We start from the raw sequence: 72,089 nt of genomic DNA on the forward strand, positions 1-72,089 counted from the left end.
TCCGTCTAGTCTGTCCTTAATGCGCACAAGTGGCAAGACGATTCCTTAAAAGCAGTTGGGGAGATGGCGAGGTCGTCGGTGGGAACTAGGAACTAGGAGGGCCGTCTCTGTTCTACTCCTTCCCCTGCTCCTTCCCTCAGACAGGGACATCCCCAGCCATGCAGCCACCCGAGACAGAAACCCCAGAGTGTGTCTTCGCGTCTCCCTCATCCCAGGGCCAAGTCCTGTGAGTGTCCCTGTGAAAACCATCACGTCTGCTCCTTCTGCGTCACCGTACCCCTGCCTTGATTGGGACCTTACCCCATCGGCTGGACTTCAAGAGCAGCTTCCCCTCTTGTTTCGTGCTGGCCACCTCCATCCCTTCTGGACCCCCTTCCCTGTATTCTCAGGGTGAGAATCTGGTCACCCTGCTCACCTTTAAAGACCATTCACTGCTTCATCTTAGACATCAGTAAGGGTAGGTCAAGTCCATCTTAAGCTCCAAATCTCTCCTGTATCTTCTTCCATCATCACATCTGTTTGACTGGTCCTTCTGCCCTCCTCTTTTACTTTTAAGGGTCCATGTGATTACACTGTTCCCAGATAACCCAGGGTAATCTCTCTTCTTTAAGGTCTGCATCTTTGACTACCTCTGTAAAGTCCCTTTGGCCACGTACAGTAGTCGTATGCCCACAGACGCTAGGGGTCAGGGAGTGGACACCACTCTCTGCTTCCCAGGTCCTCAGCACCACCTCTTCCCTCTGTCTGGATACCCATTCCTCCCTCATCTGCAGAAGGCTCTTGCCCCTTTGTTGTGATTTTCCAGAAATGGTACTTCCTGTCTGCAATCATACCTGCCAACCCCAAAGTCCACAACCCTGATGCCTTCCTTGCATTGTTCACAGGCACAGGTGGCTCCCAGGAGCTTTCGCCAGAACTCATCCCATTTCTCGGGAACGATCGGTTTGCAAGCCAGTCCTCTCAGGAAGGGCAGAAAGTGTCTGGGCACAGCACCCGGCACAGCACCCAGCACAGCACCTGGCAAGCTAGGTGTTCATTAAATGTGCTTTGGATCTCGTCTTCCTTGCTTCCTAAGATGACCATTTAGCCATGGTTTCTGACTTACAGGGCAGCACTGTCCTGAGCTGGCATTCGTCACCTTCTGAGACCACACAGGGCCCATGTTGTTTGCTTGAGTGGCAGGACAGCCTTGTGGCCAAGGGAGAGTCTGAGCAGCCAGACAACCTGGGCCACCTGCTGGCTGCCTGATTTAGGAGGTGGACGGCTCTGGCAAGTATGTTACTCCATCGCAGCCTCAGTGTCCTCGCAGGAGAAAGGTTTAATAACAAAGCCACTGACAGATGCGGTGAGGATAAGGCTCATCCCATAACACCTTGACAGGCCAGTAGCAGCAACATTGTCCACGGTCCCTCAGGGCTATGACCTCAGTGGCCAGAGGGTGTTATTCAGTGGCCAGGATAACAGGTTCTGATTTCTCAAGCCATCCTGATCGCCTAGGGTTTAAAGTTCATTCTGCAAATGTTCCTAAATGTCCTGCAAGGAAATATCCCTTTGAAGTGCACCCAAGGGCCTTTCAGGCAGAACTGAGCCATGGAGAGAAGGATGGGTCTGTTTGTGAGAACTGCAGGCAGAACCTCTAAGGGTGATGGTGGTGTGGGGGACTCACAGCCGGGAGGACCCTCACTGTGGTAGGCAGCGTTCCCTAGAGCCCAGGCTCCTCAAGACCGTAGGTGGAAGGACAGGAGGGCCCAACCTCCAACCATCAGCTTCTGACATGTGCAAATCCCAAACACTTGGGTGGAAACTGGAGGTAGAGACTTCTGGAAGCCCAAGATGCTGGAATTCATTGATATTTAAAAACACTTCCCTGCCCTTTTTCATTATACAATCTAGCATTTAGAGACTCCAAAATCACTATTTATTAGTACAATATAACTCAGAGAGCTTGGAAGTGGTGCTGGAAAGAAAAACAGTGCATTAGGAAGTAACAGTCTGAAGCAATGCATATGGTAAATAGAGAATTCTTCATAAACCCCTCAAACCTCTTGGCCTGGCTTGTTTGCTAAAGAATTGAAGGTTGCTGGTGAGAAATGCCGCCCTGTGTTGCCTGAACCGCATGCTTGGCGCTCACAAGGTTTATGTGAACATTTGATTGTGTGTATTGCTTTGAATCTTGATTGCTTTCTGCAGGTGTTATCTCTCCAGCTCCTTATAATGGGACAGGTTCTATCTGGGATCTGTAGCCCCTCCCACTGCCTGGTCTTGGTCTTGGAACATAGCAGGTACTCTAAACATACTCTACGAATTAATTTGGAAAACTGGGGGGTGGAGGAGTTTAACTTTACCTTCTTACTTGATTTTAAAGAAAACTTCTGGGGGGATCATGTAACAATAAGAAGAATAAACTTGTCAAATAAATTTATTTTTATATTCATATAACAACGGTATTTAATATTTCGTAAAACAGAGGTTCTAAAGGAAAGACTGCGTATGATGGCCCAGCTGTGAAAAGGCTGCCGTTGGCTGTCTGGTGTGTTTCTTATCTGTCTTTCATCCACATACCTGCTGGTACATGCTATCATGGGTCTACATGCCTTGGTGTCTGCATGTTATGCTTAACATTATGGTTGGGGTGTTGCGGTTTGGACTTGTGGAGTGATGTTCTTGACCTAGACAGTGTGACTTAGCAGGGGCGTGAGGAGTTGGAATGCCAGCTTTTGGTGTGGGAACCAAGTGGTCCGGAGCCAGTCATTTCCTTTGAGCCTTGGTCTAGGCATCTGTCAGTCAAAGCAGTGAACCATCCTTGCTTTCCTTGAGGTTCTATCTGTGCCGCTGGTGGCCCCCGTGGGAAAGACATAGATGATGATGGGCTCCTGAAGGGCCACTGCGGTCCTTTAAGAGACCTTTAAAGGGACAAATGAGGGGAAAAAGAACAAACTAAACATGAACTTCAGTGAGTAAGAACAGAAAGATTCCAAAGCAAGGGGCACATCCATGGGTGAATAATGGCCCCTGAGCTTTTTCTTTTTTGTTTGCTTTTTTTCTTTATCTCTCCTTGTATTAAACACTTCTTGCATCAAATCTTTTTTCCTCTTAACATTCTCATTTTTGAAGAATGTAGAAATCTGTTTAGCCAGAAGAAAAACATGTGAAGCTTTCATTTTTAAAACAATGCTTGGCAATTTTAAAAACTGCTCCTGTTGCTAAATCATGGGAAGGCCATTGGTGCTTACATAGTGAGATTGGGCAAAAAGGTAATTTTAAAGGTATTTTCACGTGGGGTCTGTTGAGAAAGGACAATGACTTCAGGTCCTTTTAGGCATCCGTTCATCAATTATAGGTTAAATGGGGATGTATGGGGATATCTGGTAGAGAAGATTCCCCAAATCAGATTTCCAATGCAGTGGTCAATTCTGGTTATTAGTACTTTTATTACTAAAAAACACATTGTATATATGATTTTACAAACAGAACTTCTTTGCATTATAGTTGGATGGAGCAGGTATGGACTAGGCCAAATACATGACCCAAAGCCAAGGCCAAGAACATGAGGCTGAGAAAATCCTCTCAGCGTCAGTCACCCCATAACTCTGTTTTAAGCTCTTTATAATAAATCCATCCATCCATCCATCCATCCATACATACATACATACTTACATACATTGTTTCATTTCATCCTCATAACAACCCTGATGTAGCCTACTTAACTTTTTATTTCTTAGATAAGGAAACAGAGAGACTAAGTGATTTTCCAAGGCCTCTCGGACACAGAGGGTAGAGCCCCAGACCCCACCTCCATTGTCCCCGGTGAATAGCCACCCCCAGCGTGCCCGGAATCACAGACACCTACATCTCGTTCTAGCCCCTAATAATTGTGATGCTCCCCTTTCACATATGGGAGGTGGGCTTTTGTTCGGAGAGCTTGGATAATTCCCCTGAGATCCATGGCTGGTGGGAGACAGAGCCAGTCCTTGAACTCACCCCTGCTAGACCTCAATGCCCATGTTCTCATCATAGACACCCCCACGCTAATGACCCTCTAAAACTCTGCCCACTTCTTACTGAGAAAAATCTGCCCGCTTCGACGAAAACGTTAAAGACGCTGGTAGCTGCCCCCTCCTGTAGTGTTATGGATATACAGCTATCCACCATCTACAAATTAATCATGTTCCTGTTTATGCTTTGAAATACCTTTTCTTCTCAGGGAAGGAATTTGATAAAGATGGTTATCCCATAAGATTCTTAAAGAGGCGACTGTGTCATGTCTTCTCCGTGAAACAGACACCAAATTCCAAAGGTGACTGTGTTGTTGCCTGTTTCGGAGTCAGGAGTGGAACATTTGTTCTGCTCATCTGGCTCTCTTCCCCCCGACGCACCCCAAGCCCAGTCCGGTACTGGAAAGTTCAGCATGGCCCACGACCTGCTGGTATAGTCAGGGGCAGCCACAGGCTTTACAATCAACAGACATGGGTTTCCATTCTGACTCTGCCAGCTGTCCACGAGCGGGGCTGACCTTGGGCAATGCCTTGATCTCCCTGCGCCTTATTATAGTTATTTGTTCCTCCACGGTGGGGGTTTATAGTGCTAAGCCCTTGCAGATTGGTCCCAGAGGTTACAGAAAGGGTGGGTACAGTGCCTGGCACAGCATAGGCAGCAGAACAGAGCAGCCAGATCAGAATCTAACATCGGGTGGAGGAGGGCGCCGCTGTGAGTCCAGGAAGTGTGCCTGGCTGGAAGTCTCTTAAATCCACGTTTATTCGAACTGGTTTTCCACCTTATGTTTAAAGTGTTTAGAACAGTATGTGACACGGGACTAGAATTCAGTGTTACCTGCTGCTATTATTATTAGTAGTAGTATCATCATCTTGTCTTTATTCAGAAAGCACTTCGAGCCTGCCATAAAGCAAAGGAACCACATGGCAATGTAAGAGGGAGGTGCAGAATTCTTGTTCTTTAGGAAGTGTCATTAAGAGATGCCATTGACAGTATTGGCAGCTTCATTAAGAAGTCTGTGGATGATGGTAATAAGGCTGGCACATTTGGGATTCAGATTGACACTTCTCAAGACAGAGGCAGAAGCCGGGCTGGTGCGGCAGTGCCAGGATGCGGCTCGAGATCTGCGAGGGGCTGGGAGCCTCAGAGAGCACGGTCTGTGGGGGAGACCCCCAGCCCGGGGTGGGAGCTTCGGGGCCCCGGGCCTACTCAGCTAATTCTCTCCTTCCTGGTGACTTTGTGCTCATCACTTCACTGCTCCGGGACTGAGTTTCCCAGACTGTAGCTGAGAAAGCCTGGTCACTTGTGAATGAGCCCCCAGAAAACTGAGTCTGGAGGCTGGGTCTCCCCATGGGCCCTGGAGCTAACACAAAAGAAGCAGAAAATGAGGCGTTTCAAAGGAGGTGTCGGCATCACATTTCTGTTCTAGGTGGATGACATCAGAATAGGTGTGAACAGTGAATTAAAGACTACGGACTGGTAGGGAAGCTGTTCTATAATCCTGGCAGAAGAGGTAGGTTGTGAGCTGAGGCTGTGGCTGGGATGGAGGGGAGTGGACATGGCCATCGCCTTCACCCCAAATGTGAGGACCCCTCCCCATTAGTGACGTCCTGCATCACATGCAGACTTGGAGAAGCAGCAAAGCTTAATGGGAAAGAAGCAGACAAGGACCATTTGAGCCTGGATGTTTGATGAGATTGAAGTGTGCTAATCTGGGCTCCTGGAACCTGTCCGTCTATAACCTGTGAGTGGCCCTGACCCGTGTGGCTCACTTGGTTGGGCATCGTCCTGCAAAGTAAGAGATCGCAGTTTCAACTCACAGTGAGGGCACATGCCTGGGTTGTGGGTTCAGTCCTCTCTCACACTGATGTTTTTCTCCCTCTCGTTCTCCCTTCCGTCCCCCCTCTAAAAAAATCAATTAATTAAAAAATAAAATATAACCTGTGAATGGCTCAGGACCCCTGGAGGCATGTAAACCAAACCATCTTGTGGGTTGTCTTTGAAACAGTGAACATGATTCTGAACTGTATCTTTCCTCCTCCTTCCTTTCCTCCTTATCTGATTGTCTTTTTGCCGTCTTTCCATTTTACATCCAAGCAACACTTATTCATGTTGGCTTTGTGCTAGACAACATATGGACACACAGCTAGTTAGGTGCTCTGTGGATCCCTGGTTGGGGACCCCTGGCCTACATTTAGCGCACCCAATCCAACGCCTTGTCTGCAAGTATAAAGTGGGAAAGGTCTCACCAGTCAGTAGGTATAACTCAGTCATAACAACATTTGATTTGTAAATGGGGACAATCACTCACAGTGGTTTTAGAACTTGATCCCAGTTCATCCTTCTGCCACTGCGGCACCTGTCAGTCAGGCCAAGGCTGCTTCTTGGCCTTTTATCTGATTCAAATGTGAAGGTGTTTAGGGAATAGGCTTGCACTCAAAATGGAAATAGGTGTTTTCCTCTCCCTCTTAAAGCTATTACTGTGTCCATGGATGTCTTGCTATATAGTTAAAGGGCTGTCAGCATTTACATTAAGAAGCCTTATTTTCAAAGGCTTAAAATGCCATTAAAATCTGTTCGACTTGGTTGTTCAAATGGTCAAATTATCCAAATTTCTTTCAAAAAATCTATCTGGCTCTTTGTTCATTGGTGAAAATATGCACATTGCTGTTGATTCTTGGTTTCAGAAACCTTGAAATGTTTCTGAGACTAATAAGTTGACACGTTTTTCCTCCCTGAGTGGGCGTCTTTGATCATTTTGAGTTTTCTCTGTCAAAGTCCTTTTTGTTTATAAGGAGGCTGCTATTCATTCAGGCAAGAATTAAGGCTGCATTAGGGCATTTTCAGGATATTCAGTGCTTTTCTATTTTTGAAGAGAGAGACAAGGAGCGAAGGTGGGCTGAGTGTTACTGTGGGCTGGGAGCTGGGTGTGGGTCAATCTATTATCTCATGGAAACGGCACAGCAGCCCTAGGAAGGAGGGACTCTCATCACTTCTTTACAATGGAGGAAATTGAGGATCTGAACCTAAATTGTGGTTCAAGACCAGCATCCAATCCCATGACCTTTGCACTCTACCATACCCATCATCACAAATCTGAGATAATTCGTGCTTATCTCAAAGGTCAACCAAGACCCAGAATCCAGATCCAAAATTTTAAGAGACTTCACTAATTCCAGTAGTTTTGATGGAAGTTGATTTTCCAAAAGTTGGCTTTACTCCTGGCCAACCAACCTCCCTCTCTTTCTCTCTTCAAAAGATATTCATTGAGCCTGTACCATAATGAGTGTTATTATCATCATGCTTAAATAATGTAATTGATTAATTTATGCAATAACTAGCCATTAATAATTTCTGGTTAGAGTTGTCACACACATCCTTTGTTCTGCTGTGAAGCCCTGTGTCACCCCTATCAGGTCTTCAAAGACAAGATACTATCGTCCTGGTTTACCTGGGGTGATTCCAGCTCAAACAGCTCATCCTATAGTTCAAGTGTAATTACCGATAGTGCCATCTTTCATGCTCAGCAATGTCCCTGTTTGGATGATAGCAGACATGCTCACTGGGGGCAGGGGCCGAATCTAGCCTTGGCTACTAATGGAGTGAGAATCCATTCCACTGATCTTCAGGGAGATTTCTCTAATCTGCTCTTCCTTCTCTGGTCAATTCCTCATAATTGGTTAATTAAGTATTCTCTTTACACTGATAGTGTCTTGTTCTGCAGCCTTTGTGTCCTCCCTAATAAGGATGGAGGGTGCTCAACAAATATGTATGAATTAATAAGCAACTGAACTAATTGAAATGAAAATTATCCTTCTCCTCCTGCCCCGGTCTGGCCTATCCTGATGATTTTCCTCTTTGAGGACCCACCTGCCAGGCTATTTCTGCAGGAGAAATTCTGTAGTTCCCCCAGGTTACCCGATTCCACTCTGTTTTAATCTGTTTAGGTACGTATCCCAAAGTGGGATTTTAAAACATCACAAGTGGTCTCTCCCGGTGCCTGGCACCTGGTGGTGTTCATGCAGGACATCGACAGGAAGAACGGATGTCTTCCTGAAGCATACTTCTTCACTATGGTTTTTAGAATAAGCTGGGCCGACTTTCAGACTCAGACAGCATTCAATTTCCTGTAACAATCATTTTAAATGACCATCATTTTATTAAAACACTGAATGTAAATCCTGGAAGGTCATAAACTACACTGATTATTTTACTCGCAGGAGCTGGCTCAAGATGTACCGGCTAATATGTTTTCTTCACTTAAAACTCAGACCCACATTTGGTGAGGAACCTCATCTTTTCAGGTTGGGGTGGGTGATTCAGGGCTGCCTTAACCTGAAAGTCTCTGTGAGGCAGTGGGCTGTGGGGTTGGGAGCATGGGCTTTGGATTTAGAGATGCGTATTAGTTATCTTTTGCTGCATAACAAATTATCTCCCGGATTTGCAGCTTGAAACAACACCCATTTATTATCTCACAGTGCTATGGGTCGGGAATTCAGTGTGGCTTAACTGGGAGCCTCTGGTTCAGGGTCCCTCACAAAGCTGAAATCAAAGTGTTGGCTGGGGTTGCCTTCACTTCAAGGTTGGATTGGGGAGAATCCTGTTCCAAGCCGACTCACGTGGCTGTTGGCAAGATTCAGTTCCTCAAAGGCTGGTGGACCGAAAGCATCAACATCTCACAGGCTGTTGATCGGGAACACAGGTTTCTTGTCAAGTGGGTCTCTCCTACTCAGAAAGGCAACTTGTTTCTTTTAGTATGTGGGCTTGGTTGAGGGAGGTGGAGGGGGAGAGGGAGGGAGAGAGAGAGAGAGAGAGAGAGAGAGAGAGAGAGAGAGAGAGAGAGAGAGAGAATGCAAGGCAGAAGCCACAGTCTTGTAACCAAATCCCAGCAGTGGTATCCATTGCTTCTGCTGTGTTTTTATTCACGAGATGTGAGTCAGAGCCCACACGCAGGGGTTGGGCCTTACACTGAGTGAATACCGGGAGGTGGGGATCATTGGAACCATCTTAAAGGCTGCCTACCATGATATGCCTGGGTCCAAACTCCCGCTCTTTCCATCTGAGTGTCTTGAAGATGCCACCTAACTCGTCTTGGGATCAGATTCTTCAACAAAGCAAATGACGTCCATTTCAGAAGGTAGCTGACAGGATGGAAATAATTTTTGTGAAACGCATAGTGGGTGCTTGATAATGGGTAGTTAGGGCTATTATTATTCTGATTAATCTTGGCAAATGCTGGGGGCTTTGATTCTCAATCTGCATCCTAAGGGACAACGGTTCCTCATGGACCTTTCTGTTCAAACTCACTTGATTTTGAGCTACTTTCTGGGCATGAAGAAATCTTCTGTGTCCTCTTTGTCTTCTCTGGAAGGAGATTTATGGCAGTTAAGGTCCTGCAATGGTGTGGGGGTAACACTTTTACAGTTGGGGTTGCTGACAGTAACTATTCACCCCATGCTCCTCCCACAGAAAGCATTTTACTTTCCCACCCAATGACTTAGACTTGGCCATGTGACTCGTTTTGCCCAGTGAGATGTTAATGGACATGACTGAGCAAAAGCTTGAAGTGTGCTTTCTTAGAAGGACTGACCTTCTTACGCCTCTGCTGTGAACCTCAGAGGGACATGTCCTGCGTAGCCACTGGCCCAGGAAGGATGAGAAACCCATGGAGCAGAGCCACTCCACCAACCCCAGACCTGTCACTTGAGTGGACTTACCCTGCTGACCTGCACACTCATGAGTGCGTTGATGAACGTTTTTGGCGTACACCACTGAGTTGTGGGATGGACTGGGATGGTTTCAGGAGCTGGAGGTGGCTCAGGGAGGCTGGGGTTGAAACTGAAGTTTGGAAAGTGGTCAAGATGCAGCTAAAGGAAAGCAGGGCCCAGATCACCCTGGGTTTTGAGGGTCAGTCACAATTTGGGTTTTTCTTCCAAATGTGCTGGGAAGCTGGGGAAGGTGGCACCAGGGGACCCACTGGTGGAGAACACACCGAAGAAGGGAAAGAGTTTCTCTTTCAGAAATCCACACCTTTGCATGGCTGTTACCTCTGACTGGCGAGCAGCTCTATGCCTTTGCCTGACTCTCAATTCCTGTAGCTCTGTGTTGTAGATGGACCTCAAATGTTCCTTGTCTATAAGGCCTTGTGCAAGTGTTTGCCACTCCCTTCTCTTAGTTCCCATGCCATTATTTTTCTTTTGGCCGGGACCTGTTACCCAGTACAACATTGTTTCAGGTCTGTCTCTGTCCTCAACTGGGCTGTCTTTGAGGGCAGGGAGCGTGACTTAGTCATCCGATAGATGCTTCTCTGTGTCATAGTCTTCTGCATCCCTGTGGCGAGGCTTCACTAAATATTGCTTTAATGAATGAATGAGCAATTTCACTGTCCTTTGTGGTTAATTATCATATAGCAGATTATTAAACTTGTCTGTCTTCAGCCTTCCCACCTGCAAAATAGGAATAGTAACAGTGTCCCTCACGGGGTTGTTATGAGGATTAAACAGGCTAGTACTGAGTGAGCAGTGCCTGGTAATTAGCAGGCATTCAAAAAATGTTATCTAGCATTTTAGAAGCCTGCTAGTAAAAGTCCTATAAGGTTCTGCAGTGAGTGAATGAGTGAATAAATGCCAGAAGTGCATGTATCCACGGAAGCCTTAACGAGGGGTCACCCAGACATCCATACAGTGAACAAAAGGTGTATGGTGCTCAGCTACTGGGCAGTGTTGGCCAATAGACTGCATATCTGGTCTTCTGGTTAGAATTTGGCACATATCATTGAAGGCCCCAAATGATGCACAAGGTCTAGTCTGAAACTGAAGGTCTTCTCACACCTGACTTCTACATCTCCAAAAGTTCCGCTAGTTCCAGACACATTTGGGATTCAAGGACAGACAAACATCGTGGTTACATTTTGGTCTGCCAAAAGGCAGACTCCAAGAAAGGAGCCTCCCCAACTCCTTGAGGGCAAATACGTTTCATCTTTTGTTACCATCGCCCTCAAAATGTCCAGCATCTGTTAGATATGTAACATTTGTTGAATAAATGATGAAAAGAATGCATTATGAAGACCCCATGGTAGTTCCAGTCTAAAGAAACTTAGGATGTTAGCCAGGACACTGAATTACAAAATGGTAAAAAGCGTTTAGTGTTGGTCTGGCATCAGGGAGGGGTAGAGAATGAGAGTGGGTGGCGCTAGCAGCAGGGAGCGCAGCAAGGACCCTGACCCTTGGCATCTCCGACCGTGTGGTCCCAGCACCCTCCTTTCCCATCATGAACATGTGATGTGCCTCCGTTTGGGATTTGAAAAACTTGAAACTATCTCATTCACACCTATGCATGTCACTTCTGAACTTGAAGTCTAACACGTTCCCTAATTTACATATAATTCGTTTGACTCATGTAAACTGCATTAACAAAAGGAGGAGCAATGCGATAAATTACTATTGACAGAGGCCAGGCTGGATCGCAATTATTTTTAGAAGCCCCCCGGGAAGAGTGATGTTCTGTTTTTACTGCGCATAAAGTCACTGCGTTATTGAAATGCCCGCAGCATCCAGCAAGCGTGTGTGTCCAGACCAGTCCCATGGGTAGCAGCCCCGTGAGAAAGTACGGTGGCTGGAGAGGCCCAGTCTGCTCCAAGTTTCTGAATCATCAGATGACACTGTCTGCTCCTGGTGTCTGCCAATGGGAGCGAGTTGGACTGAACCAGGCACACGCAGCTTGTGCTTACAGGAAGACTTGGGTTCCTTGCCTTTCCTATCGCCTTGCTAGATCCAAAACCTGAGCTGCTCTCCTATCTCTCTGACATCCCAGTTGTTTGCTTGTAAACTGAGCTCTTAACACGGTCAACCAGAAGGACGAGAAGAGGTCGTGGGATAGACAGCTAAGCGAATCAGGATGCAAACTACTATTGATTGAGCACTCACATGGGCCAGGCACAAACCGTGTGCTAGATCTGCGTTGTCTCAGTTAACTCTGAAGACACCTTGCTGAGTCAGGTGTTATTATTTTCACTGTTTTATTTATATGTATTATCAGCCAAGGAGACTGAGAGCTACATAAGTGTAATTGTGTGCCCGAGACACTACAGCTAACCCAGGACTTGACCCCATGTCTGTTTGAACCCAAAGATGAAATTTTTGACCACTGTGTTGTCCTGTCTCTTCACAGGTAACCAATCTCCAGAAAACCCTCACCTGTTAGGGGGAGATGTGCTTTTCAAGATGGACTTGGTACAGGCCCAGCCAGGGTCTGGGGCACTGGGACCTCCCAGGAGAGGTGGTCTGGCTTTGAGCATATTGGGTTCTAGACCCTCTTCACAATCTTTGCACCTGCTGTTCAGGTCCTCTGGCCCCAGACTGTGCGCAGGGTGTGGCTGTGTTTTCTGTGAATCTGAAGTTGTGCTCTAGAATGTATTAATGGTCTTAGTTTATGCACAGCTTTTGAAATAGTGCAAACCCTACTTTACATTCCCTCCTCCAGAGAATTAATTGTGAATTGTGCTAGTTTTGAATTACGTGAGGCCTTTGGGAATAGGCCTACCTCACTTGCAAGAAAATTAATCACCCTATAAATGACTTAACCTGCCTCTCAGGGCTTCGTGGTGGAGACTGAAAGCAAGAATGCACATTAACTGACTCAAAACAGCATCCACAGCACCTGAGCTCCCCACTCCCACCCTCTGTCCTGTGACTAACATCCCCCACATCGGCCTTCTCACTCCGTTTCTTCTCTCCTCTTGCTCCTTGTGGGTTTCCAAACTCTCTCTGGGTCTTTTTGTTAAATGCTACTTTAAGGATCTTCCAAGGTTTAATTCACCCCACAAGGCACAGCATCATGCCCCTGGCTCTTCCTCCACATTCTCATCAAGCGGGCATGGTAGGAAGTGCTCTTCCCATGATTGGGAACCCAGACTGGTGCCCTATACAATGTGAGTCCATGTGGCGGGTCTTTGACTTTTGATTTTTTTTGCAGGTAGGATTGTGTAGGTTTATAAAAATTCCAGATGGATAAAATCCTGTCTTGGTCAGCCCCTTGGCCACTTCAGGATGCCAGTCTGTGATTGCTAGTTTAATCTTCCCCCCACCCACCCCACCCCAGAATCTAGACTGTGGATACTTGGCCCACAGAAACCACACTTTTCTTACTAATCTATTGTCTTTCTTACCCCACCTCGGGGCTGGAGAAGAGGTTAAAATGCAGGACTTTATTTGATGGATTTCACAGGAGAGCCCTGGTTGCAGTGGGTGATCCTGTCCAAGACCTTTATTTCTAAGTGGGAAAGCTGAGACCAGAAGGTCAAGGTGAGCAATACAAGGTCACTCCGTGAACTATCTGACGTTAGCAGGTAGCAGGCGGGATCCCATCTCGCTGCTCTTCTCTGCCTTCTGGAGATGGCTGTATTCTAGGATGGGAAACAGGACTCTTCCCCTGGGGGGCCCAGCAGAAGACCTGTGGCATCTGTTCCCCATGTTAGCCTGCCAAGGCCGCCGCAGCCAAGTGCAGCAGGCGGGGCAGCTTCAACAACAGAAATGCATTTCCTCACAGTTCTGGAGACTGGAAGCCCAAGAGCAAGCTTGGCTTCATTCTGAGAGCCTCACTCTTTGGTTTGTAAATGATTATCTTCTCCGCGTGTCTTCCCGTAGTCTTCCTCCATACCTGTCAATTTCCTAATCTCAGTCTCCATGAGGACAGCAGTTCCATTGGATTAGGGCCCCCCTTAATGATCCTATTTTAACTTAATTACCTCTTCAAAGACCCTTTCTCTTAATACATCACATTCTTAGGTACTAGGGATTAGGACTTGAACATATGAGTTTGGGGGGATATAATTCAGCCCATAACACTTCGGCGCCTGCACTCCTCCCAAAGTCACATCCTTCCTGTGAGCAAAATTCATTCTTCCCATCCCCAAAGCCCTAAAACCTTAACTCATTCCAGCATCGACTGTCAAATCCAAACTCTCAACTAATTGTCACCTGAATCGGGATTGTTGAGAATTGAGTGATAGTTCAGCCGGAGGCAAAATTTCTATCAGTAAACCTTTGTAATCAGATAAGTTTCAAAAATACAATAGTGGGACAGGCATAGGACAGACACTCCCATTCTGAATGGGAGAAATCAGGAAGAAGAAAAGGGTCACCAGTCCCAAGTGTGCCCCAAATCCAGCATGTGACATTCCATTAGATTTTAAGACTCAAGAATCCTCCCCTTTGGCTCCATGCTCTGTCTGCTAGGCCCATCAGGACCACCTGGGTCCCACCTAGGAGCTCCTGGGGTGGTGTCTAGCCATTCCCCACCATTGTCGGGGCAAAGGCCTACTGTTTTCCTGAGAACTCACTTGGTGCCAGAAAGAGCTCACATGTATATCCACTCATTCCGTTCTTACGACGGCCCTAGGACAGAAGCACAGTGCCCAGGCGATTGCCTCCGTTCCACAGAGAAAGACGGTGAGCCACAGAGAGGTTCTGTGCCTTGTCCAAGGCCAAGTAACTTCAGTGGAGTTGCTGGGACTGGACCCAGGCACTGTGACCCCAGAGCCTTTGCTCACCCAGACCTCAGCATGCCAGGTGAGGCTCCCCAGCCTCTCCTCTGGTCATCAACAGGCTGGGTCAGGGCCAAGTGTTTGTCTATGTGCTTACCGCCCCCCTCCCACCCCCAGAGGGAGTTAGATGAGGGAGAAATCCTTGTCTTAATCTTCTCTGTGCTTCTATAGACAGGACAACCTCTAGCGCATCATGTATCAATAAATATTTGTCAATGATGAGTGAAGAGGGGAGTCTGCCATCCCTCCCGGAAAAGAAAAACCAACTAAAACTCAAAATCACCTTAGGGAGGCACCACGAGGCAGGATCCCAAAGGTCTGGGCTCTTCCGTGGAGCCCCTGGAAACTGCTTTCCATGCTGAGTAGACCTTCTACGCTTCGTTTCGCAGGAAGTGCTTCCATTCAGCCAGTAATTAGTGTCTGTAAGTGGAATCTATTTAAGAAGGAACAGAAAGCCTCAGAAAGTTGTATTATGCCATTTATAAGTGTCCGGTGATCCGCTGCCGTCCTGTGATTCATGGAGCCAAAATAAATGATTTGCTGAAAAAAATTAATGTTCATTCCACTGGTAGAGCCTTTTAATTCCTGTTACACATATCAGCATATTATGACTGGAAGCTGTCAGGTCCTAATGACTAAAATTTCATTTTTCAGGCTTTTCATACTGTGGGTGAAAACTATAGGTTGGAAATAATCCTGCAGCTAAGTTTTCTCCTCATTTGGTGAATTTAGCTATTTCTTTCCTTGTCATATATATTTTTTAATGCCCATGTTTAAAAATGTCCATGACTTGAATAAACTAACCTTATGCTTCACTCAATAAACAGGAGAAAAATCCACTCTGTGTGTTTTTCTTCCAGAAGCTGCTGTCCATTTTATGGGACATAATGTGATTTGACAGCTGACAGTTGCAATGCGAAATTATTTTTACTTGGCAGAGTGAATCAAACATGGATTATTTTAAATAACGAAAGTTAGCGCCATTTTTTAAAAAGTGAAATGCATTGTGGACCCTTCGTATGGATAAGCAACCTTGACATTGAGTGTAACTTGTTTTATTATCCTTGAAATGGGAATTCGTTGACATGATATTCAATAAATAGAAATATTGTAGTCATGTTTGCTTACCTCAGACACTGTAGCAAATAGGAGTTATTGATCCCACAGTTCCACATTTGTTTCTGAGATGCTGGGTGGAGAGCAGGAAAACCAAGTTTCAATTTAAGTTGTTAATAGATTGGTTGCAAAATTTATGTATTCCATGTCCAACAAATCACGAATAAAAGCTTATGAAAGGCTAGATCGTCTGAATTGAATTACTCATTCTTTCCCCCGTAAAAAGCCTTTAGTTAGAGACTGACCAAAGAATTTTAAATCTCTCATTATCTATAAGTCATTGCTCAAAGTGTCCCTAAATGGGATTAAACAATCGTCACTCAGATTTCCTGAAAGGACTGCCCCTTCCACGCCCCCCACCCGTGGACTTAAATTAAGGCTAATGCTGTTTTCAGGACAAAAGGGGTGGTTTTGCCTCCAGTAACTGTCCAAGATTCCAGTGTCTGATCTGTTAGGGAAAAGCTTGTGTACAATGATGACTAATTTTGTCTCTTTGACAGAAAATTTGGCTTGGGGACCAGCAGGTCTGAGGGGACTCAGTGACCATGCTGGGGCCTCCATGCAGCACGGTGACTCTGCTTCAGGACAAGTTTGGGCACAAAGCACCCTGGACTGCTCCAGGGGCTATTCTCCCCCCATATGACGACAAGGGTGGGGCTGATGCTGTGAGTGCTGGCTTCAGACCCTCAGGGTGGTTAACACAAGCATTCCATCCAGTCCCTGTCCCTCTCTTCTTCCCTTTCTTTGTTCTTTCTTTCAATGCATTAGTGTGGAGTGTCCATCATGCCTCAAGGTCACTGCCAGGTACAGGGGCACCCAGATGGATCAGGCATCATGGTGCTCAAGCAGGTGTTGGTCTCACTCATTTACTGAAGCAATTGCAGGGCATGACAATGTGGTTGGTGGGCAGGGTGTCCAGTGGGAGACCTCCAGGGCCAGGAAGAAGGCCGGCCTGACTGTGACTCTTATCTCTACCCTTGACCATTTGGAGCCTGATGAAGACTTAACTGTGAAGGAGTGACAATCACACAATAGGCCCTCAATAATTGTCACAGAAACTTATACCAGGAGCTGTGGGGATGCAGGAATATGGCATCGCTTTACACAAAGGAGCCAGGGAGATTTTCACACAAGAGTAAGAAGGTTGACCAGATGCCAGAGACAATGGGCTATGAAGGCCCCTGGGTAGAGGGTATCTCACGGGGAGAGAGTGAAATGAAGAGGAAATGAAAATAAAACCACTTGAGTAGGCACGAAACAGTTGTCATCACGACTACCCAGAGGTCCCAAACAGGTGCTGCGCAGGAAGATCACACAGGCCATCAGGGGACGTAACACAATTTCAAGAGTTGGAGGGTTTTCACCAGTTGTTACCAGACCCGATTTCTTTCCAAAGAAGCCATAAATCTGGCTTATGATGCAAAATCTCCAAATGTTAAAGAGGAAAAAAATCTAACTTAAAAAAAGTAAAGACCTTGCACAATGTAAACTAAATGTATCTATAGGCCATCTAAGAGCTGTGTCCCTGCAAAGTCCGTGTCTTGTCTGGATGCGTGGACTTCCTTCGGACACTGCTCGCCGGGGACCTATCACGGCAGTTAAATCGGCAGTCAGTGCCGCAGCTGGTGCCGGTCAGGGAGGGATTTGAAGCCCATCTCTGGAACCTATCAGCTGGCTGACTTGGGGTCACTTGTTGAGCCCAACTCTGCAGTGATAATTTTAATACTTGCTCTATGTGTCGCTGCGACAACTGTTCCAGGTGGTGCAGGTGAAGCTCACAGCCCAGGGTCTGGCACTCTCCATGGGCCTCAGGAAACTTTCCCGTTATGGGACAGGGGAGAGGAGCATTCCGTGGAGCCCAGGCATTGCTAGGTGTGCGGGAAGCAGCAGCAGGTTGGACTAGGGAACAGGCGTGGATGGGTAACCTGGGTCTGTTGGGGGAAGCTTTTGGGGCTCCACCTCAGCTATGATCTGAAATGGGGTGTGGCCAGTGTGCAAAGAACAGCCCTGGGGGCTTGGCAGGGCTGGGAGTGAGTGATTTTTCAGTGACCATTCCTGAGGTGGACTCATGTCTTCACGTCCAAAAGACTCAGACACACGGGGTTCAGACGCTGATCTGACTGAAAGGCAAGTCTCTGAGGAGGCTTGTCTGGGGCCGGGATTCCAGATGCCCGGGGTGGCTCCTCACTCTCACCTGGGAGCATCCTGCCGACAGTTGGCACGTGCACGGCTGGCCTTTACAAACAAGATCCATATTTGTCTTATTTACACAATAAATCGTGCCCACAGCAGAAATCTGCTAAGCTCAGACAAATGAGGAAAAGGACACAGAAGACACCTCTCGACTTCCCCTTTGAATGTCCACATGGACCCGGCCAATCTCTTTGCATTGCATCTCTGGTTCGTTTATACCTGGTAGGGCCCTCTCGCGGCCTGGTTCAGCGCGGCTTGCTTCAGAAGAAGCGCCTGTGTGACCTCCAGAGTGAATGGGAAAGACTTGTAAATGCACAGTTTCTGTCTGTCCCTGCAGGGCCCCACGCCCCTTTCCCTGCCTCACACCTCTGCTGCCCCTCCCCTTGTGCGGCCCCTCCTACCCTCCTTCCACCCTCCCCAAACTGGTTGGGAAACCAAGGTCCTTCAGATTCTCCTAATTTTCCCTCCAGTCCCTTCTTCTTGTAGTTTTTTCCTCCTGTTTAAACAGGCACTTTCGGGTAGGGGGACCACACAAAATACAGGATGACCAATTAAAGTCAAGTTTCAAATACACAAAGGCATTTTTAGTGTAAGTATGTTTCACTGAACATTTGAGATATACTTGCACTAAAAGTTAATTATGGTGTATCTGAAATACAAATTTAACCGGGAATCTCACATTTTTATGTGCTAAGTCTAGCTACCCTGTATGTAAATTGAACAAGCTGAACTTCACTTCTTTTTGTTCATATTTCTACAATGAGGTCCAGGAATAAAGAAACTGAGTTATAAAGGTCAGAGCGCCCTTGGAGGGCGTGGCTGGACTTCAGGGAGAAGGGGAGCAAACCCACATGTCAATTTCTTCATGTATATGTGCATGTCGATGTATATTCACATATATTGAAGGTATAGTCACATATATACCATATATAATATACTCACAATATGTATTTTATGGAAATTGCTCCTCACTATGCATATATATGTGTATAGACACACACACACATATATACACTTGTAAACACATATCACTCTTGTTTTCAGTAACAGCACGTTATTAATATTTTCTTATACCATCAAATATTTTGGGAGCAATATCAATTTTTAAAAATCACCTAAAATGTCTTTGTATGAATGTCAGCTTCCTCCAATTATTAGACATTTCCACTATCTCCATCTGTTTAACTGATAACTAATGCTGCAGAAAGACGCCTGTAAATATATTTCTGTCTGAATATTTGGTTATTCCTGGAGGTATCTTTATAGGAGTAAAAGTATTCAGAAAACAGAGATAAATATTTTAAGCTTCCTGAATGTCTTACCTCTGGAAGGTTGATGATCCTTCTTTCATTCCGCAAACATCGCTCTTGGGTGCTACGCCCCGCCAGATCGCTGCTTTCTGTCCTGGAGTCCTGGGGGCTTCCCCGGATTGGATGGGAAAGGTCCCCCTCTCCTTGCATGTCCCCAAAGGAACGCAGGACAAAATGCCCACTCCTTCGTGCTTTCACTGGCTGTTCTAAATTGCTAATCCAATGGAGCGATTGTATCGATCTGGCCATTTACTTACGCTTTTTCACTTAGTTGTTTATTTATGCACTTTGTCCGTTTGTGGGCGGGTGGGGGGAGATGTTTGTGTTTAATTGGTTGGGTATCTTTATGTCTGAAGTCCATTAATACTGCTGCTAATGTATTCTTAGTGGACATTGTTATTTTTGCATTTTAATTTTGTTTATGATGGTATTTGAAGGAGAACATTTTAAAGTTTTATATGGTTCGGTGTACTGAGAATTTTTGTTAAAGATTTTGCCACGCATTTTATGCTTAAGAAGACTTTTGCTCACACAGAATTTTAGTATCTGTTATGTTTTCTAGAAGTTCTTCTGTTTTGTTATTTTTTAACCTCTAATATAACCTCTACCTTAGATGAGATAAAAGTGGGCTTTTCTTTTTAAAATCTGTCACTTTCTAACTTCATCTACTGGATCATCAATCTCTTTACAACTAGATATTTACCAGAGTTTTCGGACTGTAAGACACCCGCCCCCAAATTTGGGAGGAAAATGGGGGTGCGTCTTATAGTCTGAATGTAGCTTACACTTACATTGGTGAGATATTATGTTATTTATGTTATTAAATGTCTTAACACATTTTTTGCTTCAAAATTTTTCCCCCTATTTTCCTCCTCTAAAACCTAGGTGTGTCTTATGATCCAAAAAATACAGTAATACTCTTTTATATATTAAATTTATAAACATGTGCACTCACCTACACAAGCCTGCTTCAGAATTAGCCATTCCGATCACATGAGTTCAATTATGAAATAATTGAACATTATGGTTTTATAATAGAGTCAATTTAAAACAGGGCATCTTCCCTACACGTTACTTTAAAAAAAATTTTCTTAGGCGTTTTGGCCTAAATTTTCCTAATGAAATTTAAAATAATCCATTTCTCCTGTCCTTGATCCAAACTATCAGTAGTTTGATTGGAATTGTGTTCAACATTTACGTTAGTTTGGAAAGAATGGACAGATTGATCTTTTCTATCCCAAAGCAGTGTGGCCCGGAACTTTGAGGCAAACTTTGGGGTAGTATTGAAGAAATTCAGCAGGGCATTGGAGGCAGCAGCCATGTAAGATAAATAAAGAGAAAATTGGGGCAAGGGATGTTAAAGAGAATTTTTAATACATTTTTGTTTGTATAATATAATACAATATTAAACTGCTTTGGCATTGTTTAAGGCACAGTAGGAAAGATAAGTTTTTTCCCCAGTTCTCCGTGGATGTTGTGTTTCTGCCGAGCGCGGCTGCATTAAGGTGGCGCAGGCTGTCGCCCACTTCGTCCCGATTGTTTGTCTTGTATCTGGTTAATGCACTGAACTGGCTTGAAGCTAGGAACACTTTCTTTCCGTTAATTATGCAAGATATTCCAGATACATTATCTAATGATTTATAAAATTAATGATTACATGAGTAAATGATTAATGAGCACATTTCTTCTTCTTTATGGCTTGCATAACTTCTATTTATTCTTCCCATCTCAAACCATTGTTGGGATGAGGATAACGACGCTGAGGGGGACAGGTTGGAGCTGGTGTTCTTGCAGGACTTCTGACTTGGGGGAGGAGAGCTGAGATGCAGGCCTCGAGTTATCCTGCCGGCTGTTTAAGGAACACAGTCTTTATGAACAACAATAAAATAATTTAAAAAAAAAAGAAACACAGTCCTTAGAATATTAAGGAAAGACCTTCTAGGTTTTGAAAGCTTCAAAGATTTTTTTTTTTAAAGGAATGGGTGTTGAATTTACAAAATTTATTTTGGCTTCTGTAAGGATTGTGTATATAATTTCTTCCAATTTTGGCATCTTAACTCAATGGGATAAATCAAATCAATATGTTGTAAATATTAAGTTTTATTTATATCCCTAGTAAAATGTCTGGAATTGTCTTACTGTGTTTTTAAGTTAAGTGTGCTAGTATTTGATTTGGGATACTCCTTGTGTTCTCACAGTAACTTAGATGCCTAGATGACATTTTTGTGCCATTTATTATCAGCTCTTGATATGATGGTGAAGAAAATTTATAATATGAATGAAAAAATTTTCCATTATCTTGTATGTTCTAGATAAAATTTATAAAATAATAATTATCTATTTCTTGATATTATTAAGAACCAGCAAAATTACTTGGCCTAGGGGTCATTTAGGAAGATAATTATGTTGAAAATTCTTTTTTCATGTTTTCCCCATAGCTATAGGTTTATTAAGTTTTCAAATTCTTCCTGGATTAATTTTTGTTATTTTTAATTTTTCAGAAAATCATGTATCTTATAATACTATCAGGTATTTTTACATTGGGCTATTCATCCTATTTTTTATAATTTAAGTCTCATCTGAGACAGTACTTAACTTCTCATATCTAATTTTTCATATTTGTTTATTAATTTTGATTTAATGATGACCTATCTATTTTATTTTCTTTTTAAATGCCAGTTCTTATACTTAATTATCAATGCTATTATATCAGTATATAATTAATATTTGATTTTATTGCATTTATTCCTTAGCTTTTTTACCCTCATATTTATTTTTCTTTTCTTACAATAGTTTATTATTTTTAGGTTACCTACTTTGTTCAATAACTTTTTAATTTTTGAATTCTCATGTTTTTGCTATACTCACTGAAAGGACTTGGGCCAACCTGTGTGTGTTTAGCGTTTAGGAGTTATGACCTACATTCGAAGCACTATGTGTACTAAACCACAGTCTCTCTCTCTTTGAATTGTTTATTTTGATTAACTGCTCAGTCATGTCCAGTATTTCTTGAGATCGCACTTTCCAGGAGGAGTATAGTGGTGGTGTACTGCTTTGCATGGCCGAGTGTCTTTATTTTGTCCTTCACACATGAACCCTTGGCTGGGTATAAAATTATTTAACCATGTGGCTTTCTTCTCAAAACTCACTAGACAGTCTTTCATTTGCTTCTTGGTATGACATGTTTTGAAGTCTGAGATTAGCCATATTTTATTATATTTTTGTAAATACTTTATTACCTCTACCATCAAACCCCAAGTTTGTAGGAAAAATTTCCCCAGAGATTCCAAATTCCTTTAATATATATATATTTTTAGAGAATGGTGGTTTGGAATAATGTGAGCCTTTTTGAGGAGAAAAACTCAGATATTTTCAACTCTGAAGCCTTCTGTAGATATTTTATTAACTTTTCAGCTCTGCTGGCCCTGGTCATGTCCTCTGAAATGCCAGCCTTTCGAAGAGGGGTGGGGTCTTTGCTCTCTATCTTCCACATTTTCGTCTTCCCTCACATCATCCTGCCTCTTTGTCTTCTCTTTTTATATTAGGCATCACCAAACATTTTTGCAAAATGCTAAATTAAAAGTACTTCAGCTATGCAGGCCATTTGCTCCCTGTAGCAGCCACTCAGTTCTGCTTTTGAAGCACAAACACCACCATAGACGGTAGATAAGCAAAAGAGTGTAACTGTGCTCCAATCAAACAAGCTGCAAGCCAGATTGCACCTGTGGCTGAGGTTTCCTGACGTCTTCTCTCAGTCCCTGGAAGTATTCTCTAATTTATTTTCTACTTACTGATTTAATTTTCTGCTGTGTAGAATCTAGTCTTTGGCTCCTTCAGTGACATGTGGTCTCACGGACAAATGTGCAGGCGTAGGATGGCTGGCTTTAAATCTCAGGTCTCCTTCCACTTACTAGTTTTTTGAGTTGGGCAAGATATTTCACTGCTGTGTGTGCCTTAGTCTTGTAGTCCATCAAGTGGACATGACAGAGGGTCTTCTTGGAGAGTCATTAGAAGAACCGACTGAGCTAATAGATGTCGCGCACACAGAGCAATGTCTGGGGCTTACTGATTTTTTTCATAATTTTTCAGATCTCTTTAGATCTCAGGCTACAGCTGAACTTGCTATGTTAAACATATTTTTCATGTGTAGGTACTTTCTATATTGTACTTTAATGAGAACACAAAGCAGATGCATTCTAAAATTTCTGGAGTTCCCTGTTAATACGTTCTTTCCTCACGTTTGCCTTTCTTTTCATTTTAATGCCTGGTTCCACTGTGCATTCTTTACTTGGGCATGGCTAGTTTTGTTTTATGTTTGGTATTCCTTGAGAAAGGACTGAGCTTCCTCTCACTGTTATCCCTGCTCTTTCTAACATGTCTTTTTGGATCTTAATCCATAGTCCCCACTGACATGCAAAGCCTATTGCAAAATTTCAGGTGAAAAGCAGGCGAATGATCTACCCAGCTTCTGCTGGCCTCATTAAGATTTCCCCTGCTCCCTGCACCCATTTGTGGATAAAATTTTATTCTGGGACTTTCTGAGAAATCTATGCCTCTTCTTATTTTGATGGATACAGAATTACACTATTTCAAATCCATTGTCCTTAGCATGTGCCCTGGTTTCCTGAGCTTCCGCTTTCTTCCTGTCTCATCATGCACTATCTTCTTACCTTTGTCTCCTCTTCCTGCACATTAATTGGTGGTGGGGGGTTTTAGCCTTCCTAATGGCTACAGATGTGAGAGATACAACTGAGCAGAAATGAGAGTGAGTGGGGTGGTTCTGAGCGTCTCAGAAAGTGCTCAAGAAAGCAGGGGTCAACGTCAGGTCTTCTATTCAATGGTGCAGCCTCCCAGATGCCGAAGGGCAGATCTGCAGATTGTCCAACTGGGAATATTTTCCTGTCTCCTGCTGCTCATGCTGCATTTTTCAGAGTTAAGACATGAGTCACTGACCAACCTTTTCTCAGTCACCTCTAATGTAGAGAGTGGACAATGCGCCTTTGCGATGTGTTTGTTTCCGGTGATACTGTGAACTTTTAGCGGCATCAGCTATCATTTTGGTTTGCTTTCATGCATATTTCGATAGCAGGCAGGGCCAGGCTTAATCAGGCATGGCTCTGCGAATACCTGGAAATCCCTTGAATGTGATTCTTGATAAGACGCCAAGTCAAATGGAAAGAGCATGAGCTATAGAATTAAACAGATATAGGTTAGGACGCTGATGTGATCATTTTGCTATGTGGCTTTGGGCCACTCAACAGAATGATTCTTTTCACGTATAAAAGTTGGAAGAACAGTATCTACACTGGAGTTATCATTAAGATGTAATAAGATATTATGTGTGAAAGGGCCCATGCAGAGATGCTCAGTAGATGCCGTCAGGATGATGTCTTGTGCCATATGCTAGTGTCTGCGGACAGAGAGGTAGTGTGACCCTTCATTTTTTAAGCTATAGAAGTTGTGACGTAGATAAGGATCACGCATAATGTGAAATCGTCATTCGTTCACACGCAAAGATCACTTGTTTAGATCAGGACACTCACAAACATATACTAGGTGAAACTATGTAGAGTTGCTTTTATTTGCCCTATTGACCATTAACCACGTTAATGTCATGTGGTACCAACTAACGTAACTAGGCCATCGTATTCGTGCATTTCTAGAATTGTCTCAGCAAATGAACAAGGAAACCCGGTTCACTTACTGACTTGGAATACAAGGTTACACTGGACCATAGACCGTTCTACGTGTCGCATCTGTAATAACTTGTTTTGGGATCGACAGCAGGGATGAGTTTGAGTACTTGAGTTTGCATAACTCCTCCACAGTGATGTTGCAGACATTTCTGGAAGTTCATCACTGAGTGGACAAAACACAACTTACACTCAAATTGAGACTCCACCACTTAAGTGCTGAGCCGTGCTGGATGATTCCTTAGCGTCACTGAACTCCTGGGTCCTCAGTAAGTTTCACACTGCAGCTCACTCTGAGGACTGAGTGACTTCCAATGTTCGAAGCCCTCGTTTAATGCCTTGCCAGGAGCAGGGACTCAGTAAACAGCGATGACTCTCCAGTGCGCTAGATTTTGTTGTTGTCAGGAGAGGGGCTTTGCAGAGAAAGAGGAGCAGGCCTTTAAGTGTCCTTAGAAGCCACCTGCCAGGTGAGAAAAAATTGGTGCCCATCACTGGACAACCCGAGAGGTCCAGGCCCCTCTGTGACAGGTGAAATCATGACATTTTTCAACTGTCCCTCCTGCAGGGGTGGCATTGAGGTGTGTGGTAAGTGGCTTTTAAAGTGATTCCCGTGATCTACCCCTCCCACTATTCCTGTCCTTGTGCAAGCTCCTCCCACTGGGTGTGGGCTGGACTGATGACTCACTTCTAGGAAACAGAAGATGACAAAAATGATGGGATGCCACTGCTGGGATGGGGTTATTGGAGGCTGGCTTCTGTGACACCGATAGTCTCTCCTTCTCTGGTCTTCTCACCTGCTTACTCATCAGAACCAAACTTCTATGTTGGGAGCTGCCTGATGGAGATGCCACAGACCTGAGCAAGGACCTGGGGCCACCTCCACCCAACAGCCAGTGAAGCAGTGGAGTCTTCAGTCCTACAACCTCCAAGGATCTGGGTCCCACCGGTGACCACGGGCGTCAGCTTGCAAGTGATGCTTTGCCTCATTGAACCTTAGACGACGGCAGATGCTGTTGCCACCTGGAGAGACCCTGAAGCAGTGGGCCTGAATGAGATACGTCTATTCTTGAGCCACAGAAACTATAAGATAGTGAATATTGCTGTCTCACGCCACTATGATTTGGGGTAATCTGTTAGCAGCTATAGATAACTAACACAAAGTCTCTGTGAACACAAGTCAAATGGTCCTTTTGTGCTGATGTTGAGATTTGGAGTGTCTTGTGTGGAGGCAGCCAGGATGAACAGTGGCATTGAGACCTCCCTGTTGGCAGAGACGGGTCTGGCAAACAGCTGGTGGTGGCTGAAAAAGGGGATCTCGCCAAGTGGCTGTACCTGAGGCCTGGAGTTTAAGATTTTAAAGTAAAGTAAACAAGAGTGTGTAAAGTAAATAAGAACGATCAGCATTGACCAAAGTGAGGACCCCAGAGCTTTGTAACCCATTTTCACCTGAAACTCCTCCCCTCTGGGACACACGCTTGGAAAGTCACAGATATGGAGGAGGGAACGGAACCACAGAAACTCCTCGTGGGAATTCTGCCTCTGACAGCTCGAGTATCTCAACTGAGGCTGACTTCCTGTCTCCTTCCAAGTCCTCTGGTTGGTCAGTTGCCTGTGTCCTTTGAAAGACAGACTGTCCGGCCGTCATTGCCCTGCATGGAAACAGGCCTGATTCTGCAGGTCCTTTGCCCTTTGCATTCCATTTCACATGACAAACGTGCTTCTCAACTAGGACGTAGCCTCAGGGGCTGTGCCTCGTGGTGGAGAGAGAGGGGCTTGGCGTCTGACCAGCCTGGGGTCTGGTCCTGGTCTCGGGGCCACGTGCTGGGCAGTCTCCGGGAACTGGTTCACTCTTTAGAGCCCCAGAGTCCTCTGCTGGAAAAGGGGGGTGGCAGTACATACTTCACTGGGTTGCTCTGGCAATTAAACAAGACAAAGTGTCAGCCCGAGAGCCTGGGAGGTGCTAACTGTTCACTATCATTAGCAGTGTGCTTGCCACGTGTGCCCGTATTAATTTCATCCGTCCCCACACAGGGCCCGAAGCAGGTGCGTGTGGGGTCAGTCGGGTCCCCTGTGGCCGATGGACACTGCTCTCGTAGGCTGCCACCTCAGGGCTGGGGCTCAGCCCACGCGTCCAGCCCCGGGACAGACTCACAGGGGAAGTCAGGCAGGTGGCCCCACTGGGAGGCCTTGCTGTGTGACAGCCAGAGGCAGAGCCGGGCTGTCGGTGTATCGAGGGAGAGGCTCAGGCTGGGAGCCAGGAGAGGCGGCCCTGCTCCCACTGGGCCCTCTGTGCCCGAGGCGCAGCCTGCCTGCAGGGGAGGGGGCTCCGTGCGCGCTCTCACTGCCTGTCCCAGGAGCCTGGTCAGCCCTCTCTGTACGTTCACCCAGGAACGAATCAGGGAACCTACAATCACAGCCTTTTCTGAAGACAAGCTTGCACCTTCATGAAGGGTGTGAGGCAGGGGAAGAGGAGGAAAAACACCCCAAAGGGAAAGGTGTGAGTATATTTTATTTGAAAGCTCCACTGGCTTTTTGTTAAGACATGAAAGGCAGTGGTGGGTTCTTCTCCTGGCTTCTCCAGGACACCCTGCGTGTCCCCTGGCCGGTGCCCCCAGCCCTGTGCGGGGTGAGGAGCAGACGCTCAGCAAGGCAGGGAAGACAGCCAGCAGGTCTGGATGGAGTGTGGAGGAGGCCAGGGTTGCGTGCTAAGGGCGGCTGATGCCTTTGACCATCCGGTTCCAGGGCAAACAGATCAGAGGCCTAGAGCAGTCTTTAAAGGTGAGGAGCTTGTGTCGCCTTGCGGGCGGATTCCCGAACATCTGCAATAAGGCTGATGTTACCACCATGCTGACGTGGCCAGAAATCCCTGTTCCTCCCGGTCACAGTGATTATCACCGTGGCAAACGCCCAGTCAGGGAGTCAGGCTCTCGCCCTGGAGAATAGTTGACGATCGCCCGCAGCACATTGTCCCACTCCACCAGCATCCTAACTAGACGGCTTTAGTTTTAGCGTGAAATCCGTGTTCCAGACCTTTATGGAGGAGAGAGGCAAACTCCAGTGCTGGCTCAAGAGCATCAAACAGTGTTAGGATGAAGTAAAGGGATTAAAGACCCCAGAGTGGCTGGAATCTTGCTCCACCCCTGTTTTCTCCAAGGAGTTGCTTTAAAGGCAGGGGGAAAATTGCAAAAAGGCAGTGGTAAAAATGCAAACCAATTCCTGCATCCTCACTCCTGAGCCCGTCTGATTCCCTACCACGTGCAAATGTGACTGGGGGAGAGGTCTTTGAGAGACACCCAGGGTGAGTGTACAGACGCAAATGGAGCCTCACAGTGTGGTTTCTCCAAAGGTGGGGACGTGCGTCGTGGAGAGCCAGTCCAGCCCCTGATGGATGGAAAGTCCCCCTTCGGTCTGGCGGTGTGACAAAACCCAAGGAGAGTGTCAGATGTGTGTGCTCTGGTTTTTGGAATTTAAGTAAAATCTGTAATTTTCCCCTTGCATTTCCTCAGAGAAATTAGCTATTCTATTCACTGCATAAATTTTCAGGTTTTGCTAGCACGACACTCAGGGTGTTGAATTTTTTATGACAAAAATGCTGTAATAATTGTTGAACAGATGTAAGTGTTGGAGACTGGGCTTTGGCAGACCTCACGGAACCTCGATTAGCAATTTAACCCTGTCGTGCCCTGTCCGCCTCGGGGGAAGAGGAACCGTGCTTTTGGACCGGAGGTGCTTTAATGAGCTCTGTGCCCAGCAGGCAGGGAGGGGCTCGGTGCATTTTCACCCCCAAATTACCATGTTTCCAAGTTGTCCAGCTGGGTGACTAATAAACTAATTGCCATGAAGGGACACTTGTCATCGGCGACGTGGCCTGCGAGCGGAAGAGAGGACCAACAAAACAGCATCTCCTGGGAGCAGGGAAGTGACAGTCACTCCCAGCTCTGGGCTCCGCCTGGCATAGGCCAGCCCAGCCCCATTTACACCTCAAAGCGAAGTCACATCGGGATCTCCCTCTTTGCTGGCTGTCTACACAGAAGGCAGCCCTGGGGGACTTGCCGGGGACTTTGTCCAGCCAGTGATGAAAGCATGCAAAATGCCTCTGAATCAAAAGGTAAATCAAAAGAAAATGGCAGCCCACAAGACGCGGTGGCGGAGACAGCCCGTCATCTGTGGAGCCACCGACAGGCCCGGTGGCTGCGTGGAGGCTGCCAAGAGAGCCGCCTGAGGAAGCTGCCACCAAGACAGATGTCACAGCGAGCGCCGAGCTCTTCCCTGACTCCCGGCAGGGCCTGGCGGAGCAGGGAGTGGAGCCCCATGTACCACTTAAGAGAATGATAATACTAGTCAACCAGGGAGCTCAAGGGAGAGGCAGGGCGGAGAGGCTGGCAAGAGAGAGGAGGAAAACTGGAAAGATCATTCCCAGTGTTTGGTAAAGAAGATGTTGGTTGCGTGAATGGCCACCCTGAGTTGAGTGTGTGTGTGTGTGTGTGTGTGTGTGTGTGTGTGTGTGTGTACATGTGTGAGCACCCATGCCTCTTTGGTATAAAGGTTTAGTTTCCCGTGAGGGGCTTTAGACATGTGGGGACAGATTGTGGTGGAGCTGATGACAGTTCCAAAAGAAGTCATGGGCTTCTTGGTTTTCAGGAAGCTTCTTTGCTGATTTTCTAACAATTGACTTGGCCTTTCTTGTCAATATTGGGTCGTCCAGCATATGGACTGGACCCCGGCTGGGGTGCAGGTAGAAAGGATAAATGGGAGCAGCTGGAGGCGGGGCAAGCGGAGGGTCCACAGTCGCTCCTCTGTGTCTGCCTGCTAGGGCAGCAGACAGGTGGAGACCTTGGGCACAGGGGTCCAGGGGTTCCCAAGATATTCAGACCCTGAGCACTGAAAGTAATCTGGGGCCCTGTTCCATGTACATTTCAAACTCAAGTTCACAACCAGAACCAGAGCAGGAAGGGACTATTTACTAACTCTGGTGTGTTTTCCTAAATTGCAGAAATTGCTTCTTTTTGGGGGGAGGGCGTCTCCTGTTTGTGCCTTAAGCCGGTGTTTGGTCTGCATGTTGGGAGCCCAATCCTAGAACCTGTGTGAAAAATAAACTTTGGGGTCTCAGATGAGATTAACTTTCATCTAGGAAGTGATTACACAGAGACTCTTAACCATAAATATGTAATTTGGCTATAAAATACAACATATTGGTTTGAGCATAGAAATTCCATTTTCTAAAATCTGAAAAAAGAAAAACACCCAGCATTTGAGAGCAAGGCGGTCCGTGGGACAGAGAACAGCAGCGCGTAGTGATGAAATGTTGGAGGTGAGGGTCGGCCCCTTACCTTTGTTCCCCCGCCTCTGCCCTGAGGCCCACTGGTAGGCAGAGAGTCCGCAGCACAGGAACAGTGCCAGCATCTCCGCCATCCTCCCCCGTTTACAGAGACCTCTGGAGGAACTGTTTCCCTGCCCCAGGTCTGCTGAAAACTCCCAGGTCTGTGATGAGTCCTCCAGGGAAGAGAGAACGGGGCGTGGCCCAGCCTGGTGGGGTGTGAGCAGGATAGACGTGGGTGAGAATCTGTCCTGGGTCCAAATGAGGCCTTCACCAGGCGCTGTGTGACCTTCAGCCTCTGTCAGTCGCCGTGATGGCTGCCCCCCACCCCGCAGTGGTGTGGCCAGGAGGAAAAGCTCGCAATGCACTGGGCCGTGTGGGAAGTGCTTCATTGATACACGTTGTACTGAGTGGCACGGAACAATCAGGTGCTAGTAATTGAACCCGCAGTATGGGTTCTATTTGGAATTTATTGCACACTTAATTTAAGAGTAATTATATACCTCACATCATAAATTATATGCGGTGGGATTCTGACATTCACTTCTGATATTATCTCACTAAGATTTTCTATCTAAGGGAATTATCTCCCGTCTGGGCCAGCCCGCAGCTCTTTCCACTCCATTCAGCCTGCTGGCCCTCTTTACCGGGGCACCTTCATTTTCTTTCTCATACGCTGTGCACCAGTCTGTGGGTGGATAACCATTTTTTTCTTGCATCAAGGTCCTTATTATTAACAGCAGATATCTCCCATCTACAGTTATTCAATTCAGAGTTTAAATACTTCCCTCCCCAATATGTACAAAGGAGATGGCTTTCTTGCAACACTCTCTGCCCTGATCCATGACCCTCCTGCCTAGGCTGCCATTATGTTATTCAGTGCGTTGCTACACTAAACGGCCTCATGTTCTCGGCTGGCCAAGAGGGGGCCCAGATTAGTTTTAATAAATCTGTCCCTTGAGCTCATGCGCCAGGCCGGGCATGGCTGGGCTTTCCGTCTGTGTCTGGTTCACGGCGTGTCTCGGAGGCAGACACCACTCATTGTCTCCCTGTTATCCTGTCCCCCTCCTTTGTTTCTGCCAGTAGGACGCGATTTCACAATGGCGTCGAACTGTGCAGTGGAAGACTCGTTTTTCTAGGCTCCCAGACGGCAAGACTCTACTTGACTGTTCATCTCCTCCGGTCAGACCACAATAGATGTCTCCATTCAGGCTCTGTGTTGGCTTTTCTAGATCGAGTGGCCCCTGTGACCTGAGCCTTTGACATCTGTAGTGTGGCCGGGATAGCAGGACCATGTGATTGGAACCAATTCGCATTCTTAATCTTGTTGAGATTTTATCCTGTACCGTGGCTTTATCTCGATGAACTGATAGATAGGGTCATCTCTGTTTCACAGCTGGAGAGGCCCAGAGCTCCAGGGGTTGGATATGTAACCCAGGACTGGCCCCTTCGCTAAGGAGTGCTGAGGCCAGGCGGCTGGATGGCTGTCCTTGGATGTCCCTAAATCCTGATTCTGCGTCCTTTCCCCTTGTCACCACTGTCTTGGTAGGATCCTTTGGGCTGGGCCTGACTGGATGACAAGAAAGTGCCCACACAAACCAGATAGAAGATGGGAGAACAAACCAGGCAAGAAAGTCCATCAGAGTTGAAGACACAGGGGTGGAGGGAGAAAGAAAGGGTGCATAGTGAGTTTGGCCCAACTGTCCAGTGCTGGGGAGCATGGAGGACCAGGCTGGCCTGCACTCCTGTGAATGGATTTAGAACTGCAAGGACTGAGCAGGGGGCAACCTTTCCTGGATACCCCAGTCCACACCCATGATCTATGCGCCACCTGTGTACCCAGGCATAAGGGGGCAAAATCAGAATCTGCTGGCTCGGTGGGTACGAGAGGGTGCGCCTGTGGTCACAGGTGAGCCCGGAGCTCAGCGCTCTGGATGGGGGCTGTGCAGCCTTTAGAGTCCTTTTTCCATCCAGGGGAGAGAGTTCATGAAAGCAGGCTTTCTGCACAGCCATCGACACTCAGAGATTTGCTGATGTAACAATTATTTGCACTATTTATATTCAAATGTTCTTTTTAAAAATGCATCATCCAAATTTACCGATAGTAACTGTGTGTAAATCAGGAAACTTATCTCCTTTTTATAGGCTAAAATCAAATCACACTTTACATTTTTCTCACTTGCCGAATATTAGATGGCGGTGTCTAAACGGCTTGTGTTTATGAAAAAGGTGAATTTTAAGAACAGAATTTAAAACTGCATACGCAGTTGAATGGGTGTTTTTAGAAACTGAATCGATCGGCCGTTAGGTATTTGCATCAAACTGGTACCCACCTCATGACATCTGTGAGAACTGAGCCCTGACCTTCACCATGGCTTGGGTTTTTGTTTACGACCCCGTGGACAACAGGACTGTTGAATAGTGTTCTAAAAAACCCCAAGTTGGTTGGTGCCTCTGCTTTTTCATCTGAAGAATCTATAACTTGTTTTCTGACCTATAATCTGAGATCTGATTGAGTTCTCAATATCGTGCAATTCACAGATTCTGTCCCCATTTACACACACGTTTGTAGTTGTCACATGGTTTTCAGTGTTCTTAATGAGCTGTTAACAAGCTGTCAATTATGTATGCAAATTAGGAAGCCCGCCATTGGGAGGTGGCTGTATCTGGAGTTCGAGAGTGCTACCTTAGCATGTGATGAAATCAATCATTCTTGCTTTAATAGCTGTCTTTACCCATGTGTCTCTTGTCATGTCTGGCTCTTTTTTCATTATAATACCTACCACATAAGAAAAGCCCTCTGGGAATTTTGAAGGTACTTAGAAAGGAGCTTACTTAAATCTTTTATAACTTTCAGCTTGGCTTACATGTTGCCTTGGATGCAGCTTACCTTCCCATCTCTGCATTTCTAAGCACACCCCACCCTTCTGGAACAAGGAAGCTCAGGGCTATTCCTGTGCTGCTGTGGAGGGTCTCTTGCCCACCCCTTGGCTCCAGCTCCAGGGCACTAGTCGTAATCCTTCACCCTTGTTTTCTCTGCAGGAAAGGACTTGATCCTCTCCACTGCTCAGTGAATCCTAGGCAATGATACACCAACCATAAGTCAGTCAAGCTAAATGCAGGGGATGACAGAGGAAACCTTAGTGACTCAACAAACTTTCCTGAGCCCTGTGTTCTGGGCACAGGAGGGAACAAAACCAAGATTAGTGCCTCATGGAACTGACATTCTGTGGGAAGACTGACCATCAGCAATAACCAAGGACACTAACTAAGGAAATAGCAGCAGAGGATGGGAAGGGAATGCATGACTTGAAATTAAACAGGAAGCAGAGTCCGGAAGAAAAGGAGTCGGTCAGGGAGGTAGTTGTTATCTAAACACAGTGCTCAGGTGAGACCGCACTGAGTAGGTTACATCTGGGCAAAGCCTGGAAAGAAGCGTTGCTGTTGGTCATGAGCATGCCTGGGGCAAACATCCCAGGCAGGACCAACTTCAAGGGCAAAGAGCCCAAGACAGAAGTGGGTTCTGTATCCATGAGGTGAGGGGTGGAGGGTTGGGATCAGGAGGACAGGTGAGCAGGAGGGAGATGGGCAGATCGTGTGGGCTTCTTTGGATGAGCTCTTTGACTTTTCCTCCAAATGAAACGGGAAGTCATTGCCGGGTGTTACTAATGATTTTTTAAAACTTTCTAGTTGAACTAACATTCGATTGACAGAGGAGTTGCAGAGAGCACAGGTGTCCCTTACACCTGTCCTCCAGCTTCCACTAGTGTTCACACCTTACACAACCACAGCACATTGGTCAAAACTAAGAAACCAACATTGGTGCAACACTACTAACTACATTGCACGTTTAATTTCAATTTTTCCCGTTTTTCAACTTTGGTTTTTTGTTTGGGGATCCAGATTAGTTTGTTTAGCATCTCCTTGATGTCTTCTAACTGGTGACCATTTCTCGACCGTGACACTTTTGAAAAGAAGTCAGATAGTTTGTTGAATGTGCCTCAATTTGGGTTTGTCCTTTGTTTGCTCATGGGTGTCCTGAGGACGTGATTTTGGGGAAGAGTACCACAGAGGTGCTGTGACCTTTGTGCCCCATCAGTTCTGGGACACAGGTGGTACCACTAATGATATTAACCTTGACCACTCGGTGAAGGTGGTGTTTGCCAGGTTTCTCTGCTCTAAAGTTACTGTCTTCAGTTTTCCGCACTCTACTCTTTGGACTAGGTCCAGTCCACGTTCAAGAGAGCTATGTTAAGCTCCGAGTCTTGGAAGGAGGGCAACCAAAGAATTTGTGATCATATGTGAAAACCACCACCATACTTAGAAAATTGGGGGAGGGGGTACTTTATGAATAGGATAATATTCTATTTCCCGTTAAAGCTTTGCCCACTCATTTTAGTGTTCATCAGTAGGTCTGGCCCCCAGCATTCAGTCATACCATTTTCTAGTGGTGATTTTCTCATTCCTCCCTTCCCTCTTGCTAGGTTGTTAGCAGGACTGATACCCTTGATTTAAAAGCGATTCCAGGGTTCACTGGTGGAACCCAGAAGCCAGGGAAGAGGCCCCTGTAATGACTCAGGGCAGGGATGATGAGGGCCCAGACCACGGTGGTCCTAGGGTAATAGGGCTGGACATCTGGACTCTGATGTGTCTTTGCCCCCTCTCTGGGAAAGGGAGGCAAAGACACATCAGAGCAGATTGGCTGAGGAGCTGTGGGAAGCGTGAAGATGCCATTGGTAGAGAGGGGCCAGCTGCGAGCACAGCAGGCTTTCTGGGATGATGGAGATGAGATAAGCCCGGCATCCAGTTGTATTGGACGTCCCAGTGACAGGACGAATATGCAACCAGATAACTGCTTGGAAAATGTGGGAGGGCCCTGGCCGGTGGGCTCAGCTGGTTGGAGCATCCTCCCATAACCGAAAGACTGCCTGGTCAGGGCACATACCTAGGTTATGGGATAACATGCACCCGGACCAGGGACAGAACCCACAACCTAGGTATGTGCTGGAGAGGATGTGTCACATGTTCTGGTAAGAGTGTAAATCGGTGCACTCCTCTGGTGAACACTGCAGAGAAGTCTGGAAAGGAACACTTGAGTGTGTGTGGTTAGGCGCTGGGCTCAGCAGTCTCACTGTGAGGGACCTCTCTGAATTCTTCCTCCCTCCCAGTGCAGGCTGCAGTGATCTCTGCATCTTACTCTTCTCATCTGTGAAATGGGGATGATGCAGTGACCTAATTGCCTTGTGCTAAGAATCACATGAATTAATGTGTGTAAAGCTGTTAGAAAAGTCCTTGACAAATCATTAGGGCTTAACAAGAATTAGCTCTCACTAGCATTTGTGAAGGTAAAGTGTCTTTTAGTCCTAGAAACTAGTAATTCTACTTCTACAAATAAAACCAAAGAAAATGTGCCTAAAGAGACAGATGTAAAAAATGTTCACAGCAGCATTGCTTGTTACACTAAAAAATCAGAAACAACCTAAATGCTCATGTTCTAGATGAGAAAATATATGTTACGTTTGTTACAATGAAATATTAGAATGCAGTGAAAATGTATATTACATGTTTTAAAGAAATAGATTTCAAAGTCAATATTGAGTCAAACAAGTAAATTTCGGAATATATTCATTCTTCATTTGTTCGTAGTACATAGGACCCTAGCTTCTCACATACATATTTTGGAAAATGGAGAAGTAGTTCAATAGCCTCTTCGCATAATTTCGGATATTATTCTTTGATATTATACAAAAGCTAGTAAGCGGTAGTTTCTCAAAGCATCATTGTAATGTGAACTCAGAAACTGTATCAATGAGCTTTTCATTCTTTGTTATAGCAAAATTCATCGTCTGTCTTGAACTTTGAGTGGAATTATTGGTAGACCCGTGTGTGATTTAACAACATTATACACTTAAAAAAAATAGTGGCTCGCTGAGTTATGCAAATTTAGTAAATGTCGATACTTTAAACTTCTAAAGTATTTTAAAAAACCACATTAATGATTTCACCAGTAATCTCCTCAGCAAAGGTTGTAAGTGCTGAGGAGTTGTCTAAAATTCAAATAGCTTACGTTGCATCCTGATACTGTCAATTTCTTTCCTTGGAAATGACAGGCTCATTTTTATGCATCATTGAGAGAAATATCTGCTGAATACTCAGGTCTGAAGAGCCATAATTTTTCTATCAGTTTTTCTTCTAAGAAAAAATATCGTTGCATGCAAAAGTGGCTAGTTCAGCTGGCAACTCCAGCAATCACACGCAGGTGCAACAGAAATGTTACCTGCATTTCTACACTTTCATTGTTCTATCCTGCACAGAATGTAAAAAGGAAGTGCCAATGAGAGTCAAGAAATAATCCAATTAATCACTTTTACTGCTTCATCGTGGACATTCTTTCGGGATATTAAGGGCACTGATCTGGTGACCAAGAATTGGTGTCACTGCCTACGCCGGCGTGAAGCGCCAGCAGTTCTGCCTCTGCACCGTGTCACTATGCATGCCAACCACGTAAAACAGAGACAGATGACGTCTTCGAAATACCACAGAAATAGTTTTGACCTTGACAGCATCTTGGCTGCAGACCCCTCTTTGTGAACCGAGGCTCTAGCTCAAGGCCAGTCATGCTGGTTGGCTGGGTGGTTGGCTTGCCTGCTGTGCTCACATGCCCCTCTCATAAAATTGTTCCAGCTCTCAATTTCTGAAGTGTAGAAGTGAAGTGAAGGGTAGCACGCTGTATAATTTCTCTTCTCGTTTCAGCTCTGGCCAAAACTTCTTTGAGGAAGGTAAGAATTTGACTAGAAAACATCTAATCCATTGGCAAGGTGGTGGCCCATCAAGTTCTCTTTCAGGAGAGTCTGAGTAAGTCACAGAGATGGACCTAGTCAGGCAGCAGTGGCCTGGGCAATGGGGGGGGTCATAGTGTTTGGAAGTCATTGTTGTCCACCTAAATGTTGACAGGGAAGTAAAGGAAGCTGGAAAATTTAAAATTAAGTACGGCAGAGAAGAGTAGGGATGAGAGCCCATGAAATGTCATAGAGAGGGAGAGAAAGAGAGAGAGAGGGAGAGAAAGCAATGGAGAGAGAAGTCGAGATAGGAATCGAGAGAGAGAGAGAGAGAGAGAGGAATCAAGAAAGAGAAGAATCAAGGTAGAAATCAAGAGATAAACAGAGATAAGAGAAAGACGGACAGAAAGATATAAAGGGATACAAAGAGACAAACGGAAGGACAGAGAAATAGATGATAGGAATGGGGAGAGAGGGAGAGAGAATCAAACTTCCAATAAAGCCCCTTTTACTCGTGTTATTTGATTATGTTTCCTAACAACACAGAACAAGACAAGGCCCTGGGGGAGATTCAAACTGGAGAGGGAGTTAAAACCTACAAGTCTTTAATTATGAGAATACACCAAGAATCTCATAAACTTTTCAGTAAACTTAATAACTTTTGCAAGACACGGGAAGTGTAGGTCCACCTTTGTTTTCACCCATTTGTAAGAGGACATTTATATTTAAAGGTAGGCTTCCTTGTCAGAGTCACAACCCCGGCTCCTGACCTACGGCTAGCAGTGACCCTGGTGGCTCTGAAATGCGCGCTGGATCTGGAGACGAGGACGTGACACGGTCTCTCTGCCATATGCCCTCTTTAGGATTCTTTCTGGAGCCATCCTCACCATATTGCCTGCTAATTGCCCTGTGGCATCTCCATGGTCAGAATGCCGTTTTGGGCTTTGTTTCCTGTTCGTACATAGGATAATCTTTTTTTTCCATCTGCAAACTCCAGGGGGTAAATTTTGAGCATGAAGCGAGGAGTGTGAGCCGTGGGACTCTCATTACTGCTAATGGGAACGACAGCGCTCTGTTTCGGAGCCCGGGAACATTTACCCCTTGGATGATGGGGTTCTGTGGTCGGATTTTTAATTGTATTTACAAATAAAGCTGACAGGCACGTAGTGGCAGCTTCTGGGAAGATGGCATTTTAGAAAATGGGCAGGAGTCAGAGTGTCCTTGGGTCCCCGGCCTGATGCAACACAGGGTTGTAAAGAGGGGAGTTGGGATTTTCTGCATCTTTAAAAAAAAAAATGGCCCTAGCTGGTGTGACTCAGTGGATTAAGCGCCAGCCTGCAAACCAAAGGGTCCCTGGTTGGATTCTCAGTCAGGGAACATGCCTGGGTTGCAGGCCAGGTCCCCAGTAGGGGGCGTGGGAGAGGCAACTACACATTGATTTTTCTCTCCCTCTCATTCTCCCTCCCTTCCCCTCTCTACAAATAAGTAAATAAAATCTTCAAAAAAATTGTGGTTACATATACATAACATCAAATTTACTGTTCTTAAGTGTAGAATTCAGTGGCAGTAAGAACATTTTTACCGTTGTGTAAACATCGCTGCCATCCAGCACCAGAACATTTTCATCCTCCCAAACTGGGAAATCCATACTCGTTAAACACTAACCACCCGTTGTCCCTCCCCCAGGCCCTGGCAACCTCCATTGCACTTTCTGCCTCTGTGAACTTGACTACTCTAGGCACCTAATATAAGTGGAGCCTATAATATTTGTTATCCCTTTGTGACTGACGTACTTTGCTCAGCATAATGTCCTCAAGGTTTCTCTATGTTGTAGAATATGGCAGAGCTTCCTTTTTAAGGATGAATAATATTTCATTGTATGTACAGACATAATTTATCTAAGGTTTTATCGTTGGACATGAGTTGCTTCTACATTTTGGCTGTTATGAAAAATGCTGTTACGGGTGTACGAATCTCTCTATGAGTCACTGGCTTTCAACTTTATTTGGTTACACAGCCAGAAGTGGAATTGCTGGATTGTATGCTAATTCTACATCTAATTTTTTTTGAGGAAACATTATACTGTGTTCAATGGCTGCATTGTTTTACATTCCCATCAACAAGGCGTAAGCATTTTAATTTCTCCACATCCTCCCCCAAATTTGTTACTTTTTTGTTAGATTTTATTTTTTAGAGAGAGGGCAAGGGAGGGGGAAAGAGAAGGAGAGAAACATTGATCAGTTGCCTCTTGCATACCCCCAACCGGGGACCTGGCCCGCAAGCCAGTCATGTGCCCTGACCGGGAATTGAACCGGTGACCTTTCTTTTGATTTGTAGGCCGGTGGTCAACCAATGGCCTCACAGCCAGGAGGCTGTTTTTTTCTTTTATATTAGTCATCTTAATGGGTGTGTAAAGTTTCTCTGCATCTTGATGAACACCAGACTTATCACATATTCTTTTATTCCTTTATTTTTTCCCTCCTAGTTCTTCTTTCCCAGATTTGTAAAATTAAAAAAATACTCCCTGGGGCAGAGATTGCTCAGGTGTCCCCACTGGAAGCACTGGTAATGCCCTCTGTATGTCCCTTCTAAATGATGGCTTCCAAGTGCATCTCCCTCCCTGGCCTCCCTGCTCTTTCCCCCAGGCCTGACACAGGATTGGGCGTTAGTAGGCCCTGTGAATATTTATCCAATGAATGAAGTCTGTTCCAGGTGACAGATGTGTCTTTCAACAGGAAGAACAAGGAAAGGTTGATCACTGGGATGCCTCAGAACTCGGAGCGTGCAGGAGCAAAATAACACGACTGTCAACACGGAGATGAAAAACAGGTACATTGACTGAATTATTAGTGCCGCTTTGATTTCAGAAAGTGCTGCTTCTTTACACGTAAGCAGTTACAAATGTGGCCTATAAAAAGTTAACATTCATACCGTGGACACCTTTCAGTGAGAGTATTAGGGAAACACAAAGTGATAATGACAGTGGTGTAAGGGGGCGGGCGTCCACGGTAACCTGGGCACACCCACGGAAGTGCTAACCACGGAGCTGTGGCTCTTTCAGACTGAGCCTGGACACCCAGTTTCAGAGTGACCCTCGATAAGCGCAGTGAAGATCACGATTACTTGGCATTTCTTGATTACTGATTATTTAGAAGGCACTTGGGAAATTGCAAATAGCTCGCTCACCCAGGGGAATTACCATCCCCCTTCGATAAAGGAGGTGGAAGCTAAAGGAGTGAGGAAGGGTAGGTACAAATATTAGAAGGCCCCAAGTTTTAATTTGACTCTTTCCAGCTCAAGCCACAGACATTTTTCTTCTTTCTTTTCTTGCTTTTTGGTTTATTCTCTGATCATTTGCACATTTTCAAGGAAGGAATCGCTGCACACGTGTGCATGGGTGGTGAGTATATCCTGGGCTAAGGGAACTGTCTGAGTTGAAAACGGACATGGGAGCGGATGGGGGATTTATGGCTTTGGCACTAGAAAGAGATGTTGAAGATCCTTTAGCTCAGTCCCTTTACTTTACCAATGACGAGTGTCTAAAAGGAAGGGGCCCCAGCAGGGCCGAGGATCGTCTTGCTTGGCCACAGCAGGGAGTGTAAAACCCGGGCCTTCAGCAGGTTGCGAGATCAAGGTTGGAAGATGATCTTGGGTGTAAAACTAAGATTCTTGTGCTCAGGAGGGAGACATGACCCTGCGAATAGATCATAGCAGTACAAGATGATACAAGTTGCTGGCTTCCATGAACTCAGTCCTCGAGACGGGTCCCCTGTCAACTCCCTCCAGGGCTGACGTCCCGTTGGGCATAGCAGGTGCAGGGCAGGGGCCAACGAGACATGTAGGGGCCCACCAAAGTGTTTTAATTTCCTTGCTAATCAGAAGAAAAACATAAATATAATAAGAACAAATATTAAAAATTCAGCCTGGATTACATTCATTTTTATACCAACCCAGTTACGAAATATGATTTTAATGCTTTTGTGGAGGAAGGGACACTCCAAGGCAAAGGTGCCTTAGGCCCACAAAAGTCAGGACATAGCCCTACCTATAAAATTTCTAACCTGAGCTCAGCTTTCTCATTGATCACTTCACATCATTCACAAGAATAAACTCATTTGGGAGTAAGCTGGACTCAAGATCCAATGAGAGAAAAATGACTATATTTCTGTATTATTTAAGACTCTTAGTAGCAAGCAGCAGAAAATTATTTTATTCCTTTTCTATTTAATTTTTATTTATTGACTTCAGAGCAAGAGTGTGGAAGGGAGAGAGGGAGAGAGGGAGAGAAGGAGCAAGATTTGCTGTTCCACCTATTGATGTCTCCATTGGTTTCTTGTTGTACGTGCCCTGACCACAGATCGAACCTGCAGCCTTGGTGTATCCGGGCAATGTTCTAACCAACTGAGCTGGCTGACAAGGGCCAGAAGGTAATTTAAGCAAAAGAAAATGTAATGACTCTTAAAACTGAAAAGTCTATGGTTCTCAGGTGTCAGGTATAGCTGGAACTAGGTGCTCAAGCAATGACTTTTAGAATGTGCCTGTTCCTCACTAATCACTGCTTTTCTCTGCATTGACGTTCTCTACCAGGCATGTGGCGGAGACAGGCTCGCTGGCTTCTCAGAGCTTACCTCCTAGAAGCTGAACCACGTGTTTCTCCTGCATGTATCCCAGTAATTGGCACCTGCAGTGTTCCAGGTGCCGAGCTAGGCTTGTATTGGCATCACCTCAGGAAGTACTGAATTTCAGCCTATGAGATAAGTTCTGGTCTTACTCCTTCTCAGAGGCAAAGATGCTGAGGCTCCAGGCCATTAAATCAAAGGTGGTCCTGAATTTCTAGGACTGGCATGAGCCAGCTGTCTAAGGAGGGGCAGTCTAAGTTCTTTAACTGGCCTTGGGGGTCTCAAGGACAGGACCACACAGGCTCTTCCAGCCTCTGGGTCCACTTGTCCTTCCTGCTTTGCTGGACCTCTCTGAAGGTTCACGTTCCCCTGGCTCTCGAAGTTTGCACGAACTGTCCCTGTCCCCAGACAGTTTTTATTCTTGTCTCTCCTACAGAGACCCAGGTCCCACGGCTCAAAGCTTCCAGGACAGTGCAGTAGAGAGTCAGCCCCGGTGGTCTTTCCCCACAGTGTGTCACCTTCCCCTCGTGACTGCTGGTGCATTCTCCTGCACAATAATCCCTGTATCCTTAAGTAGCTGTGATTTCATCTACTCAAGAGGAAACTTCTGGAGAGCTGAGGTCAGAGCGTATTCCTCTCTATGTCAATTCACCCCACCCCATTCACCAAACCTGCCATCCACAAGGTGCTCATTAAACACTAGTTCATGGATTAATAACGTGACTCACTGGGCCCCCAAATTATATTAACTGAATGGGCTGCCACATGGATGGTCTTAGAAAGGCAGTGTGCAGACAAAGGTAAGGACATTTAAGAGCAGAGGATAATAAGATGTGAAAGAAGCCAAGGGAATAGAGCTCTTATACTCTTGCAAATTTTAGGTTTAAAAATATTATCTGTTTCAACTGCTCTGTCTCCTGCCGTTTCTCATGAGAAGCGATGAAGATACAGACGGGTGAAAAGACTTGGCCCATTTGCTATCAAAAACATTAGCTGCCGTTTATGCCAGGCGCTTTATGCATTATTTCCAATCTCCCCAATAACCTGATTTGTCAGACGAGAAAATTAAAGGTCTGAGCGATGAAGGCCAATGTCACAATGTTACTAGTGAGGGACAGTGCCAGGATTTGAAGCCAGACTTGTCCAAAGCAGAAATGCACGTTCTTTATTTTATTTTACTATGCTGTACTGTCATATGTCCATTTGGGACCAAAAGTAACACCTCTTAACTCTGAGTTCAGTGCCTTTGCAAGTACTTGCCTCTAAAGCTCCAAAGGTGAAGGCCCCTGGCCATTGACTCACTTTAGCTTCGCTCCCCATCACCATGGGCCATTCAGGATCTAATCAATTCCTTTTGTTGGTCAAGGTTATCTCTGGTATAATAAGAAAGGTCTTTATTATAGAGAAATAAATGGTAATTATAAAACAATTTGGATGCAGAATAAGAGAAAAAAGGCGATGCCGTCAGTTCATATGTGTTCATATGTGTTCATGCTGAAAGAGAAGAAAGCATAGACTCTCAAACCAAGGAGAGCTCGTCATTCCTTTCTTCTTGGCCTGATCTGCTTCCCCCAGCCACTGGTTTGCTTTATCATTTACCTTAAAAAAAAAACTAGTATCAAAATATCTTTGCTATCTCTTGGAACAAAGCCATGTGGGCAAAGGGTAGAGGTGGTAGCAGGCGGGATTGGTAAACAAGGAATTGTCAAGGTCAGATGAATTTCTACTTTCCTATGACCCAGCCTAAGATAGCGTCTCATATTTCTCTGGGCTACCACGCTATTTTGACTATTTTATCGCATGCATCGCCCCTTGAATCATCTTCATCATTTGTTGGCTTGTTCCTTTGTTGTCTGTCTGCCCCTCTGGAAGGTACGTAAGCCCATACTTCTCAGCTGTCATGTCCGTCCATGTATCCCCAACTCCTCGAACAATCCTTGGCATGTGGTAGGTGGTGAAAGAATGAACGGACCACTGTTGAGTGAATAAATGGAGTTCAAGTTTTCGCTAGAACCCACAGTCTAGCACGTCTAGACAGTTCCTGGTCTCTCCTGGTGCTGACTGTCAAACAGACCTGATTTTGCCACGGCTCCTGGGAGCTGGGCCCTAAAACATTCCTGGTTCTCCAAAGACAAGTGGAAAAGCATCCCAGGCCAAGGACTAACCGTGAAAGGAATACCAGCCTTGCATCTCGTTATTGCTATGGCTGTGAAAGGCTCCTTGGAAAGTTCAGAACTTGTCATAAAGTGATTAGATGGTTCTTCTCTGAGAGTGGCAAGTGAGCATTGATTTGTGGATGATTGAAAGTGGATATCTGCCTATCGGGTGGGATCCCACTCAGTGAAGTCAATAGAAATTGGCATTATAATCAATGATTTGTACTGAGTGTAAATCCCTCAGTCAAATCGCTAGGAATGGATCGATAGAACAGCTTTTTTGATGTCTATAGGAAAATGGCGTGCACGCTTAGTCAGTGGGGAAAGTCTCCAACTTTCCTCGGTAAACTTTTGATTCTTTGGCAAGTTAAAAATGGGAATGATAGACACAGACTCCCCAACATTAACAACTTCCTCTTCAGAAATCCTCACTGGTCACTCACCAGTCTGTGAGGCTTCTTGGTCTCCCAATGTGCATCCTGGTGTTTGACAGATAGGACAGAAGGAACATTCTGGTGTGTATGACATATAGCAGGCATTTTTTCTTTCGTTTACTTGCAATCACTTAAAGACAGAAAGAAAAATTAAAGAGCATGCCAAGCCTCTTCTTTTTCCTTGTTATTCCACCAGTTACTTCATATCTTCAATGCAGTTCCTGAAGAGAAATTGAGCTGTTATGGCTGCTTCTTAGAACCTACAATCAGAGCGAGAGTTTCGCTGATGAGTTTGATATTCAACTCATCCAGATGATTCCTTGGACTAATTAGGACTGGATGAGCCTGGGGAAAGGAAGAGGTTGGTTGGGGTGTAACAGAAGCCTTGCTTTCATTAAGAAATCAGAGTTATGAAGTTTCATGGTGATGCCCCAGCATGGGGGAAGTCAGGAGCCATAGGTTATTGTCCCAGTTCATTCTGCATGTTAGCTAGCAGGACAAAGAATGTACATTTTATTCTGCCTGTGGTTGTCCCCAGGTGCTTGGTAACCATGTCCACAGCCTCCATTTCTTACCCTGGTCCTTCAGGTCCATCCACCAAGAGACAGGGTATCAAAATCCTCTCCCGACCACTTACCAGCTGAATGACTTTAGGAAATGATGATGATGATGGTGATGCACACAACAATCACAACAGTACTAACGGCTAACATATATTGAGCACTTACTACATGCATGGCATTGTCTACGTGTCTTCCATGTATTTACCTAAAGCTTCACAACACCCTCTCAGTTAGTTATTATTAGGATCTCCATTCTTCATATAAGAAAGCTGCCTCATGTAAAAGTCAATTAATTAGTCCAATGTCACACAGCCACTAAGAGATGGGCCCAAGATTTGAACCAGGGATCCCAGCTCCAGAACTCAACCTCATCACCAGCAAGCCAATCCTCCTTCTGGGCCCCACTCCTCATTTCTTCAGGGCTATTGCCGTGCAGCCTGGGTGAGTGCAGATGTGAGCACTTTCTCTGGGAACAATACCAATCGAAATTAGTCTGGCCGTGCCTTCGGCAATCAGAGTTTCAGATTGAGAGCACATGATCCCTGCCCCAACTTCTGTCCTAAGACTGGGAACATAATTTGAAAGCATGCCTTCTGGTGATGGGCCAGTGGTATCATTCTGATACATTAAGAAGAATATTATCATCATAACTTTTCAGCCAACTGGCCCTTGGCTGAGATGATTATCTGCTCTCTCAAAGAGGTCACATGTGGCAGTGACAGCCAGCCTGGCAGGAACAGACTCAAGACTGCATTCACATGAATTTTGTCTTCTTGACTCCTGGATGTATTTTTCTCTATTGCCTTACACGTTCCCAGTGATTATTCTGCCATTCTGACTTTTGTGCCACTTGATATTTCTCCTTAAGGGATTATGTCCTTTCTGTCACTGTGTCCCAAACACTTGGCATAGTCTTTAGAAAACAGTGAGATCATCTTTCTCTTAGGTTTGAATTTTCCTTTTTTAGTGTCACTATTTTTAAACCCGGCAGTTTATTAGACTCATGTTCTAAATTTTAAAGTTCTGATCAGGTATCTTTCTGTTTTCTCATCTTCCAGTTAGATATCCTTCATTATAACCTTGCACATGGCCTGAACCAGACTCTAAGACATGATGATTGATTGTAGAATGCATTAGTCAGGATGAGCTACATTATGTGAATGTAACAAACATGCCCTAAATCTGACTGATGTATCGATCCAGAGGCTTGCTTCAAGTTGCCATTACATGGGCTGGCTCTATATCTTCTCACCATGGAATCTGGGATGAGAAAATAACCACTATATTAATTTCTTGGTTTTATGGAAAAGAGTCCTGAAGAATCTGGCACCAGCAATTGAAAAGGAAACATGTAACTTTCATTCAAATTATAATTCAAATACATCACTCAGCCCCATGCAAGGTCAGGGAGTGCAATCCTGAAAGTGTTGCTGGGTATTTCTGGTAGGCAGCTCTCAAGGCATTCACATGGTCCTCAAGAAGTCAGTGTGGTCTACGCTACAAGAAAGGAATCCACTAACTAGAATAGAGGAGAAAAAGGGATGAGTGCTTTAAATATCAAAAATCATGGAGAATGGGAAAAAGAAAATTCACCTTTTTGCACATCTTTACGTATGGGTCTCCTTCAACCTCCTGACAGTCTTTAAGACACATGTCATTAGCTCCACTTCTCACTTAGTTGAGGACGTTAGAGAGCTTAGGGTTCAGGCAAGGCCAGTGGAGGCAGAGTCCCTTTGTACTCTCTCTTTGTGATGCAGGCGAGCGAAGGGACTGGTCCTTACCTTATTCCCTGAGAACCCAAGGACAGTGTGTGGCAAGAAATAGCTTCTCAGTAGATGATGATTGAAGGAAGGAGCCACTTGAATGGCTTCCTGACCAAGAACCAGGCTGGCTCCACCACATGTGTTTAGTTATGGTCAGTAAGTGCTAGCAGGTGAACAAGAATCCCCCCACCAACTGCGGCCAAAGCTCTTCAGGGTGGTTCTCCCTCCCTTTCTCTCTCTCTCTCCCCCCACTCTCTCATCCTCCTCAGGGATACATTCTCATACACACTTGGGAAGGGTTATCGTTTTGTGCACACAAAAAATAATGCAATCTAAGGACTTTTTAATTTTTTTTTATTTTTCTTATCCTTCTTTCTTCTTCAAAATATTTTTTATTCTTTGGAATTTTGAAGAGTGAATATATAAGCTACTTTGTACATGGATCTGAAAGGCAAAACCAGAAAAGAAATTTTTGTTGCCAATCTGAGACGTTTTCACTTCTTAAACAGAAGTACCTTTGTGCGCTCCCACGTAGCACGACACCCTGAATACTGCAATGAATGTATGAAGATTAAAGGTAATTATTGTCAACATAATCAAAGTAAGTTTAAAATGCACCCAATCTATTGGCGAGACTGCTCCTTTTTTTTGAGGGAGACGCACAGACAATTATTCAGGGAAGCAGTAACTTGAAGTGGAGGCCCTCCTGGTATCCAAGGATCCTTCCAGAAACATTTTTGAGAAGCTGGTCATAATAACAATTTTAGTTATACTAGTCTCTCTTCACCAAGGGCTTATTGCTCCCAGCTTTGCTACAGAGCCTTAATTGTCTTCTTTGTGGACCCTCATCTGACGGTATGACGCTGGGTGGAACAGGGAATCGCGTCACCACTATCCAGAGGAGGTCACTAGGCTTGGAGATGGGAAGGGCCTCGTCTACACTCAGGCGGCTGGTCATTCAGTCCCGTCTTGCTTCCCAGGTCAGCCTCCAAACCATTTCTCCTCAGGGTCCCTGTTCCTTGAGTGTGTCCCACAGTCATGCCCCTGGGGACAGACCAAGTTCCTACTTGTATGTAAGGGGAAACTGAGGTCTAGAGAGGGATAACTCACCCTGGTTATGTTTTCAAGTTCCGTGGACTCAGGCTGTGGATTCAGACATACTGAATAAAAGCTTCCCTCTGCCGTGGCAGAGCTGCATGCTCTCAGGCACGTGGGAGGCTCAGCGTCCGAGGAATGGGGATAATTCTGTGTGTGTGTGTGTGTGTGTGTGCCTCATGCCTTGGGGAGGGGGACGTGAGTTAATATGTGGAGAGCTGGCCTCAGCAGAGATGTTTAATTGTCTGTTTGTAGTTATTATTAATCTACTTCACTTTTTACGATGATGATTTCTTGGTACTTCAGCGAGTTGCTTTTGAGGGGTTTTTGTTCAGAGCTAATTGAGTTGGGAAGTGAGACTGGCCTTGGCCAGCACAGGAAGTTGAAGGGGCTGAGCCGATGCAGTGTGTGCCCTGTGACCTTTGAGTCAAGGTCAGAGAGCTCTACATTCAAGGGGGCCATAGTCCTCTGACCACCGTGTAGTTGGTGAGTTTGTCCTCAGCACATACGACCAGAAGTAGGAAGCCTGTCCAACCGGCTGTGCCAAGGTGATTAAATATTATTCTACCAGAGACCCTGCCCCAATCACACTGGAGAAAAAGCACAGCCTGCAACTCAACACGGCGAAAAAACATCGCTGACGGTCCCTTTTCCTGGTCGCTGAGGATGCCAACAAGTGACTCCCGAGCCCCAGAACCCACAGGAGAGCACAGTGGAGATGCAAGCGTGTAGACCCCTGTGGCCCCCAGTCAGTTCCACTGTGTGTCAGCCGGGAACCGGGGCAAGTCCCACCCCTCTCCTGGCTTCTGAGCCTGATGAGTCACAGGGAGGAAGGGAAACCTGGGGCCCTGCTTGCGCCGTTTGCTATGCTAATGCCACTTGACTTCTGTGAGGCTGAATCTCCTCGCCTGGAAAACAACCATTTCTAGCCCAAAGGAGGATACAGAGCTCTGGAGCAAAGCCTTGGATGGTGCTGGATGAGTGGTCACGATGGTGATGTCACTGCGATCTTTCAAGGTTATTTATGTGACCATGAGCTCCTTGAGGACGGGGGGGCTCTGTTTTGTTCTCTACTCTGATGCCCATCATCATGTCTCATAAACAACGGGAACAGCTGTAGCACCAGCATTTATCGACTGCCTACCTTGTGCTGGGGGCTTCTCTAAGAGCTTTCCATACACTAACTTATTGAATCCTCACAACACCCTTATGATGTGGCTGCTGCCCTCTTCCCATGAGGAAACTGGGCGCAGAGAAGTGAAGCAAATTGCCCAAGGTTGCACAGGCGTGCTGAACTCCTAGCGGTAGGGTTGAAGGGATGAATGCTTGGCTTGCCCTAACACCTCTCTGTGACCTTGACTGAGGTCTTGCACATGCTCCTATCAGCGTGTCTGGGTGCTATGCGGCTTGGCTGGCTGGATTTGGCAGCGGGGATAGGGACGGTGATGAAGCAGGTGATGGGTGCTGCAGTGTGGCTTGCCTGTCACACATGCGCAGCCCGAGCGACAATGACAGGAGATTAATAGGACATAATGGGATGGTGAGTAGAGCATTTATGCGGCATCCCTCACGAGCAAGCCTCACATCTAGTGAGGTGCAATTAGCTGTCCAAGCCAAGATGCATAGGCAGGAAATGAAATAGGCTCGCGGTGGTTTTATTTTTATACCCGGGTCCGCCCTTGGTTCATCGGCCTAGTTAGCACTTTGGAACCTCCCGCTGACTGTGCACTGCCTGCTAGCTCTAATACACTTCTACTCCGGCTTGCTACATAGCCCTGATGTCGAACACATGAGGCAGACAGCTGCCCGGAGGCATTCTCCGCAGAAGCTCTCGCATCACAACCGCACTCAGCTTTCCACCATCACGCCATGCCCCTTCCTCCATCAGCGAGCATCGTAGTGGGCTGCAGACGCCAGGCGGTGTCCTGGGAATGTCCTAACAGACACAGTGGGAGAGAGCAGGACAGCCCCTCGCGGCACGCCAGAAACCTTTCCACCAGGCCTTCTCCTCCAGGTGAGCAGATTAAGCCTCATGAACTGTTCCTAGAGGATCTAGTTGCATCTCGTACTATAGGAACCTGAAATGATAGCCTTGAAGGGAATCGCTGTTGTTTCCTGCATAGCCGCCCCAAACTCCAAGACACTTGCATGAGGATGAGCCTTGATTTCTCTCCTTCTCGAAGATGGGCCATATCTGTTTCTCTGAAAACACTCATTATGTGACTGCCTTGGTCTCTATCTGGGCACACATTCCATTTTCCAATGTAAATAATCATCTGCACCTTCAATAAATTAGATGGAGTCCGTCTGGCTCGGAGAATGAACATTTCAATACCTTCAGACACACAATGACATCGTATCAATATTTAAAATCATTTTATGCATGTATTCCAGGTTGTCCAACTTCATTAAGGCCATTCATCAAGCCTCTAGCTAGAGTGTATTCCCACTGGACTTGTAGGCCTAGGGGCCTACCAAACAGAAATTTAAACTAACTTGCCTTTTTAATTCACATTATTCTCAAATATTCTCTTTTTTAACTGCCTGCTATGACTAAGGCGTTTAGACCGGGCCACGGTTCGGTACATGTCAACGCTTAACTGACACAATCCCCATTAGTGTGTCAGAGTACACGTGCCCCAGTAAAATACAGTATCCATTGCTCCCTCTTCATTGATAAATTACCCTGCAGTTCTTTCCCGCACTCGGCAATAATGGGAGTTTATTGCTCGATGTTTCCGTTAAATATTTACAAACATTTTAAACTATGTATAAATGAAATCTTCAATGTTTTGCAAGTCTCGTCCTCTCCCTCAACTCCCAAATAATAAATCTCTTGATCTATTTTTTATCTTCCTGAAGATGTCCCCGTGTGAATATTGGATGCTGGGAATGAGACTCTTCTTGCAAACCGAATCAGCCCCTCTCTGGACCATCTCTGTAGATCAGGCCACATTCGTCCCCCAAAGTGAGCATTACCTAGCTGATGCTGAAACCCACCCTGCAAAGCCAATAAGCAATGAAGTCCGTGCTGAGGAAATTGCAATAAGACCTTCTCAAACAGGGCAGCGACCCAGAGAAGGTTGGAAAGGAGCTTCCTTCATGATGCCACCTCACCAGGCAAAGCCGGTGACATGTGCACATTCATGTTTCAGGGGCAACCGGGCATCCGGGAGCGAAGTGGCCGTGGAGGAAAAGAGAAGACCTTGTATTCGTTTCCTAGGGCTGCTGAAACAAAACATCACCGAATGGGGGGCTTCAACAAGACGTTTGTTTACGGTTCTAGAGGCTGGGAGTTCAAGATCCAACTGTCAGCAAGTTCGGTTTCCCAAGGCTGGTGCCCTTGGCTCGCGGATGGCCGTCTTCTCCCTGTGTCCTCCACGGTCTTTCCTCTGTGCTCCACTCTGGTGCCCGCCCACATGTCTGAGTGTTCTCTTCTTCCAAGGACACCCGGCAGAGCGCATGAGGGCAGCCTCCGTTTAAATGAATCGCCTCTTCAAAGGCAGAATCTCCAAATCAGTCCCATTCTTGGCCAGTGAAGTCTTCAGCGTTGGGCAGAGTCTACCCTCCTTTGGTTCATCGAGCCCGACCCCTGCTCCCTCTCTCTGAATGGGTACTGAAACAGCACATGAGTTCTTTGAGGTTCTGGGATGTTCTGTGACCAGCTGAGCTTCTTGGAGTTCCTGTTTCCTCTGGGGTCAAGTGGAGATAAAGACCACGCACATTACGTGGAGTTGCTTGGAGGATTAAATGGCCTCACGGATGAGAAACTGGCTTGCTGATAGTAGGCATTCAGTGCATGTCAGCAAACCTGAATTGGATGGCGTCAGGGAGGGTAGCACCAAACTTTGGGGTTAAAAACGCACCATACTTGGAGAGAGGGAGAGGAAAATGAAGGTATCCCAGGTGCACCCACACACTGAGTAGCGCCCTCTCTCTGGATGTTGGGTGGCTGCATTTTCAAGTCCATCATGTGTCCAATGTAGAAATAGAGCATTTTGGAGTTACTTCCAAAATGAAGTGCTTATATAAAACAAAAATGTTGAAGAGCTCACATATTAAATTGTTCTGTACCGCGTGTGCCCAAACCCCCGATCCTTTCCAAATTCAGCACTCTCAGTTGTAAGAGCACTTCATTTTGGAACTGAATGGGGTGTTCTAGGCATGGCGCTATGGACCAATTTAGACTCCTTCGATTGTGCCCATCATGTGAAGAGCGCTCCAGTTACGTGTCACGCGGCCCTGGCCTGCATCTGCCTGCTCACACGCATCCCATCAGAGCTGGAGTCTGCGCCCATGTGCGTCACTCCGGGCTGGACCCACTCCAGCCCCTCTCTGGCACAGCTTTCTAGCCCCGGTTTTGAACAGAGGTCAGAGGCCCACTGAGAAGGGCTTGACGAGGTAAGAGAGTGTCAGATTTATTTCCACAAGGCCCGCCATGATGCAATTCCTGTAGCACTGAGCCTGCTGTTGGACAGACAGAGATCAATAGTCACGAACTTGCTACCTTGCGCCAGGTGTGAGTATGTGGCCTCGTGTGGCCTACTTATGCACAACAGCACGGTGCAATGGTCACACCACGTGGAGACTGAAGCTCAGAGAGATTAAGAAGTGTTTTCACAGACAGTAAGGAGTGGCCCTGAGCCTGAAGACACAGTGTCTGTAGGTCCGTGCCCTCTTCACGGCTGCCAGGCAAGGTGGGGAGGTGCAGTCTGGGGCGTTAGAAACGGAGCCCAGCCTTGAGCCAAGTCTTCTCACTGCAAGTCCAGAGTTGCTTGTACTCTCAGGAAATTGGCGCCATTCGCTGATTAAAAGAATACCCTTTGGATTGCTCCAATGTCAGTTTCAATGTCACTTTCATTCACAGAGAACAAACGGCTTATCAATATAAACCATTAGTTCCTGAGGCAAGTTCTGCCAAGAGACAGAGCCTCAGCTAGGGATGTAGGAGCCGAGGCACTGGGCCAGCATGTGGCCGTTCCAGGTGCTGGGGTGAGACTGCTCCCAGCTCATCTTCCTTCTCCTGGTCCCAGCTTCCCCGAGCCCCTATTCTAAATTAGACACTGGACCTACTCTCTTGAAATGCCTTATTTCCCTTTTTTTTCTTCTTCCTTTTTGAATTCCAAGCACCATGCAGTGTAAAGGACATGTGCTTTTCAGGGACTCTGCTCCCTATCTATTCTGTATCTTTGGGAGTGGTTGGTGATGACACAGTGGCCTTTGGTGAAACGAACACAGTGGCTGAGCTTACTTCGGTGATGCTCCAACAGGACCCCTCACCAGATCCACCCTTCCTCCCTTGGGGTGGCAGCCACTCATGGGCCAACCAAGGAGGGACACAGATAAAGACCTGAATTTAGTGACAAGAGCCTCAAAATGAAGAGTAAATAAAAGTGAGTCAAAAAAAAGGGCAGGGCAAGTGTGGGTCTCAGCCACATGAGTGTTGGGTACAGCAGTTCGTGCTCCTGTCTCTATGAGGCTTACTTTGCTTTGCACAAGCTACCACTGAAAATCCTATTCCTTTGTCTTATTCCTGCTGGTCTGGAAATATGGTTAAAACAAGGTATTGGCCCCTCCAGTGAACTCAACACCAGCAGGGCGTAGAGTGAAGGAGAAGTGAATGGACCTGTAGGAATAATGTAAACATTAGGAGAAACATGAGGGGAGACTAAAGCTGGTCACGACTCTGTGTGGATCACAGGTGCCTGTGTGCCATTTTCAGAGGGGCAGATAAACCGGGGAAAGTTGGCATAGTTGTATCTTTTGTCTTCTTCATCTTACCTTTGGCATGTCTCTGTTAACCTATGACTTCTTTGAGGCAGAAAAATAGCAAAATCAACCCAGAGATGTTGGGGGTCAGTGAGGAGATATCACCCCAAGGACAAGTCTGGGATGCAGGTATCAACAGTGAAGGTCAAGAATCTGGCTGCCACTTGTTTCCGTCTCTACTCCCTCCATATCCTCAGCATGTGGAGGGAGGAAGAGAACCTCTTTGAGAATAGCCAGCCTGGAGACATGGACAGAAAGCTATTCTAGAGCTTTGGGGTTATGACGTCAACGGGGTGGCCAAGCCCAGACTTCGTTATCAGAAGTGTTTATGCTGACCGCAAGCCTCACTCCCGACACTTTTAAGGTGAATGGCAGTGAGGGCTTGAGGTGCTTGAACAAGGTAAGATGAACTCTAATCCCAACACACAAAGATATTGGGACCACAATACAGAAAGAAGCAGTTACATAGCTTAATGAAATGGAGATATTAGGCATAAAATACATAATACTGGACATAAGGAATTTAAGAGGTGGATTAAAAAAGCACAATGAATATAGTTTAAGAATAAATTAGTGAACCAGATCATTGAAGAATTCTCTGAGGAAGAAGCAAGCAGGAATAAAGAGTTAAAAAGTATACATGTTAAAATAAATGGAGGCCAGGGGTACCCATGGCAATATAAGTATAATAGGTAGTCATGGAGAGAAAAAAGTAGAGGAGAGTAAATGCTTGAAAAAACAATGACAAAATAAAAGAAAAAGATTTATATTAAAGGCTCTCATGGAATATCAAACAGCATATATGGCAAACATCATACTTAAGCAACATAATTATATTTAAAAATGCTAAATAAAAAAGTTTAAAAAAGCAATGAGTTCACAGACAGAAAGAGATCATGTGCAGAAATCACCTTCAGATGAAAACCTGATTTCTCCCTAGCAACACTGAATTAATTGACAAGGAAATAGAAAATCATTTTTGAAATGTTGACTAAAAATAGCTTTAAAAAGAAATCTTTAAATTTTATACCCAGCTGAACTATCTTTTTAATATCAGGGCAGTATAATGATATTTATAGTGATATTCTTAAGCAAAAAAGTCCTCAGAATATTTCCTGCCCAAACATACCCTCTTTGAAAACATCTTGGGAAGAAGGATGCTGGTAGGAGAATGCTTTAAGAAGAATGGATACTTTGGGTGAGTGTGTAACTGCACATTTTATCTTGTGTGTGCGTGCACACGTACGTGTGTATTTAAAGCAATATCCAAAAAGAGCCAGATAAACACAGGCTCCCCATATAACACACACAGTTACAGTTTGACACAGAACAACACCGACGTGTTTGCTGAGATGGGAAGCGGGAAGGCATTTAGGAAAAATAGCTAGATAATGGAAAGGTAAAAACCACCCAAATACTTTTTATTCTGAGGGAATGTACTTAGCCCTGGCTGGTGTGGCTCAGTGGACTGAGCACCGGCCTGCGAACCAAAGGGTCACCGGTTTGATTCCCAGTCAGGGCACATGCCTGGGTTGCAGGCCAGGTCCCCAGTGGGGGGTGTGTGAGAAGCAACCACACATTTATGCTTCTCTCCCTCTCTTTCTTCCTCCCTTCCCCTCTCTAAAAATAAATAAATTATATCTTTAAAAAGAAAGAAAAGTACTGTTTTTAGCTCTCTCTGATTTGCCCACCATGCTGAAAGCCCAATCTCTAATCCTGGCATCTCTAATTTATGGCTGTGTGTCCTTTGTGGAAGTTTTTCAGACTCTCTCATCCTTCCTTTTTCATGTCTGAATGCTGGGTGGTAAAACCTGCCGTACTCACAGTAACGTAGTTGTGAGGTTTGGATGTCGAGTGTGACCTTCACTGCACAGGTGCACAAGCGTGGGCTCTTTGTTCCCACTGGTAGGAAACAGTCTGTTTTATACGTAGTTTGTGCTTCCCCTGCACTTTCTCCTACACCTTGGCACAGGCAGGAAAGAGTAAGACTGTTGTCTTTGGGGAGTAAGGAAGTGGAAAGGGATGGCTAGAGGTAAGTCAGATCTAAAAATCAGGTTTCTTCTATCTATCTCTCTTTTATAAGTACAGTCTTGAAGGCTTTGCAAACTGTTGCTTTTTCAACCCAATACATGTATTTATAGGGCTCGAGAGATGAGGGCCCCTGCCGGGCCATCAATTACCCAGTGTGTTATTCTCTGGGAGTGAAGCCTGGGCACCAACACATGTTCATTAGGAGATCTTAATTGGAAACAAAAATCACCATGGCGACAACAAACATGAGTTAACAAGAGTAAAGCATGCTGGTCAGTTTTCATTTGGATTTTGTTTTATTTCATTTTATTTTCAACTCTCCCAAAGGCCAGGCATAGCAGTTTCCCGATAAAAAATAATGGCCTGAGAAATGTCCTTCTGGAAGCCCCTCACGGCTGTGTGAGTTTGCACAACCTGATGTGTCTGGAGGGACGCATTGTTTCCTCTGGCCCCGCCGAGAGCGAGTCGGGGTGCCTGCACGTGAGTGACTTAGATCCCCGAAACAGCCGCCCTGGGGCGCCCCGGAAGATGGTCTTCGGGGAACAATGTCTTCTTTTTCTCCTCTTTCCTTTATTGCACTTGTTCAAGTGATGCACTGTGAAGTTCCCACCTGCTAGTCTAGATGTGAGACGAGGGGCCCTAGGAAAAGTCTGTATTTTTACAGAGAGAGCATAGCAGCCTGCCACCGCCGAATGTCGTTTTGTATGGGACGCCAAAAGGGTCTCAGTGCGATAAAGGACTTCCGTTTGGATTGGACGTGAAGAGGGGTAGCGAGGCCTCCTTTCTCTTGGCCCCTTTTTCTTTATTCTTTGATTAAAGTCTTTTCTCTTACTTACATCCCCCATTAAAATGTCTCAGTGTCATTTAGGGTGTTAATTGAGAGGAGGTTTAAGCTCATCAAAGCAATTATAAGTGATAGTTAAAAATTTCTATATATGGCCTATGCTGGAATCGGCCCGGTGGGGTGCCATTTTTTCTTTTATCCAACTGACATTGGTAATAATAGATGAAATTATTACTAAATCGCAGCTGCACAGATGATATCATGATTTTTTTTGTGTGTAATCTTTGATGAAAAATTAATTTTTGAGAGGGATAATTTAAAATGATTTAAATAGTATTATACTGAAGTCCTTGCCGGTAATTAACACCAATCTTGTCAGAAGTGAAGCCACTTCTGCAGCTGTTTCTAAAGATACCTACAGTATTTGTAACTTTTCTGTGAGTAAAATTATAGTGTTTGGACTTTATTTTTACTGCACAAGGACCATGAGAGGAAAAAAAAGGCGACTGATGGGAAGCTTTGTTCTCCGAGGCCCAAATCCTGTTTTGTGTTTGAAGCCCCTCCCCGACGCTGCTTTAATTATCTCTAGACTGTGGGTCAGGCGTAGGGTGGCTGTTTTTAAAAATTGGTTTAAACCCGTAAAGTGCTTGTACTAGATATCGTGTGCAGGTACCTCTTTAGTCCTCAAACATTAGTTAGGTAAGCACAAATACGTTGATACGCGCAGAATTTAGCTGACAGAGCAGATGGCTGGTCCTAAATGTTGGTTCGTTTCATCAGAGACTTGACTTTCTTCGAAATCCACGTCTTTCATCGCGGTGGCAAAAGCGATCTAATGAGAGATAGCTGGAAATAGATTTCTCTTTGCTACTTTCTTCATACTTTAAATGACAGAAGTGAGGAGGTGAGGGGTGTGTGTGTGTGTGTGTGTGTGTGTGTGTGCATGTCCCCTATATGTAAAGACCTGCAGGAAAGGTTAAAAAAAGAAACATAGTGAAATTTAAATAGAAAAAAAAGTAAATGAGGATATGGACGAACGTCTCGAGTTTTGCGTTCTGTTTCAACGTGCATGCTGATTTTTTGACAAGATAGATGGCACTGGATTTCATGGCAATTGCGGTGCCTGCCACTTTGTAATTTTTTCCCCTTCAACTTTTGTGCTGAGAAGGTGGGGGAGTGGGGAGAGAGTGGGGGAAAAGGAATGAGTAAGGGGAAATTGAAGGGAGGAAGGGAAGGGAGGGGTGCGAGGTAGAAATTGACACGAGGGCTTGGGAAGTTGTTACACTAGGTGTCTGTTCATTAAAATCCGAGCTACAGCCGCAGCTTCTGCTGCGGGTGCAATTTTATTCCACCAGAATGCAAATGGCACTCTTACATGCTTCCATTAGGAAAAGAAAGACAGAGAAGAAGTGAAAAAGAAAGGTCCTTTTGCAAGCAGAAGAGCCGGCTTGTTGGCAGAGGTGCAGTGCGCACGTCTGGGAAGTTCGCAGCCTGGAGATGCCATCAGGTAAGATCCTGTCCTGCTGAAACAGGGATGACTTCCCTTATCCACCTCAGGGCCTTCGGCCACCCTGTTTGTCCCTCACTGGCCCGAAGAAGGGGACCTTTGAGAGAGAAGAGAACTGTGGGAGGGAAGAGCCTGGCCCATGCACGCTACTGGAACTGGAGCAGGCGGAGAAGCCATGTTGCCACTTTGCAGCCGAGAACACTGACAATTTAATCTTATTTTCAGTTGGCTCCGGAGTGCTGCCATGTGGCAGGTGCATTGCAGGCAAGAACTAATTGAATCCTGATGACGACGGTGGTGGCCATCATCCTCCTTATGTACTCGAGGACAGGGAGGCGTGGAGAGGTCAGCAGACGGCCCAGAGGTCCATGGTTTCCCAGTGACGGGGCTGGGGATCCAATGCTGTCCTGTGTGGTGGTGGATCCTGCGCTGTTCACTGTCTGCCCTGCCCAGGACTCTCCTCACAAGGTGGACATAGGATTGGGGTCCCTCATTGTTTCTTCCCTGGCTGTGTGGCCCCTGTGGAGGGCACTGGATGACAGATGGGAGGGAGACAGCTTGGGTTCTCCAAGCTCTGCTGCCCACCTGCCAAATGATCTTGCCTGGATGGGAGGCTCAGGGGGCAGCCTGAGGCCTGCGGTGTCCACTGCAGAGTCTCCTGCACCTGGCACCAGGCTTGGACCTTACACGGTGCCCAAGAAAGGTTGGTGGGTGGAGGCGGTGAGTTCACTTTCCCCGGAGACTCTGGGGGTGCCCAGCACCTCTGGGCTTGGATTGCTGATTCTAGAACTCATAGGGGAATGTCCTCAGCCTCCTGCAGCTGGGGCCCCTCCCCTTAGGAGCCCCTTCCTTGGAAACACTGGCTCACGTTTGGGTCCACACAGGTGTCTCCCTGCAGGCTGAGTTCCTTGGGGCCCGATGAGGCATTTATTGCGTTCATCGATTCATTCAGCAAGTGTGTCCTAAGGTCCCACAGCTATGAGGTGCTGTGTTTGGCATCGAGGATGCAAAGCTAGTACGACAGTCCCTCCTCTCAAACCACTCACTGGCTGCTGGGAAACAGCATAGTAACAGATAATGGCAAATAAATTCATGACTAAATAAACAAGGGACTAAGTCTGATCTACCTTGGAGACATTGGCCACTTTTCTCTGTTAAGAGACAGATAGGATATATTTTAAGCTTTGCAGGCCACGAGACTATGGCAATTACCCAACTTGGCCATTGTAGCTTCAGAGCAGTCCTGGGAAAACACGTAAGCAAAGGGGAGTGACAATGTTTCAATAAAACTTTATTTAATAGAAACAGGCAGTGGGCAGGGCCCACAAGCCATACTTTGCTGCCCCCTGCCCCCGGGCCTAGACCTGACCCCATTCATTCTGCCTACAAGATATATAGAGATGAGTGTTATTTCAGGTCTGGGTGTGTGAGCTGCTTAAACATGCAGGGTGGGGTCCTGAACATCTGTGTGTTATTCAGGGAAGGCAGACTTACCTGTCCACTCGCGTTTGGAAGGGAAATGACTGTGTGGGTTGAGGCAGAGGAGTTTCACCTGGTTCCTTGTTTTCCCCTGAGCTCCCACAGTCCTGAGAGAACTCACAGGGAAGCTCATCTGTTTGGCAAGGCTGGAGGGCAAGGCCCGCGTGGGTGGAGAGTGGTGCGCGGAGCCAGGCGAGCCAGCAAGCCCTGCCCCTGCCCATCAATCCGTGTCCCTGTGAGCACATGCTGTCCGGCTGCCATAAGGACCTGCCCATGCAGTGCACCCCGTCTGCTCCCAGTGCAGGAGCCGGTGCCCTGCGAGAAGTTTGCTCAGAGCTCTAGGCACAGGGGGCCCGGCTCTCCTCTCTGACAGTCACCGTCACCAGCCCTGTTGGTCCTTGTTCCTAATGCCTGTCCATGCTTTTACAAGTCTAGGTTGGGCAAAGGGACATTGCTGGCCACAATGTGGGACCTAGATGGGGCTGGAAAAGGACGACTTAGGTGGTGAACCCAGGTGTCCCAGAAGCAGAGGCAGGTGTTTGGACCGCCTAATAGTTGTTTCCAGTTCACAGGTGAGTCTGGGAGGGTCAGAAAGGTAAGAAATGTCCTGCCCACCCAGGTCTTGTGACTGAAAGCTAATGCGCACCCAGGTTTAGGGCCCATTAATATCCCTTCCAGGTGTGATTGACCTAACCACCCTTTAACACTCTGTTCACAGGTTACCTCCTTCTTGAAGCCCTCACTGATTGCACCTGTGTGCACAGGCCTGTTCACACCTGAGTGACCAACGGACTTTACCTGTACCTCTCAGGTGTGCACGTCACCATCCATCCTGTATTCCTGAAACTTGTGTAGAAGTCATTTCTCAAATAGGCTGAATACCACCAAACAGGGCGCTTGTCAGGCCCTCCCGGCACCCACCATGGCACAGCTTCGGCATGAAATGCACGAACAGTGCATGCGCATAGGAAGAGTGACGGGAGGAGACGGGGTTAAACATAGAGAACACGTAGACGATGGCCTCTGCGTCACCTCATGTCCCCTCCACCCCACAGGGAACTCATTTCACTTGGAAGAATAGAGAGAATATTCATAGCAGGATTTATTAGAGGGGTCAGCGGCCTTGAATGACCAACCCGGGTTCACACCCGAGCTCTGCCACTTGGGAGCTGTGCCTGCGTGAGCTGCGTGGCCTTGTAACCTCCAATCCTCTTTCCTGTTTGTCCTGAGGGAGCGCGCCCATTCAGAGAAGAGCTGACAAATCACTGCCACTTCGTGCCATGGTGGGTTTGGCCCCGTGGCTCGGGGGCTTCAGGTCGTGAGCCCCAGGAGAGCAGGAAATGTGTCCTTTTGCTCCATCCCACACCCCGGATCCTAGCAGCGTTGCAGCGTAAAATCGGGCTGGAGAAATCTTCACTCTGAATCAGGAATCAATGAGCTGCTTGTCTGTAGGTCCTGAAAGCACTTGCAGGCGGGGCGAGGCTCGGCTGGCGTGCCGCCCACCCAGCGCCCCAGGCAGGCTGTGTGGCCTGTTGCTGTTGCCTGGCCTCACCCCCAGGCCCAGGGTCCCAGAGACAGTCCTGGGAGAGGGGTGGGCTGAGGCTGCATGACTCTCCCCTCCCCCGGGGCCTCGAAGACTGTGGGAACACTGAGGATCTGGTGGAAGGTGGCCTGGGTTGATGGTTGTCTCTGGCTGGCACCCAAGAGCAAGGACTCTGCCAGCTCTCAGGTCAGACTTGTCCGCACAGGCTGGTGCATCCCCTGCTTTGCTGGGCCCATCCTCCTGGGGCCTCCCACCGGGTACTGTGGCTGCCTCTTACTTCACTGGGCTTCCAAGGGGCCACCTTGTAAGCCTCTTCTGCATGACCACCCTGGCTGCCCCTGTGTGCATGGCATGGTGGAGAGGGGCTGATCCAGGCCTCTCTGGGACTGGAGGGTGGTAGGGCCCAGGTGGGACCAGAGCCCAAGAGGGTGGATTCACCATTCCAGCCATCACCCCAGCACGGACATGTGACTCAGGCAGAGCAGACAGCATTGCCAGTGGCAAGTGGGCAGGCGTTTGTCACCACAGGACCCGCTCTCCCTACTGTCCCACCAAGGCGTATGTGCTCCTTGGCCTCTGGGCTGTTTATCACCTCCGGCAGGGAGCAGTGACAATTTGCAGGATGATTCTGCAACTGTGTTTTGGGTTTGATTTTAAGATCATACACACCTGTGGGCCCACCTCACCCCAACCAAGGATTGAGTCTAATTAATTACATAATTTTTCAAATATTACTTGAACTTACAAAGAGCCAGCTGACTGAGACACCTTCGTGTGGGTTTATGAGAGCAGGGATCGTCAACCTGGGTTCCACTGGCCTTTGGGGCTCTGTCCTTCTGTATTGTGGGGGGTTGTCCTCTGCTGTATTATAAGATGTAGCGACATCCCTGGTCCCTACCCAGTAGATGCCAGTGGCGTCACCTTCCCAGCTGCGACAACTAAAGTGGTCTCCAGACATTACCTTCTGATATTACGTTCTGGATTCACCCGTGTCCACAGCTTCATCTCTTCCTTGCATCTTTCTTCTCTCCTAGGCCGGGTCAGGAGGCCAAGAGGAGGAAAGCTGTAACTTTTCCAACCTTCCTGCCTTTGTACCGCATTGTCTCCCTGAGGGTCTAGGCTTTGGAAGACAAAAGCCAAGGAAACACAAGCGGCATATTTTATTTCCGCCTTGGTGCTTCTCCCTCTGAAGCAACAAATACAAGGAAAGTCTGGCTTGTTCAAAGGAGATGCGGGTGGAGGGGGAGAATTTCCAGAGGGGGGCGGGAAGTGAAACTTTTTAGTTCACATTTCAGAAGTATCACCTGCCACATTGTACTTAAAGCTCCGTCTAGGGTGTCCATCACAGCTGTCATTTTAAATATTCAGTCTCAGTGTCTCCAGAAGAGCTCCTTCAGTTGCTAGACAGGAGACTCAGAGTTTTGATGGGCAACAGAGTCAAAGGGTCTGGCCCATGTGCGAAATTTAAGACTCGTGGCAAAACCGAAGACATGGCTAATGCATTCCCTGAACATTGGCCTTGAAGACGATCTGCCTTGGGATGCTTAAAGAGAAATAATTGCAGAATTAGGATAAGGACACATTTAGAGAGAACGTGTGATAAGAATGTGCACAAAATGGCTTAAAATCATTTGCATTCTATTTTGGGAGCCAGTGTGACGAAGTCCATGGAGAATCTGTACTGGACCCTGGTAAGTTCCTTCTGTTTTCTCGGTGGTCTAATAGAGCTTCCCTCTTCTTCATTAACTCTTTAACTCTAGCCACAGTGATTGGCTAAGTGGTGGGCACCTGACTGAAGTTGCACCAATCATAGATCCACACATGCTTGGCCATCAGTTGTGTGGCATGTGGACATGTGGCCCGGACTGGACCACTCTGAGCTGTGCTTTAAGATTTCTTCAAATGAGGCTGAATGTGGGTGAGTGTGAGATAGGCAGGTGGAAGGCGGGGAGAGAATGGGAGATGTCTTGATCTCTGAACAGTGAGGGTCTGAGCCCAACAGTTGCTGGCTGCGGTGGCTTTAGCCTCACGGAGATGGAAAGTGTGACAACGTGAAGCCAGTGTGCTGAGTGAGTCAGAGCTGAAGGGACAGAATTCTTGTGGCCTTCTTATCTCCGATTCTGCTTGTGCCCTGGAGTGCCCTCCTGTTAGGTTATGTGAGCCATCGACCCCCTGCTTTGCCTGAGGTAGTCTTGGCTATGATTTTGTTCCTTAAAAAAATCAGTCTTGACTAAGAAAGAATTATGACTCAGCATCAAGTTAGTGTCAGGCAGGGAAAGAGAATGAACTCTACGTGTCCACCTCAGGTAGACTAGGTTCTACCTGATGCTCTGAGGCCCCATGTGTCATCTATGTGGTCTCGGGCAAGATACTCCACCTCCCTAGGCCTTAGTTTGCTCATTTCCCGAACGGAAAATTTAGGGTAATAAAATCCATTCTGAATTTGAAGGCTGTAGCTTGGCATTATTTTTTCCTTCCCCATAATCGGTGTCCAGAAAGCTTGCCTGAAAGCCGGTTTATTGAGCCCATACTGCATATTTACATATTTTTGAAATTCTTAATTCCATGAACATACATTGCAGCGATCTTATTATAGGACCTCCTTTCCTTAACTAATGCCTGAGTCCCAGGGAAGAGGGTGTGAGGCAAGACAGGCAATCAGTATTCTCGCAAGGGTTTGATCACCCTAGGGGAGAAGAGTTCATGCCTTTTGGGTCATGGAGCAGCCATCTTCCCCGACACATGGCCGAAATCTGTATTTAATAGGAAAGAAGGGTACTGAGCAGGAGCAAGGAAGAGAAAGGGACCACAAGAAAGAGTTTGATGACATGGAATATTGATGTGATTGAGTCCAGCATCATCCTGAACCAATAACATACTAAGTATAGCTTTTTTTCCCCCTCGAGCTACTTTATATAGAGTGTTTGTAACTAGGAGTTGAAAAGGTCCTATTATTAGGTAACCAGATGTTCTTATCTGCCCAGGAGTCTTATTGCTATAGCTGTTGTCATGGTATAGTTATTAATGTCATTGAACTTGACTCTCAGAAACATTCTGGTGGAATGATGAATTCCAGGCTACTCAACTCAGTGCACATGTGCCAATACAAGAGTTTCTAATGGCTATGCAATCCATATATTCTGAGAAAGGGTAAGGTAAAAAGACTAGAGGAACCAAAGGACTTGTTATAGAGAGGTGAACGAACTACTGTTTTCCCAGTACTCAGAAGGAAGGTGAAGACGGTAGGACAGGTGAAGGCAGAGAGAGATGCAGGGAGACCATGAGAGAAGGTTGACCCCAAAGATGACCGATCCATAGCACTCCCCTTGGCCTCCCGCCTTTAGGGCATTTCCTGGAAGGGAATGCTCTCTGTTCTGCTATCTGATGTCTGTTCTATGGTCAATCCCTTCCTGGGATTGTAATTCCTGGAGAACCCTCAACATGCCATCCCTTAGGAATAACCAGAATGCTCATCACACCTAGTCTTCACCTTCTAGTTGGGTGGCAAGTGGTGGCTGCATTTCTAAGGAGTGGAGCAAAGGGCCACCTATAAGCATCCTCTGTTCATTGCTTGTCTTACAGGAAAAGCCCTGGGTCGACCATTTGCAAGAACACTCTTTTCATTGTGGGCTTTGCTAGGTACCTTCCAATTCTTCTGCCTTCCCTCCTGGCATGGGTCAAGGTGACATTTGTGTTTCCTCCAGTGGTGAAGCTAACTTTGAACAGAAGTGATAAACACCAGAATCCAATGGGAAGTAAGAGGATCCAGAAGACGTTGCCTCCTGAGCATAATGGCACATGGGTGACGCCTGAAGAGTTCTTTGCAAAGTTCTGAAGCAAGTGAAGATGTTTTGGGGACATGTGCAGCCTACAGTACTCTGCAGAAACTGGAGCCCAGTACTGCGAGAGAATGCCAATTTGAAGAATTTGGAATAAAGAATTACTCAGAAATAGAAACTGTTTTGGCAGGGTGGAAATGTTATATCAGTACAGAACGACTTCAAATTAATGGGCAGAATTCAATTTTGTTCATATGCATGCTCCAGTTTGGGAAAAGAGTCAAGTGCAAGGGCTCCATGAGGCTTTGGAAGACACTAGAGCTTCTGACAAATCTTTCTCTACAAGTTAGAGTTTAGAGATAAGCTTAATCAAAGCACCACGCATATTACACAAGTATGCTTGCGTTCAGACCATGGCAGTGACCAGTAGGGACAATTTCGACAGCATCTAGGACTACGGCACATCGCTTGAGGCAATATGTAGAACAAATAATTTTCTGGCATGCCTCAAAGGTCGTGACCGCAGGATAGCTCTGAGAGGCCTGTGTCCGGATCCCGAGTCTCCATCTGCCTTTCTCTCTATCCACGCCTGTATCATCCGAGAGCGTCTGTGCATCCACACACAGAGCCGCAGCCTGGCTCACCAAGCACTCACCGAGGACCCGCTCTGGGCAGAAGGTTGAGCTAGGTGCTGGCGCTCCAGCGAGCAAGATGGCCTGTTTTTTTCCTCCCTGTGCTTACAGTCTCTTCTAAGCTGAACAGAACAATAAAAATAGTGTCACCTTTGGAGATCCGGTGGGCATTTGCAAGGCACTTTTACATCAAACAATCTTATCGGGAAGAAAAAAGCTGATCTTCCCATTCTTCAGATGGGAGACTGCACTCAGAAGGCCCAATGGCAAGTTCAAGGATACCCAGCTGTGCAGAATCCACATTTCCACCTCCTTCCTCTTAGATTATTTTTAGCCATCAAATCTTCCTGCTTGACATTTTAAATTCCACGAGGCGGACAACCTTAAGAGTGGATATGGTGATGAAATTTTTTTAAAACAAATGAACCCTTCAGTGTCTTGTCCCAGGAAAACACATATGAGCAAAAGGCAGCACGAGTCTCCTTGCCTTGGGATTTCATACTATGACCCCAGGGAAAATTTCAATTTGAACTTTTCCTCTTGCAAGCTTTCTGAGACCATTTTAGAGGTCCAATATCTTGGTTTAGTCTTTCCTTTCCTCCTTCTTTCCTTCCTGCATTTACTCATTTATTCAACAAATGTTTACTGGCCACTCCTCTGTGACAGGGATTGTGTTAGGGGCTGGTGGTTCAGAGCCAAATCAAACACCCATGCTGTCCCCAGGGGGCTCGCAGTCTTGTGGGGTGAAAGGCACAATCTTGAGAGACAGTGTGATGAGCCCCTACCAGGACTGTGCACATTGCTAAAGGAGAAGTTATCCGTCCACTCAGAAGTGGTGGAAGCTTCACAGAAGCAGCATTTAGCATGGCTTCTCAGATTGGGTGTTGGAACGACCCCTTTAGACCAGGTGGACTGACATACCAGCTGATGAAGCAGCTGAAGAGTAACCTCACGGGACTGTCAGACTCCAGGAATTGACAGACACACCAGCCAGGATGGCTGCAGGGAGAAGGAGTGCATGGCCTTGATCTCTAGTAACACACACCTGGGGTGGCTGTTGGTGTGTGCAGAGGCAACCCTTCCTCCCAGGTCTGGTGGGCACTGAAGCTATTCAGTGAGGGGCACAGCTCCACCAGAGAGCAGGCCACATCTGCTGGGAGTTCTTCACCGTCCCTACCATGCCATCTTCCCGGCCTTCCATGTATAACCTGAATGCCACGAAGTTGGCTCCTCACTCCAGGATTGGGCCCTATCTCTTTCAACCCCCTCTTCCCAGAAGATCTCTCTATCCACCTCCTTGCTCCTCACATGGTTCCCTCTGCCCCTTACTTTGAGAATCAGATATTGTGCATGGGATCTAGTATCCACATCATACACACACAGCCCCCTCCACAATGTAGACAGGTGGATATTTGAACCCAGTGCTAGCACAGGACACACATTGCTCTCCATCCTGCTTTTGGTCCATAGTCATCCATCCTTAAGAGCATCCTCATCAGTACAAATGGAGCTGCCCCATTTTAACAGCTGTAGAGTGTTCCATTGGATGGCTCTATGAAACCTCGTTTAACCAGAATTCTCTTCTTGGGTATTAGGTTATTTCCAATCTCATGGAGGCAATGATTTTGACAAATTCTTCAGGTACTTCTGTTGTCTACATATACTGAAGAACTTCTTGCACACTGTCTAATGCCAACACCCTCACTTGCCTTTCCGAGTTTCCTATAATCCCTTTACCTCCATGATCTCCACCTTCATTTACTCAGTTATCAAGCCTCACTACATCCAACCTTTTGGCATCTCTGGGCCACACTGGAAGGAGAAGAGTTGTCTTGGGCCACACATTAAATACATTGTGACATGTAAAGAATCTCATAAGACACAAAAGAATCTCATAATGTTTTAAGTAAATTTATGATTTTTTGTTGGGCTGCATTCACAGCCGTCCTGGGCTGCATGCAGCCAACAGGCTGCAGGTTGGACACTGCTGCGTGTAGATGTTACCTCTTTGCCCACACTTTCTTTGTCTTTAGAATAGGGGCAAAGCCGTCCCCACTGATAATGGTGGTTGCGAGGACTAAATGGGTTAATGTCAGCAGAAATCCTAGAACAGAGCCTTCACGTAGTAAGAACTGGGTAGGCACTAGCCATCCCCCCAAGGAAAGCTCCATGTCAGAAAGCTGAAAAGCTGGACACCCTTACTTATTATGATTATTTGGAATATGATTCTCTTGGAAAATAATCAGCGGACCTGCATTAACTGGTGAGGGGGAGGTGGGTGACTTCATTGATCTCTCATTTTTGATATGAGAGCCATTTACGGGCGGGGACCTCAGGACTTGGAAGCAAAGTTTGTGTATTGACACAACTGTTGAAATCACTCCTCCAAGATCCTGGTGGGATGGGATTCAGGAGGCAAAGCTGCCCCTGCAGATTCCTCCTTCCCTAGCCCAGATGACGGAAGCCACAGCTTTCTTCCTCTCAAAGGGGAGGAATCGCGGGGGTGCCAAGTCTGCAGTACGGGAGCCTTTCAGAGCCTCAGACGCCCGAGTTTCCGGAGAGGGAGCTTGAAATTCTGGCATCCTATTCTGAGCCTTTGCGATGTGCTCAGAGATATTAAATGTTTTATAGCATTTTGGCCATGATACAGCCACACTTACCTCTTATTCTGAACATGCTCAGAATTTCATTAGGCCTTGCCTCACTTCCTGGTGCCCCCTCCTCCCCATCTCTCTTCTTTCCTGATCAGGAAAGAAGCTATATGTCTTCATTTCCAAAACATGGCAGGTGTGTGTTCTCCACCACTTTTTCTCACTGAGGGGTGCACTGGCTAGATACATTTTCTTTACTTGATAAGACATTGTACACTTTATATTTAAAAGTCTCTTCTAAAGCCCATGGTCATGCCCTGACCAGCCTACAGACTACAAGGTACACACACCAAGCCCAGATACCCAGATGGTAGAAAATCCCCACGTGGTGTAGCCTTCACTGGCCATCAAGGGTGGCTATCCTACAACACAGAGCCGAGGCCCCGGGGCAAACATCGCTTTGCTTCCATCAGACTAGTGGACTTCCTGGGGGACTACCTTCCTTCATCATGGAGGGCTTCATTGATCTAGCTTGCTCCCAACCTCCAGTTCTGGGGGGTGGGCTTACTGCCATGAGAATTTCTGTCTTCTAGAGAGACCCAGATTGTCAATCAGCTTCCAGGGAAGAGAGAGTGTGTCTCCTTCTGAGGGCCAGACTTGCGCCCTGTCGCCACCGAGGTAGCGTGTGGGATCCCAGCCTGGAACCCCTCACTGACCAATGGCTCTTCTGTGCAAGGGTGGCCAGCCCCACTGCCGGGGGGTGGGACGCTAAGATGAGGAGGACACAGTTCCCATCAGGAGCTCACAGGCATGTGGGGAAGTAGCCTGGGACATAGACTGAAGTCATAACAGGCTGCCTTGCAGGGAGAATTTAAATGACAGGAGAACGTGTCCTAGAAGTCTGGTGCTGAAGTTGAGGTGTAATGGATATGTGGGTGTTCTGTAGGCAGGCAAGAGGGGCGAGGTAGAGGCCCATGTGTTCTAAGGCATGCGGGATGGGACCCAACAGTGGGTTTAGAGAAAACCTGTTCACCGGGTCTGGACCACTGGAGGCTGCTGGGGGTGATGGTGGTGGCATCTCCTCTATCATTGGTGGGTTCCTCCTTAGTGAAGACCACAAAGGAGTGTGATGGCCCCACTGGCCAGGCCAGAGTCTTCCCCAGCTTCTCATGTTGTGTGGGATCTGAGAACTACTCATTGTATCTCCTTTCATCAGACCTTACTGGTTCTGCCCTTGTCTGGCCCCAACAGATCCCATGTTGGGAATAAACAACCTCTGTCTTGCTTTCTCTGTCTTTAGCTTTGCTCCTTCAACCTATCTGCTCAACCACATTGGAATAATATCCCTAGAACAAGACCTTCCATGGATCCCATGTGTCAAAGCAGTGTACCCAAAGTGTGGTTTTCTATTAGAATCACCTGATTTAGCAAAATGCAGTTTCCTTAGCCCCACTGCAGACCTGCACAAGCAGAGTTTGGAAATGGGGCTTAGTGACTGCATTCACACACGCGCGCGCACACACACACACACACCCCTACAACTCACACATGGTGTGTTGATTGATTGAGCCGAGTGATTGAAATTTAAAAAGCACAAAAATGGTAGGAACAGCAGAAAGTAATCCTCTTTTATCCCTGTGTCCTAGTCATTCATTTTCTTTGCTCCAAGAAACATCATCATATCTATCGCATATTTAACTGTACAGTTGTAAGCATTTTTAACACAATGGTAGCACGGAATACACTTCCTCATCTTGCCTTTGTTACCCAGCCATCTATTTTGAAACTATTTTCATCAGTATATAAAATTTGCTGTATTTTCACAGTTGCAGTGTATGCCTTTGTGTGGGCATAAAATCTATATAACCATATTTTTCGGTGGGTTTTGGTTTCTTTCTAACCTGTGAAGACAATGTTTATAACAAGCTTCTTGGGTAATTCTGAGGCCCACCCCATGCTGCATAAAGACACAGTCTTTAACTTGGGTCACCCATGGTCTCTGTGGATTCATTCCTCACCGTATTTCCTCACCCACCTCTGGGACAATTCAGTTGCTCTTACTGGGTCATCTACATGACTTGGTTTCAGCTGTCTTGCTTTTGCTTATAATCCTCCCTGCATCTTAGGTTCCTTTCATCCTCATCCTCAGCCCCAATTCTTGGCTTTCCAGTTTTATGTGCTGACTGTCATCTTTCATTGTCTGCCCTCATCTCTTTCGGTAGCCTCAGTATGCAGATTACTACTTATAACATCTCAGAGATAAAGGAAAAATAAATCCTACCAAATGCAGCATTAAAAGTTCTAATCCAAGATGCCCCTGGACATCGTAAGAATTGATGCAAGGTAGTTTCACTGTCAGGTAAAATTGTTTTGGCACGAAGTATCAGTACAGATTTTGACAAACAGACTCAATATTTTGTGTCCTCTCTGTGACTTTTTTCTGCGTTCCACTTCTTTTCCTAACAAAGCTGCCTCTGGCGCGAGCCCTCCTGCATTCCTGATAGCTAGTTTTAGTGCTGACCTTCAGGAACATGTGGAGTGGAAACCATGGAAAGTCATGTATGCTTTTGCATGCACGCCACACTTACATGTCCAGCCCTGCCTTCCCCCTGGCTCTGAATGTTATAAAAAGACTTCAAATAGTCATCGATTCCTGACTTGCTGCTCACCTCCCTACTTTAGGTTTTCCTCTGCAAGTTACCCTCTCCCAACTCTGTAGTCCTCTTGCTTAGACCAGGTGGTTTGGGGACATCGACTTCTGGTTTGTTCATCACCAGGACTCCAAGGGTGGGCTTATGATCTAGTAATAGCCAATCAGAGTACTTTACCCTGCTCCATCCACATGATTGGTTTAGAGATGAACACATGATCACACTCTTATTCAAGGAAGACATAATCTGATTGGCACATTTAAAGTCAGGTGTTCATCTCTGGGCCAATCAACTGTTGTCAGGATGGTAAAATCAATGATGCCAAAGGTCCTTCTCTGTGGATGTTGGGGACCAGGGAGCTGTCGGTGAAAGGGGGTTTGTTCTCAGCTGGGCTGACTTTCCTTAAAACGTTGCATTTATGAGCTCGGCTCAACATTTTAATTTTGGGAGGAAGAATCTTTTGCATAGTCATGAGTCTTTATGACACTTTGTTAAAATTGAAAGAGTATTCAGAAATTTTTAGTCCAATCACTTCCGTTAGCAAATGAAGGAAATGAGGCCTAGAGCAATGCCTGCCAGTGAGTTAGCTGCAACACGGTGTTGGCAGCCAGGTGTTCTGACTCCAGCCCAGGGCTCCTTCCATTACCCCAGGCTTCCTCTCTCTGTACCTTGGTTTTGTGGTTTCCTAAAAGGGATGCAAAAGAGGGAGCATTAACCTGAAGCATAAGACGAACTCCTCGGCCTTCAAATCCATTATGGAGTGAGGTAGGTTGTTGGATCCGGCTGAATGATAATGTGTTCTTCTTGGACCTGACCTTGGCTGATCTGCTGGTGTTCCATCATCCAGAGCCTTGTTCCCAGACGCTTTCATTACAGACTCTGCCCACTATGACATATTGGCGCCATGCCATTCCTTGTGTACATGCCAAAATGCTTTTATAAAACCATTAAAAGGAACCTTTCCTAAGGAGAGTGGTGCAGAAAATGAATTCCTGAGGGTTAACTTGCCTAGAATATAGGTTTGACTCCATGTAGGAACCCCCCAGGGAAACCTGCAAATGGACAGCCATCAAAGGGAGGCCCACTCTACTCCACCTCAACAGCCCGTCCTCCATACCCAGTCACTGCCATCACCGTTGACACAGACAGCCCAATAACAATGGTAACAATTCTGAGACTACAGCCACACCGAATGGGGAAAAGATGGCCAAGCAGGTGCCATGTGCGCCTCCCCCAGCCTGGGCCAAGTGCCTGGCTGCAGTCTCGCCATTTCAAACAGTGTCTCTGGTGCTCAAAGTACATGGAGGATATTGACCATGGCCTTGTCCTCTTTGGAATCATTCATGGTGAAGACACTGTCTTGACCAGTGTTAGAGACTTGCAGGAATAGAGAGGACACAGCCATCCCTTTGGTGAGAAAATTAAGTTAAATGCCTAGGATGAGAAATACAATATGCCTTGGAGAGGCACCTGGCCGTAGAAAGCGCTCAATCAATCAATACCCTGCTTTGCAAATGCAGTCACACAGCCATCAGTGGCCATGCCAGCCCTTGGGGTTTTGTCCTCTCATCTGAGGCCAGGGCTCTTTCAATGGCAGCATCTCTGGGGCGCTCCTTAGGTTTCCCATTGAGGGGTCTTGGCAGAGGTCATGTGGCCCGGATGAAAGGCCACGCATTCCACTCAGGCACGGCTGCAATGGAAACCTGGTCTCGAGCATGGCCCTTTAGCTTATGAACCTTGGTTTCCTCA

The sequence above is a fragment of the Desmodus rotundus genome, chromosome 7, assembly GCF_022682495.2.
Source record: "Desmodus rotundus isolate HL8 chromosome 7, HLdesRot8A.1, whole genome shotgun sequence".
NCBI classification, from domain to species: Eukaryota; Metazoa; Chordata; class Mammalia; order Chiroptera; family Phyllostomidae; genus Desmodus; species Desmodus rotundus.